Consider the following 53553-nt stretch of genomic DNA (forward strand, 5'->3'; position numbering starts at 1 on the left):
TAACATCATTTTGTTAAAAAAAAAACATAAGCCCTATTTTCATCACTGATTCAACAATATGATTTACAAGAAAATGATATTAATATTAAAATACATATTTTCTTATAAAACGTGTATTTCCATTTACATATTAAGTTCATACTGGATGTGATCCCCCTTTTAGAATATGGAATAGTCTATCATATTATTATAGCGTATATATAATTAAAGTGTGCCCCTGCGGAACGTGCGGCGCTGAGGCTTAGTTGGTTAAAGCGCCTGTCTAGTAAACAGGAGATCCCCGGTTCAACTCCGGGCAGTGCCTTTTTGTTTTATTTTTTTAGTCCTTTCTTTCTCCTCTGATTTCTATTCATTTCATTTATTCATTTTCCCCTTTTGTTCACCAACCCTGCATCATCCACCATGTACTATTCAACAATAGCTTCATCTCAAATATTCCTCTGTGTATATTATCTTTCACATTCAACTAGCTTAATTCTTAACTTAAAGGACAAGTTAGAGACATACTAGTAACTTCTTGCATCTTTGATAAAATTTGTAATTGTAATAAACCCCTGACCGTAAACATAGGACGTCGAAAATTTGAGTACTTCCTAGAAAGAATTGGCCTACTTGATTGGCAATAAACCTAGCTGTTAGCATATTTGCATATACACAGGTGATACAGCAAGTCAATTGGTTTTATTATCGAATTGCAGTAAAACTTCTTCAGCTAGATCCATTTTACTATAATACTAAACTTGTCTAAACTCCAGATCTGCCTTACCATGACAAAAGAAAGCAAATGACATTAGTTTTTACAAGAAATTACTTTTGTTTCTTTTGTAATTACAAACGTATGGCAGAAGTCAGCATCCAAAGCCCAATAATCCATTTTGTCTGATGATCATTATGAATGCAATTATTTAAATTGTATGTTATTGGTTATTGTGCAATATTTATTATCCAGGGTGGCATGGGGTTAACATGCCTACGGCAACAAAGGAAAAATTATCTTTTGTGACTCGCATGCCACTCTGGCTTATGTTGCTCTTATATAATTTTATGGTTAGATAAATATTATAGTATAATTGCCATATTATGACCTCAGTTTTCTCCCATTTTTAAAACAAAGAGCAGGGTCTGTTACAAGTCTATCTAAACAAAGGGGGTATTACAATAAAATTATATTGAAATAAACTAAAATAAGTCAATTTTAGATCGAAAATCAGTCTGTCAAAAGATTTGATTTTGCATATAAATGATTAATAGTTGGTCTGTTTTTTGTTCATTTTAGTATAAATTATCTATCTTTCCCAATAGGTATTAAACAGTTGATTAGCATAGCCATATAGAAAAAAGGTATCTGGAACGAACAGTTTACTTCATGGCTGGGAAAGTGGTAAAGAGGGGAAGGGCAAGGTTCCATAAAGCTTTTGTTTGTTGGTGCATGACTTTATGAATACGGGAACATATTCTCATCCTAAATGACGGGATATACTTATCTTAAATGAGATTTTAAAAAGTAGGACTATATTTCCTTTAACACTGATCATATTTGGATAAATTATCTATGTATTGAAATACTAGCTGAAAACTAACAACTTGGTCTACAAAGATCATATTTATCTATTGCTGATGGAAATCTAATTTATTGCAAATTTTATCAAAGGTCAAGTCCACCCCAGGAAAATGCTGACTTGAATAAATAAAGAAAAATCAAACTAGCATAGTGCTGAAAATTTCATCAAAATAGGATGTAAAATAAGTTGACATTTTAAGGTTTCGCTTATTTTTCACAAAACAGTGATATGCACAACTAGGTGACTCAGTCGATGATGTCCATCACTCACTATTTCTTTTGTTTTTTATTGTTTCAATTATACAATATTTCATTTTTTTACAATAAAAATTCCACATGTTCAGGGAGGAATTAATCGTTGTATCACTTGACAATGAGGAGAAAATTAGAATATTTCATATTTTATATAATAAAATACAAAATAAATAGTGAGTTGATGACGTCATAGTCTCCTCATTTGCATACCAGCCAGGATGTGCATATAACTGTTTTGTGAAATTAAGCAAAACTTTAAAATGTCATAACTTTCTTATTTTACATCCGATTTTGATGAAATTTTCAGTGTTATGCTTGTTGGATTTTTCTCTTTTTATTCAAATCAACTTTTTGTTGGGGTGGACTTGTCCTTTAAGGACATTTTTTCAGTCATTCATAAAGTCATGCCTAACTGTTACACAGCTTCATGAAAAAGTCCCACAAGTTATAAACAAGATGGATACTGAAATCAGGATCCTGTTTCCACAAGTTCTACAAAAGTTTACTATCAGCCATTCAAATTTGAATGATTTCAGTAGCTGTAAATTTGTTATCATAACAAGTTTATGAAATGGGCCCTTGGGGTGAGAACTTCATGAGCAAAGTTTTTATTTGTTTAAACACTCAAAATGTGTAACACACACATACACAAGAATGTATTTTCTCTATCACTTTACATGTATGTCATGATGCTACTTGTATGGTTGTAGTCCAGACTGAAAGTTTCGAGTCATGAGGCCGCTGGAGGAAACTATTTCCCATGGTGACTCTGCCCCAAGGCTGACCACCAACAAATTGAGCTTCGAGGACGGCTTTGACTACATCCCTGGCAAGTTGTTTCTTTAACTCATCATACAAATTAATTCCCTGTGATATCTCTTATTTCACAAAATTTCTATTTATTCACAAGTTCTTTTCTTCAGAAAAAATGATAACAAAACTCAAAGAAAGGATTCAAAAGATTCAAAATATTTATTTACATCAATTCAAAGCTCAAACATGGTTTAACATGTACATTTGCACATTATACATGTATCATGATTAAAGACCCCCCAAAAAAGAAAAAAAAAGATGTAGTTATGACTTCATTATATTACCCAGTACCAACATAATTTCAATGACTGGTCATGAAGAATCACTCCAAATAAATCTTATATGGAAATTTATTGAAGTATGCTCTGAAATACTAATATTGCTGTAAAATTAAATCAACATTATGGTATGAAATGGAGTTTGGTATTTGACAGTATGTTGGAAAATGGAAGTTCATAAAATTTTGCCTTAATTCTAAGTTATTCCTTTTCCATCAAGTCATGCATGGGTGGACAAATATTAAATGCAAAGTTTACACTTTTCAAAGTCACAGGGGCTGCTTTTTAACCCCAAAATAACAATACATAATATCATCCAAAACTTCATTCCATAAAATACACTCTAGCATAAGTGGATAAAAACTTTGTACATGTATGTGTAGATATCTAATGCTTAAACATATCAATTCCATTTTCCAATTAACTGAATGGACATTACAATGTGAAATTTTAGAGAGGATGAATGATTTTTTTTTTAATTGAGCTCAGGCAAATGTAAGTATGTGAAGTGTCAAGAGATAGATGATTAAAATTATTAGCACTTAATCATATATAAATCAAAATATTTGAAAAATTCTGTTTCATGAGTCCCCCAAATGACCCTTGTTACTCAAAAAAAAAATGACATCTTACATTTAGTATCTCACTTATGCATGACTCAATGGATCAATTAAATTTCACACATAAAGTTATTTAATGTGTGAAGAAACATTCCTAACAAACTATTAAGCTCAAAACCCTTCAGTTAGAGAGTTCTGATGTATTGAACAAAGGAGGAATATCTTTATCTTCTTTTTTTTTTTTAAGTTGGAATGTTTGAAATATTTGAAATGGAAGTTCCAGGGGTCAAGTTGACAAACAGTTTTTGATGCACAAGGAGGAAAACATTTTCTGAGATTTCATTTGAGAACGCATTATTTTTTGTGCGTGTGATATGACAAAATGTGGAATGTCATATTACACATTACTTTGTGTATCAAAGTTGACATTACAATCTACTTTTGAACTAAGTGGAGATGCTTGGTTTCACCTAAGTCTGAGAGTGCCCCCCACCCCCCGCTGGATCTTTAAAAAAATCACATATATTTTTTCATCTTTACCGAACTAACCCTTTTAAGCCCTTTCCATAATCTGTATAAGAGGCGGATGATTAATTAATGAAGTTCAATAACACCTTTTGAACACAGAGGTAAACCTGCAAAGTAATTAATCCTTTTTGATGTCCGCCCCTTCCATTTTTTTTTTCCGACTCATGAACTCCTCGAGCCATGATAATGTGAGAGCATTACACCTTATCGTATGAAACACAGAAAGGGAAGGAAGGGCCCCGTCTTACAAAGAGTTACGATTGATCCAATCAAACACAACTGTGGATGGCAAGCGACGTCAACAACTTAAATGCAAAATTTTTCAAAATATTCTCTAGATATGATGTTTATCATACATTCATCGTTCTCTTAAAGATTCAGTGTGATACTCTTTGCTTGCTAAGGAGATTGTGCAAATTTCTTGTAGAAAAGAATTATGGTATGGATGGATTTCCATACAATTGAGATTGATTGGATAAATTGTAACTCTTTGTAAATCTCAAAGAGAAAGTGAAAAAGTAATATATCTTGGATGATTTTGATAAATTTCCTTGGTAGATGAATATAGGCAGTTTCATAAAACCCCTTTCAATAGCTATTGATATCTGAAAAGAGTATGGCAAAGATGTTTTTAGGCCAATAAAATGTCATGATTTCAGTAGCTTGTAACTTGTCATTAAAAAGAGTTTTATGAAACAGGTCCCTAGGATGCAGAGTACCAATGAAAAGCCTTCAGAAGGGAATGACTCCTCTGATTCAGATATGGTAACTATAAAATCAGCGCATGGTGGGTCACAATCAGAGCTTTGCAGGCAGACTCAAAGGTTGACTCTCAATGAGTAATTACCGTGGAAACAACAATAAATACAGAATTCAGATATCATTATTCAGGTGTCTCTACATGGGGTAGTTGAGCATCACATCTTGACGGGCGAGTTCCAGCAACATAGGATCATCAAAGAACTTGTTGATGCTAACGTCCTCACTTAGACCCTGGAAGGAAAAAAAAAAACGAAGAACAAAGTTTGAAATGCAATTCAGATGCAGTGTCTATTTTATGTTGACATATTATACTTATTGAAGAGATCAATTTCTGACAAAAATTGATGTAAGATCATTCTGCTCCCCTGGTCTTCCTCCTTTTACTCTTCCCCTCCCTCCTCTTTCTCCCGGACCTTGTGGTTCAAAGTCCAGAGATTTATCAACCAAGCCGCAACTTTATTATCGTTATTATTATAATTTATTCATTTGGTGTCATCTGTGCCAATGAGACGATAAAGCGAACTGAATCACTATGACCCGCAGGTCTCTCCTCCCGTTATAACAGATATGGGGGGAGTGCAGGTGGACCACTACAACTGGGAATCCCCCTAAACCTTAGAGCAGTGGGTTCTTGATATGCAAAGGTGGATGATCTTCTCTTAGTAGAGCGGATTAGCCGAACAATTGTGCAAATTATGACTAAAGCATGACACTTTCACAAGTGTTAGTATATGCCGTAAGATTTATTTTAAAGATGGGAGGTAAATTTATAAATGCCATTTTCGGCCGTTGCCATGGCAACGGATTAATTTCTCCAAAATAACATGCATTCCCATGTAAATGGTAAATAAACATGATATAGATGACCAAAATGATAATTTTCAGGCTCGCAATTGAATACATATGAAATTTAGAAATATTCAAGATCACCAAGAAAGTTCCAATTGGTCCGTTGCCATGGCAACGGCTTGTTTTTCCCCAGAAAAGTAAAAATTTTGATTAAAAAAACGTTGTAGAATATGATTTATCTTTAATTTCCCCTAACTTCACAGTGCTTATCGAAGATATTTTGGTTGCTAAATGTGTAAATTACATCTCAAGCCATTGCCATGGCAACCAAATAACATCTAATTTACAAAAATAACATGTTTGACAAGACAATGGGCAGGTGGAAAATACAAGTGGAATTAACTTAATCTGTATGCTTAAGATTTGACCCCCTCATTTGAACAAAAAATACAGAAAGTGTTCTGCAGGAGTTCTTTATAAAGATAAAAATTAATGTTGCCTTGGTAAAGCTTGAATTCAATTTAAAAATAAACAATTTTGCAAAGGACCCGTTGCCATGGCAACATCTTATTTCCCTCTAGAAAAGTAAAAATATTGATAAAAATGTAAAATACATGTACAGTAAGATCGTCATTCCATTTTCCCTAATTTCAAGGTACTAATCGAGATATGTTTGTGACTAAATTTTATAAATATAACATCTTAAGCCATTGCCATGGCAACCAAATAACATCTAATTTTTTTTTAAAGTGGATGATAAGGTTAAAACAGGTGAAAGATACAATGAATATTAACTTAATGTGCATTCGTAAGGTCTGACCTACTCAATTAATTTAGGGGAAAATAATACAGTCAGTGTTCTGCATGAACTAAATTAGAATGATAAACATTGATGTTGCCTTGGTAATACTTGAATTCAACAATAATTATATCAATATTCAAAATGGCCTGTTGCCATAGCAACAGATCATTTAGTATCAGTTTTGATTAAAAAAGGGACTGTAGAATCTGATTTTTCTTGCATTTCCCCTAATCTTTGTGTGCTAAACATCGATATGTTTGATGCAAAATGTATAAATAACATCTGAAGCTATTACCATGGCAACCAGATAATATCTAATACTAAAAAATAATTATTTGGATGACAAGATTTTGGACAGGTGGAAAATACAAATACAAATAACTCAATATGCGAAAGGTTTGGCCGGTCATTTAATTTCGAACAAAAATTTCAGTAAGAGTTCTGTATGAGTTCATCAGAATAATGAAATTATGTTGCCTTGGTAATACTTGAATTTAATGATAAATATTAGTGTTTCAAATGTCCCGTTGCCATGGCAACAGCTCATTCCCCCAGAAAAGTATCATGTTTGATAAACAAAAAAATTGTAAAATCTGATTTTTATTTCATTTGCCCCAATTTTAGGGAGCTAAGCATATATATGCTTGCTGTTAATAAATAAATAACATCTTCAGCCATTGCCATGGCAACCAATTAAGATATAATTTTTAAAACAAACTAACACAGTTGTAATGATAATGGACAGGTGGAATGTAACGTAAAGATTTACTTAATCTACATCAGGTTTGACTTTGACCAGTCATTAAGTTTTGAACAAAAAAATACAGTAAGTGTTCAGCATGAGTTCATTAGCATGATAAAAACTGATGTTGCCTTGGTAATGCTTGAATTTATTGATATCAATGTTTACAAATGTGTGTTCTGTTCCCATGGCAACGGGTCATTTTATTCCCCCTAAAATACCATCTTTGATAAAAAATACCTTGTAGAATCTTATTTTTCATTCAATTCTACTAAGTTTAGGGTGCCAAACATACACGTACATCTCTGTTGGTTAATGTATAAATAACATCTTCAGGCATTACCATGGCAATAAAATAACATATAATATACCCAAAAAATAACATGGCTGACAAGATAATGGACAGGTGGAAAATACAATAAAATTAATTTAATATGCTTGAATTTATTGATATCAATGTTTACAAATGTGTGTTCTGTTCCCATGGCAACGGGTCATTTCATTCCCCCTAAAATACCATCTTTGATAAAAAATACCTTGTAGAATCTTATTTTTCATTCAATTCTACTAAATTTATGGTGCCAAACATACACGTACATCTCTGTTGTTTAATGTATAAATAACATCTTAAGGCATTACCATGGCAATAAAATAACATTTAATTTACCAAAAAAATAACATGGCTGACAAGATAATGGACAGGTGGAAAATACAATAAAATTAACTTAATATGCGTAAGGTTTGACCTACTCTTTTAATTTTAAAATCACATTAAGTGTTATGCATGATTTCTTACGATATGTTGATTTGGTAATGCTTGAACATAATGATAAATATCAATGTTGCCAATGGTCCCTTAAAAGTACAAATTTTGAAAAAAAATAATATGTTTATTTTATTTCCTTGTCCCTTATTTGAGGGTGCTGAACATAAATATGCTAAATGATAAGCACCATCTTATTTCATTATACATGGCATCGAAATAAGACCTACAAAAATCATATCAGACTTTTTTGGGCTCAAATAAATTCCCGAAACTCTAATTTCGAGGCTGGTCAATTTCGTTCAAAGTATTCGCAGGCTGCCATTTTGAAGAAAGCGTCTTGGTGTGATTTGTGCTTTAAGGCCGTTCATCATATCAATATATAAGGGGATAATAGGCGTTGATAAATCAAAATCAAAAGTCTTTCTGAGGAGTTGACATGGTCTTGAGCTCCTAATCAATTTAAATACAGTAAATCAACTTTTACATGGAAATCATTAAAATGTTGCTTTGTCTGACTGTTTTAGCATAATACTTGGCTCGAAATTTGATGACAAAGAATTATCAAGTATCATCTGCTAGTACGCATTTTAATTTCTGCATATATCAGAAAATTGTTACTTTTTGAAAATTCCCATCATTTCTTGAAAATTGCCGAAAATTCAAAAAATTCCCACCAAATTCCCGTTTATTCCCATGAAAAGATTCCATCAAGAAAATTCCCGGAAATTCTGCAACCCTAATCCCCCCCAAAAAAATCATTACCAAGAAAAAAATAAAGCGAACCTGAAAGAGAGATGGATAAAATATGATTATTTTACGAATACTATACCCAAAATCTTTTACAAAATTTTATTTTTGTAAAAAAAATGAAAAATTTCGAAAGTTTTACTCTTTCGCTGGGCTAGCTGACAACTTTTAAAAATAAATGTTACTCAATACATCATATCTGGACCCCTCAAAATTACACTACAGATTTTGACGAAGAAGATTTTGAAATACTGTGATAATTTTTAAATTAACATAATTATGAATCTAATCAACATGAAGTATAATCTATTCACTGCTAATTTTACATGATAAGTAGACTTATTAAAATATTTAAATTTTTAAAAATACCCTTACTGGTTGAAAGGTTGAAAAGAAAAATTAAGTACTCCAGGGTAACAGAAAAATCCAAGATGGTGCCCTCACTGGCTGCCGTAGGCTAAAAATCCACAACTCATCCATTACTTGATAAAATGGCTTTAATTTGTTTTTTATTCATTGGTTATTAAGGATCAATAGTACATATAGGGCCAAGTTACAGGGACAGCCAGTGGTCTGGAATGTCCAAAAACATAAGTTGGCTTAAAAAAATTGAATCTAAAATGGTTGCTGATACCTAAAGCGGACGTAGCTCATTTCATATTGGCCTAGGGGAAGTGATTTTGACTTTAAATCATTGGTTTCAAGAGTCTAATAATATTAGGACAAGTTACAACGACAGTCAAGTATGTCCAAAATTCCAAGATGGCTTCCAAAAAAGATATAAAAGATATAGTAATGTTGCTTACAAATAAACATAGTTTGTTCAATATCTGTCTGGGGAATATGATTTTGGTGTCTAAACCATATTTTAAAGGCGAATAATACATTAGGACAAGCTACACGGACAGTCGGTGGTTTGGTATGTTAAAAAACGCAAGATGGCTTACAAAATGGGGTCTAAAATTGACTGTTGTTACTTAGAAATTGGCAGAGCTCATTCTATATCCGCCTGTGAGATGTGATTCTGGTGTCTAAACCATATTTTCAAGAGTCAAATAATAAATTAGGACATAGTTTGTTCAATATCTGTCTGGGGAATATGATTTTGATGTCTAAACCATAATCATAAAACCATGGTTTTATGCATTAGAACAAGTTACGAGGACAGTCAGTGGACTGGTATGTAAAAAAATCCAAGATGGCCACCAAAATGGGGTCTAAATTGACTGTTGGTACTTCAATATGGACATAATATAGTTCATTAATAATATACTACGGGGATATGATTTTGGTGTCTACACTAGTATTTAAAGGGTCAAGTAATACTGTACATTTGGTCAAGTTGAAAGGACAGTCAGGTGTCATTATTGTGTCAAAAAATTCAAAGATGGCTTGAAAAATGGGGGTTATAATGTTACTAAAAAATGGACATAGTACATCAAAAATACACCTGGTGATATTATTTTGGTGTCTACACTAGGGTTTCAAGGATCAAATTATACTTTGGGACTGGTTACAATTGTCCATTTTGCCTGAAAATCCAAGATGGCTTCCATAAATGGGTTCTAAAATGACAACTGTTACTTTGAAGTGGATGTAATATCCACTTGAGAGAAATAATTTTGGTGCCTACATTCAAAATGCAAGCAGGTAAGAGTTGGCAACAGCACCCATTGATGTAATTTTAGAATCTACCTTGGATTTTGGACAAAATTGATAACTAACCATCCTTGTTACTTGTCCTAATGTTATAGTGGACCATTCATACCACAGTGTAGACACCAAAAATGTTTCTCACATGTTGATGTTGAATGAACTCAGATAATTTCTGAGTGATATAAGTCATTTAAGATGCCATTTTGAACATCCTCTTGGATTTTTAGGAAAAAATGGACAACTAGATATCATTGTAACCAGTCTAAACATATTTTTAAAACCTTGAAACCAAAGTGTGAACACCAAAATAATTTTTCTTGGTGGATTTTAAATGAACTATGTCAATTTTTAAGTAACAGACTCCGATTAGACTCCAATTGTCGGAAGCCATCTTGGATGTTTAGACACACTGGATTACGGACTGTCCTTGTAACTTGTTCAAATTTACATGATGTATTTACTGACATATATTACACGAAATATGTCCATTTGTTAGTAACAGGAGCTATTCCATTTTTGGAAGCCACCTTGGATTTTTGGACAAACTTGACCACTGACTGTCCTTGTTACTTGTCCTAATGTATTATTTGACCCATTTAACCATGACATAAACATATTCCAGGATATCAAACAAACTACTTTTTTAATGCAGCAACAGCAATTTTAGACTCCATTTTTGGAAGCCATGTTGGATTTTTTTATATAATGGACAACTGACTGTCCATTCAACTTGTGATAGTGTATTATTTGACCATTGAAACCATGGTCTAGACACCAAAATCATATATCTCAGATTGATAGGAAATGACCTATATGTCCATTTATATATCAACAGCCATTTCAAACTCCAATTTTGGAAGCCGTCTTAGGGTTTTGGACACGTCAGACCACTGGCTGTCCTTGTAACTAGTCCCAATGTACTACTTCACCCTTAAAACATAGAAACAAAATTAAGCCACTGAAATTAGATGTTATTTGGTTGTCATGGCAATGGCTGAAGTTATTTGTACATCAACAGCAAACATATCTATGATTTGCATCCTAAAATTAGGGGAAATTTATGACAAAATGCAGATTTTAAACTGTTTTTCGATCAAATTTGGTGCTTTTCTTGGGAAAAAAGAGTCGTTGCCATGGCAACGGCCCATTTGCAACATTGATATTTATCATTAACTTCAAGCATTACCAAGGCAACCTCAAATTTCATCATTCTAATGAACTAATGCGAAACATTGTAATCTTTGTTCAAAATTAAATGACTGGGTCAAACCTTGAGTTAATTGTTATAAATTGCATTTTCCACCTGTCCATTATCATGTCAACCATGTTATATTTTTTTTCAAATTAGATGTTACTTGGTTGCCATGACAATGGATTTATATGTTATTTGCATGTTAACAGCAAACATATCTATTCTTACCCTAAAGTTAAGGGAAATGAAAGAAAAATCAGATTATACAGTCCTTTAAAAAAATCAAAACTGCTACTGTTCTTGGGTAAATAATCCGTTGCTATGGCAACAGGCCATTTGGAACATTGATATTTATCGTTGAATTCAAGTATTACCAAGGCAACATCAATGTTTATTATTTTAATTAGTTCATGCAGAACACTGACTGTATTATTTTCCCCTAAATTAATTGAGTAGGTCAGACCTTACGAATGCACATTAAGTTAATATTCATTGTATCTTTCACCTGTTTTTAACCTTATCATCCACTTTTTTGAAAAATTAGATGTTATTTGGTTGCCATGGCAATGGCTTAAGATGTTATATTTATAAATTTAGTCACAAACATATCTCGATTAGTACCTTGAAATTAGGGAAAATGGAATGATGATCATACCGTACATGTATTCTGCATTTTTATCAATATTTTTACCTTTCTAGAGGGAAATAAGCTGTTGCCATGGCAATGGGCCCTTTGTAAAATTGTTCCTTTTTAAATTCAATTCAAGCATGTCCAAAGCAACATAATATTTTATCTTTATAAAGAACTCCTGCAGAACAATTTTGTATTTTTTGTTCAAATGAGGGGGTCAAAACTTAAGCATACAGATTAAGTAAATTCCAATTGTATTTTCCACCTATCCATTGTCTTGACAACCATGTTAATTTTGTAAATTAGATGTTATTTGGTTGCCATGGCAATGGCTTGAGATGTAATTTACACATTTAGCAACCAAAATATCTTTGTTAAGCACTGTAAAATTAGGGGAAATTCAAAATATATCATATTCTACAACTTCTTTTAATCAAAATGTTTATTTTTCTGGGGAAAAACAAGCCGTTGCCATGGCAACGGACCAATTGGAACTATCTTGATGATCTTGAATATTTCTAAATTTCATATGTATTCAATTGGGAGCCTGAAAATTATCATTTTGGTCATCTATATCATGTTTATTTACCATTTATATGGGAATGTATGTTGTTTTGGAGAAATTAATCCGTTGCCATGGCAACGGCCGAAAATGGCATTTATAAATTTACCTCCCATCTTTAAAATAAATCTTATGGCATATACTAATACTTGTGAAAGTTTTATGCTTTAGTCAAAATTTGCACAATTGTTGTGATTTTTGGAGCTAATCCGCTCTACTATCTACACGGGGCCTCCATTTAACATCCTGTCCAAGGGACGGAGTGCTACTTGCTTCTTACCTTTCGTCTTCTTGTCTTGATCATGAACTCTCTAGCTAGATGAGTGGCAGGTTGAGGTTCTAGGGGTCTGATGATGATACCTTTATCCAAGGGATCACCAGGAACAATCTACAGGGAACAACAGAAAGAAACACATGATCACAATTTTGATGTGCTCTAGGGACCATTTCATGAAAGTTCCTAGAACTAAGTTGTCAGTTCTGACACTTTTAGTGAAATATTTGATTTTAATTGGCTGAAAAAATTAGCACAGGGACTTGTAAGATAATGCTTATTAATTGACCATAGGGCTTATTTTTGGACTGATTATACACAATAATCAATACAACCAATCAGCTGTCTAAAAAATATTTGCTAAAAATACATTACAGGGCCTGGTCTCTGACTGTTATAGTAACTGTCAAAGAATGACAACTTTCATGAAACGGCACCCTTCTCTCTGCCTTGCTTCCTCACATCCTCACACATCAAATCATAATCCTTCACTCTTCCAAATAGCAATCAAGAAAATAACTATTGGAAATGGAACCAGTTGCCTCAACATGTTGTCTACACGACTGGACTACCAGCATTTAGAGAGGTTGCCCTCCCCATTAGAAATCTGGAACCTATTACTGTATCTATTGATATTTAAAATTAATATTTTATTGTTCGATACAGACATGAAATGAAATACTCCAAAATTTGCTTTGCCCAATTGATCGTGGGCCCGGCAGCCGCTGTGCAGCGCCAGATCGACGAGGCTCTATCCCAAATCTATAACCCTTTAATCGTTGGACACCACACAGGATAGCAGCAACTCCCGTCTTTAACGTCTTTTAGTCTGACCCGGCTGGGGTTTGAACTCGCGATCTTCTGGTCAATGCAATCAATCGTTAAAGATATCCTTCTACGATGATGCTAAACTTTGTGTTACAGGCCCCTGGGCACTGTTTCATAAAGCTTGTCAGCATCAAAAACATCTCAAAAGCAAGCAGTATACAAAATATTTGAATCAATTAATAACCTTTTCTACAAATATTCAAAAAGAAAAATAAATCATTTTTTCAAGGCCTACCTGCCAATGGTGGAAAACGGTGAGACAGAAAGCTTGTCCTTGGGTATGGGTCCTGAGATCGGTCTCAAAGCCAAACGAATCAATGGCTGGTATGAAAGCCTTGATGGTATATAACGGTGACCCTGGCACTGGTGCATCCTGGGTAACATGACCTCTGTATATAGGGAAAAAGCAGAGTGGTGTTTATCTATGGCAGTGTTAAAAGGGAAAATTTACTCTGATATTAAAGTGATTTTTAACAAATGAGCAATTCCATAAAATAATAAACATGTTTGTATACTGACTCACATTTTCTCCATTTTGAAGTTACTTTGTGAACGACAGAACCCATGGTAAATTGATAGCACTATACCTTTTCATATGAAACATAAAGCAGAGACAATTCATTTCACTAAAACCCAACATATAGTGGGTTGAATGTCCATGTGCATAGTCTATTGACCCCTACCATAAACAGCATTTACTGATTGGGTGTTCCATCCCACAAGTGGTAAATAAATAAATCAAAATTAAATCAAATCAAAATTGAATTGAATCAAAATCAAATCATGGAATTGCCCAGAAGATAAGATAAATACATTAATGAAAATTTGACAAAAATCCATCAATAAAGAAATACACAACTAACACATATTTGAGTACGGTACAATAAAAGTTTATTTAAAAATATTGTCAGGAACATACCTCCTTCTTGCGAGAACGGTGTATACAGCAGACACACAATCAGCTGGTGCCTGGACCTCAACAAAGTTATATGGTTCCATTAATCTTGGAGTGGCCTGTCAATATAAGATGAGTATTAATCATAACTCATGATACAGTAGTTAAAACCACAACACTATTATCAGTGAGTGATAATTGGGATATTGTTAATATTACTTATTAGACAATTTCATATTGATGTATACCTTTCTAGAAGTTTAGTTGAGCATTCTACATGATACAGATCTCAATGAAAAAGTCAATGTAAGATCAATTATAATTCAATCAAAGAAATTAGAGATTTTGTACAGACATTTTTTTTTTGATGTCTTTGATTGCTGTAAAGCTAAAAGAAACAATGACTTGTAAATATTGTTTAATTCTAAGAGAACAGATGATATATACCTGTTTGTGCCATAATTATTATGTACTCTAAATGACACATTACCCAGAACTTGGGATTTTGAAAGATCTGTTGTGTCTTCCAAACATCAACCTTTGATCAAGCAAATAGACAAAAATGGCATTGTAGAGTGGACACGACAAGGATATTTATCTTGTTCATAGTGAGCTGTATCGATCCAAAACTGATCAACAATTATTGACATGATCATGTTGAATGATTTACAACGCAATTTTGAGAGTGATTTTACGAAATCAATGCGACACAGTGTCAACAAAATATGACATTATTCCAAAACGTAACAATATTGGTTAAGATGTATTACAGAGCCAGTAAAAAAAATACATAACAGTTTGATTTTGGTCCGATCATATTTTATAGGAGCAACAAAGAAGTTACATTGACTGTTTCTGATCCACACCCATCGTTGTGGGAGGACTACAAGTTTCAGACAGGTTGGTCAATTGAGGTGAGAAAGGTGGATATTATAGGCCCACTTCTCATAAGTATTCATGACCAACTATACTCAGAAAGAGAATTATCAATTGGTAATTTGAGTGTAGTGAGGAATCACACATAAATCTTTTGTGTTTTGAACTAAAGCTGAGAGGATTTTCTATTTACTCTACTTTGCAAATCAATCACTGTATCATTGAATTATGAGAAATTTGCAATGTTGCTTACATAACCCACAAATAGTTAAGCAAATTTTTATTTTCCAGGGCTTTTTTTAGCATTTCGGTCGAAAATCACCCCGAGCCCCCCTGACTTACCATAAGGAAGGCGGAGTATGCGACTCTCCTGGCCGTAGGGATCACCTGACCACCTCCTCTATGGATAGGCTCATTGGCTATCACACCATCAAGGATCTTAAACTTGACGTTACGGATCGCTAGAAAGAAAATTACATAAAATACTATAAATAATATCAAAACAAGAATAAGACAGGAACACAAATTTAATGGAACTTTAACATATCAGGGATAGAGGGAAAGGAAATATGTAAGTCCAATACCCTAGATGTGTGCTTTATATTCTTCATGAGAACCATCAGTGAATGGTAATATATTGCCTAATGGCCGACACTTACTCTGTCTACTTTCTCTTTGGTCTCATCTCACAAAGGCTTTGTCAACATCTAGTCCATCTATTAATAATTTGGTCTAAGAGCCTTTTAGCCCAATTACCATTTTGTCTAATTTCAAGTTAGGCTATACCTATTTTATCTTATATCCACCTGGGTTAACACCTCTTAGATGGTTAGATGAACTGTTTATAAAAAAAATCATTTAATAAGGTATGAATGTGAAGAAAAAAATTGAAATAAGACCAATTGGAGATTATACTCAATGAGAATCAAACTACATCTGTATTAAGAAAAAGTAAAGAGCTGACCAAATAAAAATTTCACTGAATAGATAGCAGAGCACACGGGTTAACAAAGCTGCCAAGTTTTATTTTTCAATTTCAGTACACTTCCACCTAAAAATCAGTATTCTGGCAAAAAATCTGTATTTTTCCACGTGTCAATAAAAAAAAAAACCTATTTCATTAGCACAGCACGGTGGCAAGGCCACATTCCTGTCTTGTCTTCAACAGAGACAAGAAATAAAACGGTCTTTTGGAAAAATAAATTACATCAAAAAGATACAAATTAAGGTGGATTACGAAAAAAAATGATCAAGGATTTTAACGAGGACTCACATTTCCATGCTAATACAGAAGGCAACAAAAACAATCACAATATAAATGACCAACACCGACATAACACAAGTCGCAAAATTGAATTTTTATGTTTCCGTATTTTACCGTGTAAAAGCGTACTCCTGTATTTTAATTTGATTTCCATATGAAATATGGAAAATCCGTACTACTTGGCACATGTGGGTTTATGACTATCTGAGTAGTAGACCAAGAGTTTTAGATCAAAGGAAAATAAACTGTCATGGGCACTATAAGTTCCAGTGCTTTGAAATGCAATTCATCTCTACTCAATATCAATAGCTGGATGGAGCTTGTTGTACGCTGCCGCACACACGACCTTGAGGTTACAGAAATGTACTCCATGACACAATTAACAGTACATGGGGCCATACCAACGCGAAAGAAACAACACGCTCACGCAGTAAAAAAAAAGTGTGGAACTTTGCGTGCGCTTGACCTTTTGGAGCGCTTTTAAGTGACCTTTAAAGAGTGCATCGTAGCTCTAGCCAGCTATTGATATTGATGCTACTTACGTTCATCACAAAGAGGACCTTCCCTCGTGCCCCACTGGAATCCTTGTACAATACTATCCTTGACTGAAGTCAGCAGATCTTTGTCCACCTACCAATAAAACATAAATAATCTAGATGAATTCTCGTCTGCACTCAGTCAAAATACTTGCCCCCACCATTGCCAGACCAAAAAATATATTACACACAGATCTTCTAAAATTTTCCAAAAATGACCTGTAGGCTGTAGCATTTGACCTTGTGACCCCCAAATCTAATTAGATCATCAACTCCCTCTTAAATCAAGATTCCAAATGATCCCTCAGACGGTTATTAAGTTATCGCAAGAACAAGATATTTCAATGTATACATGACATGACATGCCACACACCAAAATCAAATCAAAACCTTGTTGCTCCCATATACATACATGTATATGAGCCAAGTTTGAACTTGAATTATTCAAACAGTTTTAGTTTGGGGGGGGGGTATATAATAACCTTTATAAAGACCTTTGACCTTGATACCCCTTATTAATTAGATCATCATCCCTCTCATATACATGTACATGGACCAAGTTTGAATTCATCCATCAAATGGTTCTTTAGTTACTCCAAGAATGAAAACAGGACAGGCAGGCACCCCAAACCATCATGCCTCTGGCACCCAACATACATGTACATGTAGGCAGGGGTAGGCATTCAACTTGTTACATCTTGTGATATTCCATAAATTTATGAAATAATTTCATATTTTATCAAATGAACTGAATGAAAAACTACAATTTTGTTTTAATTTGATTGATACAGTAAAATACTTTGCTGTAAATTGATTTAAACCTAAGATGAACATGTGGTTTCAATATAAGTTCTTGCTATACAGTGCGTATCAAAAAAAAGTTTACACTTTGAAAAAGCCCTGGGAATTAAAAATTATACAACATGTGGGTAATTTTTTCACATATAATCTTAGGTTTGGGTCTCATCTATCCAATGCAAGTAAAAGTTTTGACAGAATATTACACTTGAGTGAGCACTGTCCATTTTTGTAAAGCTCGCAGAAATCTGTTTGCGCAGAAATGCTTGTTTTCACGCTGTGTCAAGGAGAAAGGGCGAAATCAAATTTACCCTGCGAAACATTTCTCATACATTTCCCTTGCACTTTTAGTCAAAAGAAATTAGACGGATACATTCAAGCATTTTGTAACAATTTTGCCACCCAAATTGAAATTTCAACACTTAGTAAGCACAACCTTTACCCTTTTTGTGCCAGCTGGATCTGAGGACATAACTAAATCTGAACAAAAGTTTATATCAGACATCTCTAGCATTTTTTCACTAAGTTTTTATCATTTATAGTGGGTTTACATTTCATTTTTATTTAATACTTGTTTCTCCACACCTATTCCAAGCTTTACAATGATTAACAAAATGAAAATCAAGCCTAAGCCATTTCATGTAAATCACAGCTCAGTATAAAGCAAATATCGTCACGATTGCCTCAGTGTGAGGGGGAGTGGGATGGGGCGCAATGCACTCTTTGAAGTGTTTTGGTCAAGAAAAAAAGTTTTAAAACGTAAAAGATATCTTCAAATCAATTTTAATAGATAAATTCAACTTGTTCTTCATGATTAAGGTCTACTTTTATTCGCATAACTATTTTAAAGTTCTGCGCAAATCATTTTTCACTAACTTTTCAAAAGTAAGTGGTGTTCACTCAAGCGGAAATATTTTTCGACAGTTATATCGTCATTTGCTTAAATGGATCTGTACCAATGTTACAATGTGGAAAAATCTTCAGGATATTACAAATGTATAATTTTACAAGATTTTTTCTAAGTGTAAACTTTTTTTTGATACGCACTGTATAATAAAGCTTTGCATTAAAAATCATAAAATCAGTCTCACATATGGCATCATCAGAATTTATTGCTACTTCTAATAGTTTCAATTAGCAATAATGTCCTCTACATGTAGTTCAACTTTATTTGTAGTGTTCAATTAGAGATATACATTAAAGGTACAAGTGTATTCATAAATTATTTATTGTAAAATAAGGCAGGGTCAGAAATAAAACACAGGCAGGTTGCACAAAATGTGCTTGGAGATTCAATAATGACATATTCACAGGCCATGACATATTGACTTCCAATGACAAACTAATCCAGCATCCACACAAGTAAATATGCCACAGACATAGAAAACCAAAGTGTGATATCATCAATTTTCATATTTCATATTTTACCATTTTTTTAATACTATATTTCGGTTGAGCATGAGAAAATACCTCTACAACACAAACTTGGTGGGAATTGGTCCATGGGGGCCTTAAATATGACCTCAAAAATACATAATTATCCCCACTGAAGTCAATGTATTATTGGCCTGGTTCCCAACATTTAGAACCAACTCTATAGGAGTTTAACGAACAAGCTTAAAAAAAGTTACAAAATCCTTTAATATACATGCAGATCATGAACTTTATCTTGCACTTTTACCTTCAACATAATAACTACTCTACTTAAAACTCACATTAAAAAAAAATACTTATTATCTGAGACTGAAACTGATCTGAAAGACATTTCACAAGGCAATTACCACAAAATAAAAAGAAACCCTCTCCAGAAAATTCTTTATTAAAAAGATTTACTTTTGTACACGCTTCCTCCTCTTTATACAGTTTTTCCCCCTCAGGCTGAGAAATGTATATGTACTTCTCGGAAGTGCTGATGAATTGATGCTAAAACATTTATCATTTTGAAGATTTGCATGCTAAAAAAATGGCTGCTAGAATACCATGCTGGCTTGCTTGTCTCTTTCTTTGGTGTGTTCATCTTGGAGTACATACTGATGGAGAAAACAGGAGATATCTGCACCTTCCATGTGCTTCCATTACAAAGACTACAGCCAACTGCTCTAATCAGAACCGCACCTCTGTACCCCAATCTCTTCCAAACACATTGGAAGTACTGGACCTGTCATATAACAACCTCACATCACTTCACAATAAGTCATTTGAACTGTACAACCTCATTCGGATTCTGAATATCGCTCACAATTTCATCCACTTCATCGAGAGTGGCTCTTTCAGAAACCTCCAAGGAATAGAGATGATCATTTTGAATAACAATGTCATTGGTGAACTGTCGGCACAGTTTTACATGAACAATTCGGAAAATACAACCGTGATTCTATCGCACAATGAAATAAGTGAAATTCCCCATTTGAATGGACTCTGTTTTTTCGTGAAACGGAACACTAGAGGAAGAGAATCAAGAAATATCACCCTGATTGACTTCTCACACAACAATCTGACTTCATTCAAAGAAAAGGACTTTGCCTCTTTCAGTAACTGCTCTATTTATCGATTCAAAATAGGAAATAATAAGCTCACAAGCCTTCCAATGAAAGTGTTTTCTGGATTATCTTGGGTAGGAAAACTTGATATGAACTGTATAAACCTTGAACATTTTGAAGTTTCTTCCTTCCTAGGAATTGAAAGTATAATAGAGATTACACTGGAAGGATCACACATAAGGTCTATTGTTCCTTTGAATGATTCCACTTTCATCTCAAGTGGACAATTCATTAAACTTACAATATTGAAAATGAAAGACAACAAAATAGAACAAGTTCCTGACTATGCATTCCAGGCCTTCAAATATCTAGATATCCTTGATCTTGGAACAAACAGAATATGTCTTCTGACAAACAAATCTTTTTGTGGAATGAGAATGTTAAAGGTATTGAATTTGTCGAAAAACAAGATCAGAAGTCTTCCCCGTGGTGCATTTGCTTGTCTTGGACGTTTGGAGTATATCAACTTGGCACAGAATAACTTCTTTATCTTGGAGCCAGCTTGGTTTGCTGGCTGCAAATCACTCAGAAATCTTGATCTTTTCCGCAGCAACATCAATGAAATTAAGCATGGTTCTTGGATCACAACCAAATTACAGATTCTTAACTTACAATACAACAAGCTTACCTTCACTGAAAGACTCATGTTTACAGGGTTATCTCACTTACTCATTCTGAAATTAACAGGAAATGGTCAACTATACACCATTGCTGGTGATACCTTCTGTGACATGACAGCACTCAGGTTTCTTCACATGGACAACATAGCCAGATTAGTTTTCAATGGCACCTTTGCAGAGTTGGCAAGCCTAACATTCCTGGATATTTCTTACATTCCCAGCTATGGATTACAAAGCGTGTCTGTACACCAGTTTAAACACACATCTGCTTTACAAACATTAAACATGTCATATTCTCACGTTCATTCTCATGATTTGGTGAACAAGAAAACAAAAGAATCACTTTTTCATGGGCTGACATCACTCCGAACACTTAAAATGACAGGGAATGAACTTGTCAGGTTGCCTAACGTGTCTTGGATGTTTTCTCCACTACAGCGTATGGAATACCTTGATCTAAGCCAATGCCAATTGCATTCTCTCACATCAGAGGTGTTTAAGAATCTGACTAGACTCCGAGAACTCAGACTTGCTAACAACGAGCTGGTAGACATACCTGAACATGCATTCCAGAATTTGCACAATTTGCAAAATCTGCTTCTCCAATTCAACAAAATAAATTCAATAGGTAAAAACTTGTTCAAAGGAACAGGTAATTTAAAACGGCTGTACCTTCAAGGTAACCAGATATCTACTGTGGCACCTAATACAATATTTCCAATACACTTAAATGTGTTCAACATTGCAGGAAATCGACTGACTTGTAACTGTCAACTAACATGGTTCATGCATTGGCTCCGTACTACAAATGTCTCACTGGGAATTCAGAATGAAACACTGTGCTCCATTCATTCACTCAATGGACTTCAGAACAAGCCAGTTTGGACGTTTCATCCAGAAAAATACTGTGGGATCAACATCATTCTCGTTACTGGTGTTAGTATTGGAATCATAGCAGTGCTGTTTCTCTCTCTCCTTGTATATTATAAGCGCTGGTGGTTAAACCACAAGATATTCCTTCTTAAACTAGCGGTCATCGGCTATGATGAAATCACAGAGGATGCTGATCCCGATGACTACGAATACCAGCTTAACATCATGTTCCATGATGATGATACAGAGTGGGTTAATGAAAACCTAAAGCCTGCAGTGGAAGAACGGATGCCTCATCTGCAAAACGTAGCCTTCGGAGATGAGGCACTTCATCCAGGGATGTACTATCTCAATGCCTTATATCACAACCTTGATAACAGCTTCAAGACAGCCTTGTTGATCAGTAACAAGTCGGTGGATGATGCTTGGTTCCTGACCAAGCTACGGATGGCCGTTGAGCATGTGAACGACACCAAGTTGGACAAGATCATCTTGATTTTCCTAGAGGACATCCAGGAAGCCAATCTACCATATCTGGTAAGACTCTTGCTGAGTAGAAACAAACCTTATTTGCTGGTTACAGAAGATGAAGATGGTCAAGAGTTGTTTTGGGCTCAATTTGAAAAAGAAATGAGGACAAGCAAGGTTATCAATGGTGTTATCCCAACTTAAAACCAGATGCAAATTCCAAAAATTAAGAATCATCCTGTATCACTGGCAGTTACAGTGAGAAATATGGGGTTCCTCAAAGGCTTATGCTTGTTAAATGCTATGTACAGAACTGACTGAGTACTATATCTTTAAACTGGGTCATGGTCCTAATTATGGAACTTACCTCCGATGGCAGTGTGTCATCTACAAGGATGTTTGGTCCAGTAGCATCAGGTCCAAAGGCCCATATGGACCTAGCAGCCAACAGATCCCAGTCATATTTGGTCTGGAAAAACTCTCCCAGCCGTTTCCTGTTGGTAACAAATACAAATAATATAATATGGTTAGGGCAACGTAGCATAACGGTTTGCAATGAATTGCAAATATGAAAGAACCACTCTGATTGGTTCCCTGTCAGTGTTTGGAACAAAGTGAACATGCAACCATGATCTTGATTGGTCATTGGCATTTTAATAGCAATTGGTTGCAGACCTTAATGTTACGGATCCCTGGTTTTCATACAGATACAAGAAAGCTTTTTAGCCATTGTCGATAGGAATCTAATGTGAGGAGTATATGAAGGTCATCTTGATATCTATAATGAACACTGTAAATAGCCCATGCTGCTTGAATGACATGAGCCAATGGAACTTTAACCCTAATTCTCCCAGGGGGGGGGCATAATGGCCCCCCCCCTTGACAATTTTCGCGATATATCTGCTGCGCAAAATTTTTTGACCTCGCCGCTTACTGACTTTTTACTTTCAAGTCTCGCGCAAATTTTGAGACCAAATTTGTGACGCCCGGGTACACGGTTACGACATTACGCAACATTATTTAAGTGCATGTCAGACCCAAAATTGCTCATAAACGTGATTTCATGTACAAATCCAATGCAAATTGTGTATTTAGCCAAAATTCATAAATGTATCATTATTTCTACTTTTACTGATTAAACTTAATTAATTTTGGCTTGTTTATGGTCAGAATTAAGTCTGGAACGATTTCCCTTGAAAAAACAATAAAAAACAAAAAGTAAAAAACAAAGAAATACATAAGAAATTCATAAAACAATAAAATACATAAGAAATTGATTTCCAAACCGAAGTTTTTTTTAATTGCGATTGTTAAGAATGCTACAAAGAATATTTTTACCAAAAATAAGCATTCTAGGAGCTTTATTTAGTGAATTAGTGCAAAAAGTATGATTTATGCATAAATTAGCATAATTAATTCATATAAAATAAAATCTCATTATTTTGGAAAATTTCACCACACAGCCTTGTAGATTACATCGCACACTACCAGCGTGCAAATTTTTGCGTCGCTCGCTCGATCGGCGGCCGAGATCTTAAGGGGGGGCCATAATGGCCCCCCCCCCCCCCCCCCCCCCGGAATGACAAGAATCAAAATACCCTGGGAGAATTAGGGTTAAACATGCAACATTGGCACAATTGCTCACATACCATGGAAAATGTACCCTTGCATAGCCACATAAAACAAGGTACATTCATTAAATCAAAAAACTTCTTGTAGATCAGCATTATATAATACATTTTTTTAACAGCAGATTTATTGTGAGCTATTTTCACTGTTCAAAATGTTAATGTATACCTTTGTATGTATTAATCTTCTGTCTATAAAGCACAATGAGAGTGTTCACAGGTCTGAAATGCACTATGGTATATAAAAATGTCGTTATTAGTAGAAGTAGTAGTAGTATTACAAAAATGTATATTTCATGCTCTTCACTTTTACTTGATAACTGTGTCTTTGACTCTGCTTTTTTTTCCTAGTTGTTTCTTTTATATCACTTTTTGCTTATAAATTGGGCAAAGGAAGTCTTGCACTATCTGAAAATTTTGAATGCAGTTGGGAACTGATAGTCATAAATGTTTCAACTTCACATGTGTTATCTAACATGAATGGCAAAGGTTCAATTTTTTCCTATGGTACAAAATTTCATATTCAGTGATATAGAGAAATTCTATTCAAGTCGGCTTTGATTCATTGAATAGATAGATCATCTGTATCTCATCAAGTGAAATTTTGTACTACATACCCATGCCTATATTATACATACTGTTTGTACGATATCACAGTAATATCTGATTTAATAGTAAAGATTATAATTTCATGGTACAAAATTTCACATTCAGTTAAAAATAGAGAAATTCTATTCAAGTCGGCTTTGAATCATCCAATGGATCAATCATTTTTGCTGCAAGCGATATTAAGTACTATCACACTCATGTCCATCCGCTGTTTGTATGATATTACATTATATCAACCATTTTTGTTGAAAGTGATATTTAGTACTATCACACTCATGTCCATCCGCTGTTTGTACGATATCATATTAAATATACTTTACCTATTCCATGAGATTTGAACGACTTCATTTTCAATGTCTTCAGCAAGGTTCTTCTCTAGTGGTTCAGCAATCATGGTAAGCTTGTTCCTAGATAAAAGAAGAAAAGTATGACACCATCATATCAAAGATGTATGTGATTCTACATTCACACACAAGAAAATATTTCAAAGGCATTAATAGCTGGATTTATATAGCACTTTTTGTTTGAGGATACAAAGCGCTTGCTATTATTACCCCGGCATTAGTTGCGTTACCTATAGGCGCTCAAGCATTCAAGGAATTTCTTCCTACCAGGTACCCATTCACCTCACCTGGGTTGAGTGCAGCACAATATGAGTAAATTTCTAGTTGAAGGAAAATATGCCATGGCTGGGAATCGAAACCACGTCACTCAGAAAGAAAAACGAAAGTCCTAACTACTAGACCATGACGCCCCATAACAATTTTACAGTATCTGAAAGAGTGTCTCATGTAGGCAGACCTGTTGATATAGCCACACACCCATATTCCTGGTTTATCATATCAAAATATCCAATATCAAAATGCAAGTTTAATCAATTTCCACAATTGAGAGGACATTAGCATTTATATGACACCTAGATCGGTTGTTTGATAGTGATCATTCAGCGCATTTTAAAATGGCGTCATCATCCAAGCAACTTTTGACCCTTGAGATTGAGACACCATAGAGTAATAGCACTCGTGTTTGCAGCGCAAGTGTTGTACGTGGCAATCAACAGACCGAGCTCGCACTGCATGAGCATATTTTGCATCATAATTCATAAATTTCAAATGACAAAGGATATATTTTTAGGTGTCATATAAATCAAATAGTGAATGTTTATGAGGGCAATGGACAGAATACTTCGAGGTGAAATACATGTATGAAATGAACGATCCAATCTATTCGGCTACGCCTCGTTGAATGGATCATTTCATCTTTCACCTCATGAAGAATTCTGTCCATTGCACTCATAAACATTCATTATTTGTACGTACTCAGCAGCGGGGCTTAAACTAATCCAAGGACATCAAAGGTGTCCTTTTCACTGACCTCAATGCCCCTTTTATTGGCCTTGTGGATGTGTTGTGTCATTTTAAAACAAAAATTCCATTGGTGTTGTATAACAGAAATATGCTCTCTAGAATACATGTAAGCAGCCTTTTCGTACAAAGGTTGAAATTTACGGCCTGTGGCAGTGTTGCCTATATTTCTAACGAACAAAACTTGTATGACTTGGGAGTGTTCCAAGAAAATATTTGTAATCGATCGCAAATTTCAGATGCAAGTTTACAAGTGATATATCAATTCTAACTAACACCAATCAATTCATATTTGTTGATGCAAGAAGCAGACCGTCAATCAATTGCAAATTGGTAATAAAATGCATGACTATCAATTGAGTTTTAGACCTAAAATTGACTAGCGATCAATTGAAACTTTCTTGCAATACCCCATAGCAACGCTGCCCCATACGTGAGACCATGATGCTAACCATACTATTTCCACAACTGTTCAACATGATACAGTAAAGTTGATGTTCAAAAATCAAATTGTGACTTACTTCTTGTTGGGGGTTTCAGCGAAGCATTTGAGAGATGATGTTTCCACGACGGTCTCACAGAAAGACACCACCGGGTCGGCTACTTTGATGTCTGCACGGAAGGTCAAAGGTCAAAGTTCAGAATGAAAATCACATGACAATCATGTGATACATAACATTATTAACAAGAGATAATATCTTGATCAAATTAAACTGGACTAAATGGCCCGTATTCTGAAGTCAGGTTTAACTTAGACCATGGTCTAACTCTGCTAAAATTATGGGAAGCCAAAAGTGTCAAAATTTTGTATTAAGTTGTATGTTTTTTATGTTTACTGTGCTCTTTCCTTATTCATCGATGGTGAAGACAATCATCTTTTTATACTTCCTAGGCAATTATGAATGATTTGAGAGCCAAATGAGCTGAAATATGATATCTCTACTGTTAGTGATCTATGTAAGAATTGGCTATCCATACTTAAACCACATCTTTGAACCCGAGTTTAAGTTAAACCCTACTTCAGAATACGGGCCTATGAATTTCAACAGGCCCCACCTTACAAAGAGTTGTAATAGATACAAATCAAACTCAAAACTGAGGTTAAATCTCATAAAGTGTAGTAAAGTAATGGAAATTGAGTTCATTTAACTTTAAGTTCAATTAAATCTATCATAATACTTTGTAACATGAGGGCCTGGTGTGGGTTTCTTTGGGGGGAGTTGGTCCCCGTTTGTGGAATTCACTCTCATCGGACATGAAGTCTTGCCAGTCGAGACAGCTATTCCACAACAAATTGAAGACTTACCTCATGAAGGAAGCATTTCCTTAACTGTTGTGTGATAAGGCCTAATTGTTATTTTGACTACCAACTTAACTGATTGTGCTTTTTTTCTTATCAATTTGTTCAATTTCTGTGTATTTAAATATCAATTTCATTTTCTGTATCGTACAAGTAGTTGATTGTGCCTTGAGTGTCATTGACAGATATGTGCGCTATACAAATCTTTCTTATCATTACCATAATCATCATCATCATCATCATCATTATTATGCAGACATCTCATCACCATGGTCATGAATTATTCATTTTACAGGGTATTAAGCTCTTGCTTTTATGCATAGTTTTCTATAATGGGAGTGGTGTTGTAGCGGCATGCAGACATCTAATCACCATACACATGTATTATAAATCTTAAGGAGCAAGCTATCGCAGCAAGTTATTAATAAATTATTTTAACAATGTGTAGTTTTCTTTATTGTTACGATATATTGTACTATTCACTTTTTTGTTTATATGTATTTAAAAGCCACTGGAAATTAGATTTCTTTGTACGCATGCATTGACCAATAAAAGTAATCTTGAAACTTACCAATTTCTGAGTACATTTTCCTGAGATCATGCATAACACAATCTAGATAGAGCTCTCCTGTACCAAGAATTACATGCTCTCCTGATTCTTCTACCTGAGTGTTAAAACAACCAATAAGAAAACAAATGATCAGTGCCCTGTAACAAAGCTTAGCTATTAATAAAAATGCTGATTTGTATGAGTGATCATACACAGTAATCAATGCAATCAATCGTAGAAATCAGTTTTACAAACAATTGCTATGCTTTGTGGTAAGGGGCCCAGATTTGTGATATAATGGATTTACAGAGCATTATTCATCATGTTCAGCAATATTCTCAAATTTGCAAAATTAAATCAACATCTACAGATTTAAACCAATGCAAACAAAAATAAATTGTGATATCTATATTTCTTATACACACAATCCAAATCATAATCAGAGAGAGATCATAACCACATCTTTTTATTACACATTGGGTGATTTCTATCTCAGTGTTAAAAGCTGGCTTGGATTTTGGTGTTGTGCTACCGTCCATCAAAATCAAACACCAAACTAAAAGAAAGCTTGTGCTTGGATTCATTGCTAAAAGAGTTGCAATCAAACTCAACCCCAGAAATTGAATGCAATTTCATTTTCAGAAGCACATACTTAACACTCAGAGTCACACGTTTGATACTTGATCTAGATGCTTGAATTGTGTCTTGATACGCAATTCTTTCTGCATGATAGACACTAGGGCCCGAATTCACAAAGGTGGTTTTGAAAATCCATGGTTGAATCCATGATTTATGCAGATTTCCTGTATAAATTACGCTTAATTTAGCACGTATCGGGCTCGTGTATAAAACATTCCGATGCTGATGCACGCTTTTGTCACAGTGCACCTGTGCCTGTTGCCGTGGTTATCCACGCTATTTTAATCATGAGTCCATTGTTTTTATTCATGAGCCCACTCTTCAAACAGTGGACTCATGAATAAAATAGTGTATCTAACCATGGTAACAGGCCTCAATTTGGCGCACTGTGACAAAAGCGTGCATCAGCATTGGACATTTTTTATACACACACCCGATACACACTAAATTAAACATAATTTATATAGGATATCTGCATAAACCATGGACTCAACCATGGATTTTCAAAACCACCTTTGTGAATTCAGGCCTAGGTGCCATTCTCTGAGAGTTACCATAGTAACAATCTACTATTGACAATACCTTTGTTGTGATGAGTGGGTAGCTTTTGTTGACCTTCCTCAGACCGTCTAACATCTTGGGTAACTCCGATGGATTGACCGGTTCACAAGCTATCTTGATGACCGATGTCGTGTTGAACTTCAGAGGTCGGAAAATATACACCTTGAGGAACACACATGAAAAAGATGATGAAATACATGGGTCTAGTAAATCATATAAATGAATCAAAGGGATATTTATTTTCTGTGACAAAATTTTTCAATGACTCAATAAAATTCTCCAGACCAGGGGCCCTTTTCATAAATGACTTCAAATTATGGTAACCTTTCCTTTGCCATAATGGTAACTACCATGGTAACAAGATTCAGCAGCTTATCAAAAAGTTTCCATGGTAGTTGGTACAACAGAAAAGTTACCAGAATTGTAAATCTTTAGGAAAAGGAGACACAGAGCTTGTCCTTTTTTTAAGGTAATACTTCATTATATAGTACATGTAGCTGATGAAAAAAAACTTTTGAATTTTCCTTTTTTTTAATATCCGAACTGATAATGCCTCTGCCTCTTTGGTTTACAACTAAGATGTCTTAGCAAACTTAGCCAACATACCAACAAATAATTATAGAATTATGGATACACTTGGCAAAGAAATGCAGAGACTGGCTATGAAGAAAATCATAGACAAGGTGAAAAGGGGTTCAACTCGGATTGATGAGATCAAAAGTCATAATTAAAAATTGAATAAACCTTCATCTACATAGCCAAGGAATTTACCCACTCTTTCCCCCTTAGGGCTATATCAAGTTTCCCGATGTTGTGACAGTTCTAATATAAATTCCATACATGAATCAAATGACTAGCTTCAACTTTGGATTAAACATTAATCCCTATCCTAAATCTAACCTTTACCTATGACCAAAAAAACCCTACTGCAACCCCAATCCTATGGCATATACAAAATAGAGCTCTGGAGCACTAGTCCCACTCCCAAGAGAAAATGTTGTGTCACCAGTCCTACCAAGGGAATCTGTCTAATGTCCAGAGTGGAAAGAATGAACAAAAAACACCAATGATTATAATATTATGTTATCATACCTCATCTAGTCCTCTGCTTTCTGTAATAGTTGAAGTTTTGACGATAGGTTCATCTACTCCTTCAATCAACACCCAGTTGCCTGCAGGTACCCGATTTACTTCAATCTTATACCTATTTGACAAAAGACAGAAAAATGAAGGTCAACTTATTTACTAAAACTCAATACTAAATAGAAACTCTATGAATTCTCGACTGCATGCAGTAAAAATTTAGGCCTCTGCCATTGCTAGACCAAGACCCATCTTCTAACATTTAAAACTTCATATCTTATACCTGTTTCACAGAATAAAAAGAATGCCAACTTATTTACTCAAACTGAATACTCAATAGAAACTCAATGGATTATTGACTGCATGCAGTAAAATTTTATGCCTCCACCATTGCTAGACCAAGAACAAATCCAACTGCTGTTTTAAATAATGACCAAACAATGACCACAAGAAAACTAATTGGTTCCTCGCTCACAGATGCATCCATGAGCCAAGTTAGAAATTCCCTAAAATGATTCTTCAGGTGTCATGATAAACAATAACCCCCTAACCCACCTTGCTTTTGAGATCCATAACCATTCAAACATAGTATCAGGGTGTGGTTCTCCAAATACCAAAACCTCTTGGTTGTCCTAATTGGTCAATCTGACACAATTTCCAACACCTTACTTGATATTTCTTTGACCCACCTTGCTTCTGAGATCCATAGCCTTCCAACAATAGTGATCCTTGAATCTTCTTCATCCTCAAGGGTATAGTTCTCTCCCAAGACCCGGACCTCTTGATTGGCGTGGATGGTCCCACTCATCACCCGCCCAAACGCATGAAAGCTCACTCCATCCTCTGTGCTGTACATCTTTGTAGTGTGGAGCATCAAGGGGGCCTGCAAACAATAATAACATTGATAATATATAACATTTGTAAGGCCCAGATTATCGAGTTGCCAATTAAATGGGCAACCAGTGGCGGTATTCTGGACATTGTCTTTTCTCCATATTTTGTATTTTCTCTGAGATATGACAGAGATACATGTATGACAGAATCGGTATTCTGGTGGATGTAATTACTATTGTCACAAAAATTTTCATAAATGTTGTCTCATCTCTTTAGCACGCACTATATATATGCGCCTCTTAAATGCGCGTAATCCTTTTATACAAGCAAAAGATATGACAAAATTTATGACAGGGTCTAGCAATCATAAATTTTGTCATATCTTTTAGTACCAAATATCCTGATACCCTGCTGACTAGATGATAAGCATACAATAATATTATTTAGATTAGATGTCACTAATCATCCATGACTATTTTCTAAAATGTTTTTTCATGCTACAATTAGTTGGCCCTACATATTAATTCCTCCCTTTTGCTCTGTTTTCCCTTTTTTCTCTCTCTACTAAAAATCCTTCACAGCTCCGTCTCTCTTTGTAATTAAGCGCATTAATATATGCGCAGTTGCGCGATGCCAGCTACTGTATTGAAGATACACCCCACAAGCCACCGGGCCATCCTATTGGTTAGAAGGGCTTCCACCGGGAACTAACAGTGATTTGATTGGTTTGCCTTTAAAAAAATGAGCAGGAACTTAGAGAGATATGACAGGGAAAAGACAATGTTCAGAATACCGATTTGTGACAATCAAAGCGGTGTCACATCTCAGAGAGAAATGACAAAAGATATGACAGTGTTCCAGAATACCAACCCAGGCTTTTACCTACAATACCTAGGCCTCAGTCCTGGCTGCTTTTTAAGGCACTTGGTGCATTCATAGACCTAATTAGGTACCCATTCACCTTACCTTGGTTGAGTGCTGCATAAAATGGGTCCATTATTTGCTGAAGGAAATTAGACTATGGCTAGGAATTTAAAACCATGACCCTTCATTTCAAAGGTGAGAGTTAGAAAAATCAGACCACAAGGCTCCAATAAAACATTACAGGTGAACTGCCCCTCAATTAATCTAATCTTATCTCATCTCATCTGAGTAGCTGCTTTTGTAGAGGTCCATCCAACCCAGATAGTCAATCTCAATTTAACAACCACCTGTGTAAGACCACCTCTTCACAAAGAAAACATTGTTTTCTTTAAATCACATTCCATATTGAATCATGTATTACAGGAAACTGCCAATGAATACTACCTGCTCATAAAGATTAACTTTTTCTCATCTTCTTGGTAATATTATAATTGGCAGTCTCTATATACAGGTTTTACTCTACGGTAATATAATGAACGTATCTAATAAAGAATAATAACAATAGACACTTCTTGTATAGTGCGTTATAAATAACACAGTATAAATAACGTCTCTATGCGCTTCCAAAGGACTTGGATATTATCACCCGGCTGTAGCTCAAGCAGCCTTCCAGCGCTCAGTGCATTTCAAGAAATAAATTCCTGCCAGGTACCCATTCACCTCATCTGGGTTGAGTGCAGCACAATGTGGATAAATTTCTTCCTGAAGGAAACTACGCCATGGCTGGCATTTGAACCCACGACCCTCTGTTTCAAAGTCCGGAGACGAATCCACTGGGCCACAACGCTCCACAGAAGCATATATTTCACAAGTAATCCTAAAATATAAGTCAGATAGTATGTAACCAGTTTGCCCTTATAATACAGCAAAAGCGAGAATGAAAAGGAAAATGACAAAGAGTTCCAATTTCATATGATTCTGATTCAACAACAAGTGGAACGCCTCTGGCAGTCTCGCCTGCATTACGCAATTTAATATAGCAGCAGTGCTAACTTTGAAAACTACTATAAAATAATCATTCACAAAAACATCATTCATATAATGACATAATACCACGTTCATTGACCATAAATGACATTTGAACGGAGACTTAAGACTGTCAACTACACCCATGTCCACATTTCATTCACTCTATCCATAAACTTTCAAAGTTATGATGGCACTTCAACAATTACCCCAACATGGCCTAAGTTTATTGACCTTAACTGACCTTTGACTTGGTTTTGTGACCTGAAACTCACAGGGGATGATCAGTGATGCTTGATTACTCTTATATCCCAAGTTTTATGAACTAGATCCATAAACTTCAGAGTTAGGATGGTAATTCAACAAATACCCCCAACACGGCCAAAGTTCATTGACCTTTAATGACCTTTGACCATGGTCATGTGACCTGAAACTCGTACAGGATGTTCAGTGATACTTGATTACTCTTATGTCCAAGTTTTATGAACTAGATCCATAAACTTTCAGAGTTAGGATGGTTATTTAACATATACCCCCAACACGGCCAAAGTTCATTGACCTTAAATGACCATTGACCATGGTCATGTGACCTGAAACTCGCACAGGATATTCAGTGGTACTTGATTAACCTAATGTCCAAGTTTCATGAACTAAATTCATAAATTTTCAAAGTTATGATGGTAATTCAACAAATACCCCCAACTTGGCCAAAGTTCATTGACCCTAAATGACCTTTGACCTTGGTCATGTGACCTGAAACTCAGGCAGGATGCTCACTAATACTTGATTAACATTATGTCCAAGTTTCATGGACTAGATCCATAAATTTTCAAAGTTATGATAGTAATTCAACAAATACCCCCAACTTGACCAAAGTTAATTGACCCTAAATGACCTTTGACCTTGGTCACGTGACCTGAAACTCGAGCAGGATGTTCACTTATACTTGATTAACCTTATGCCCAAGTTTCATGAACTAGGTCCATATACTTTCTAAGTTATGATGTCATTTCAAAAACTTAACCTTCGGTTAAGATTTTGAAAATAATTTTCCCAACATGGTCTAAGTTCATTGACCCTAAATGACCTTTGACCTTGGTCATGTGACCTGAAACTCAGGCAGGATGTTCAGTAATACTTGATTAACCTTATGTCCAAGTTTCATGAACTAGGTCCATATACTTTTTAAGTTATGATGTCATTTCAAAAACGTAACCTTAGGTTAAGATTTGATGTTGACGCCGCCGCCGCCGCCGTCGGAAAAGCGGCGCCTATAGTCTCGCTCTGCTATGCAGGCGAGACAAAAATGTTTTAGTTACCTCTGAATCACAATCAATCATAGCATCAACGAGATCTGAATCGACTGGCCCAGTGTAGCAATGTTCAACCTTGTTCTTGGCATTGTCTGCTGGTGATGGGATATGGTTCACACACATCTCAACAAAACCTGTCAAAGAAATATGGCAAAATAATGTCATCAATTTTATCATGATGTTACATCATCTAATAACAGTGCTTGGATTAGTCACAGTAATCACTGATTTCAAGAGAAAGTATAAAAGATCAAGGTTCACTGTCATTATTTAATAGTAGATCTAGATCTGGTACATATAAGCACATTGCTTGGAAAAGACCTGACATTGGGTTGGAATTTCACACTTCTTTTAATTAGCTAATTTCTCAGCAATTATAAAATTTCTCCCAGAATCATTTTGCAAATAATTGTTATTTATACCTACTTGGGTGATCATTTGATTGAATTCTGCACGGACTCATTTTGAAATCCTTACCAGGGGCCTTTTTCATAAAGAGTTGCTATGATAGCAACTTGCTATGATAGCAACTTTTGCTTGCTATGCTAGCAACTTTGCATTTCATAAAAGCACATTCGCTGGAAAGTCAGCTTGACTTTCCAGCTATTTATTTGAATAGTCATGTACGAGGCTGATTAGGGGGAAATCCCCTTTCTCTCCAGTTTTTTGTTTTCAATTCAAGTCATAAGTTTAGGTAGAAAGCACTGGTGGATCCAGGGGGGGGGGGGGGCACAGCCGGCCCGTGGCCCCCCTCCACCTTTGAGAAGCAAAATTAGAAGAAAACAAATTGAAAGAGAATATTATTATTCTTTTTTTGCTTATTAATTTTTTCGGGAGCGAAATTATCATTTAGCAGCTGCAAACAGGGTCTGCAGCATAAGACTAGCAGTTGAAGCAGAGTGATGGCTCTATGGCGATAGTTTGCAATTCTAGAAGAGAGTAAGAAGAAAACATAAATTTGTCACAGGATGGCATAGCATTGTTTCTCCATTGTGTAAGTTTTCAGAGAATTGATTTAATTTAGCCCTATGCCAGGGAAAAAATTATTTTAAAAAGGGGGAAAATTTATTATTATTGCCGGTCGAAATTTCACCTTCAACAAATTTTCTACCGTACAAGTTTAATCCCAGTCCCACACTTGACTATTTGTGTCGGTAATGCAAGGTTGTATCAACAACAAGGCAGGCGGCGGCCCACTGCTGGTGCAGTGCTGTATGATCACCCTGAAGCAAGTAAATTTGTAGGCTCTAATTATGCATGAAACATCGAAAATGACCTTAAAAGATTATTTTTTTTCAAAATGGAAATGATTTTTAAGTTATCGGTTTCAACGGTGAATAACCATTCAGTAAATGGATTCAACAATGCCATGGCCACAACTTTTTTTTTTTGGAGAAAGTCAGAAACAGAAAAAAAAAGCAATCATTTTTTTATCGCATACATTCGTAATTCCGAAGCTTCATTATTCCGAAGGTTCGTTAGTCCGAAAACGAAGTGAGGTTCGTAATTCCGAAGGTTCGTTAATCCGAAAACGAAATGGCTAACGAACGTTATTTCGTTTTCGGACTAACGAACCTTATTTCGTTTTCGGATTAACGAACCTTCGGAACAACGAACCTTATTTCGTTCTTGGATTAACGAACCTTCGGAACATCAAACCTTATTTCGTTTTCGGATTGTCGAACCTTCGGAATAACGCCACAAATGTTCGGATTAACGAACCCTTTTACGTTTTCAGATTAACGAACATCGAGGTATAGGCAATTTACGTGTTTCGGAATTACGGACCTTCGGAATTACGAAGTGTAACCTTTTTTATGGCCTAGGGCTTTTTTAATTTAGGCCTTGAATTAAACAATTCCACATAATAGATCTTCCTTCCTCTATTTTTTCTCACAAGAAAAAAAATCCTCTCAATTTTTTTTTTTTTTTAAATGTCTATAACCTCCCTTTTTTTCCCTTTGCCTGCCCTGGGAAAGACTGAAAAATTTGCTATTTCGGAGGAATTTTTTAACATTTTTTTTTTTGGGGGGGTAGGTAGAACAAAAAAAAGAAACAGCATTTCTACTAGAAAGCATTACATTAATATTTTCTTTATTAGCATTATCACAGACATTGCTCTAAATATCTGTTCTCTTGTAAGAGCCATTTGGGCATGCCTGAGCACAACGTACACCATTCTTAACAATGAAAAACCCTTTACAGTGTCAACTTGACGCTCCCCCATGACCAGCGTCAAATATTTAACCCTATTTGACGCTCCAGTAACCATACTTGTCGCTCCAGTAAAAAGTTGACGCTCCTACTGGAGCGTCAACTTTTTATGAAATGCACTGCAGCGTCAAATATTTAATTTGACGCTGCAAGTGAAAATTTGACGCTGTTTTGGGACTTGACGCTGACGCTGTACCTTTATGAAATAGGCCCCAGAACTGCCATTCACAATATGATTCACACATGCTTAATTCTTACCTGTAAATTCTCCAAAGAATTTTCTGCAGATGAGTTTAAGGAGCGGTCTGATGTTAAGCTTCATCTCTTCCTTGGTTAGATGAATACCCAACTCATCCAACACACCAGGGAGAGTGGAATCAACATCTCCTACAACCTACACAATGAACAATGCACAATATAGTGATGAGAAAGGGTTACCAGTCACAATTCTCACATTTGGGAAAAGACAGGATGCCACATCTCCATCAATCTAAAGGATGAACATTGTAAGAAGTTACTCAAAAGGATTACCAGTTGACATTCACAATTTCTAAAGAAAAAGTGATGTGATGATGTCAACAGTGAATATAAAAAAGTCATGAGAAAGTGCTCCTATTCAATTTCTTAAAAACTTTTTTCAGGAGTTTGAGAAAAAAAAATCACCTCATATAAACTCTGAGAGCATATTGTGCAAACCACCAAAATCCCATAGGGTACGGTACAGAACGTATTGCATGATCAATGTGCCAGCTAGGTGGGAAGAAATGATGCTAAAGCTTTATTGACTGATTACCTTTATAAGACATTCTTTAGTCAGGCTAAAAATATGCAGTGCTTAGAAATATTCATATTCAGTGCTACACAAGTATTGAATATTTTCTCTTATTACGCATGAATCCATCCTCCTGTAGAAACATACCTGTGCAAATAGCTTGTACATTGGCTCCAAGATAAACTCTATAAAACTCCTTTGGGATGTACTAACTGGAGGCTTCCTGGTGAACTTTCTCCTATGAAACAGAATCATTGAAAAGTAAAAATAATGCATGATCTATCAAAAAGCCTGGTCTATTAAGAGTTTAAAGCCATACATCATGCACTGAGATAGACTTGTTACATTTATGGATAAAAAGAATATTCTGAGGGAAGTCCCCCCCCCCCCCGGTCTCTTTTGTGTCACAGAGGAATCCCTAATTTCACAAGTGCCTTGAAGCAGGGCATGTTAAACTGAAGGAATTAAGGGAGCTGAATATTATTGTTGTACTAGGTATCCATCATATATATATCGTAGAGTGCACAATAATACATTTATGTCAATTTGTGGCACATTTTCTTTAATCAACAAAATCATAGTGACGTCAGGTTTAAAAAATTCTGTAAACACCAATCACTGATTCTCAATTCTGATTTCTAATTCACACTTTTAGGATTGCAAGATTTCATTTTAAATATCTTTCGGAATTCTCGCTCATAAACTGCAATGATGAGAAGCATCAAACTCACGTTTTCTGGCTGAAGTAGACGTCTCCCCACAACCTCTTAGCAAACTGTTGGTAATCGATGTCCCCATAGGTGTCCGTGTAGATCTTGGCAAATGATGAGAGGGTGAAGCAAACGCTGTACTGGGAGCTTGCAAAACAAACATTACCAAGAAGAGGAGACACTACCTTCTGGTCAGCCTCATCACTGTAGACACTGATAGAAAAAAAACAAAGAGAGAAAGAAGTGTAATAGATGGATTGAGAATACAAGCTCCTTTATTTTAGATTGAATATGGGGAAGATAGTAGTTATATGAAGGGAGGGATGAAGGAAGAGTCATAACATCAGTTGGCTGTTAAAACCTTGTTCCTCAAAGTTAAAGAAAAATGGGACAGCTTAGAAAATACTTTTATTTTAAAGTTGTAAGATAAGAAGATACCTTCTTTTTTCCTTATAAACAATATTAGGTTGCTACTATTGCCATTATTTCATCATCATCATCCTCCTCCCCCTCCTCAAAATCCTCATTACTCTCATCAACATCATCACCATCATCATTATCACCATCGCCATCACCATCACCATCATCATCATCACTATCACCGTCATCAATCACCATCATCATCACCATCGCCATCATCACCATCATCATCATCACCATCATCATCATCACCATTGCCATCACCATCATCACCATCACCATCATCACCATCATGACCACCATCACCACCACCATCATCATCACCATCATCATCCCCATCATCATCATCATCATCATCACCATCATCAGCATCATCATCACTATCATCATCACCATCATCATCATCATCATCATCATCATCATCATCATCATCATCACCACCATCACCATCATCATCACCGTCATCAATCAACATCATCATACGCTCCTCCCCCTCCTCCTAATCCTCATTACTATCATCAGCATCATCCCATTCATTGACACCAATACCACCAGCATACCTTAACAAGCCATTGATCTCATCAACAATATGCCTCAGCTTGTAGTATGCATCCGTTGGAGGGAGTTTCAGCTCCAATACCAATCTATCAATCTTATTGATGCAGATAGTAACAGCCAGCTTCTCCTGGACTGCATGTTTGATCATCCTCTCCGTGTTCAGCATCACACCTTCTGCAGCATCAACAAAGATCACCACACCATCGGAGATCCTGAACGCTGACGTTGCCTCGTCTGAGAAATTTACATGACCTGCGGAACAATAACGAAGCAGAATGAATAGAAATCAAAGAAATTTTCTATTTTTAGACATTTTTTTCAGCACTTTCTTAACCTCATAGGATCATTTTTATGCTGGTTCAGTACATATGTATGACATGGACAATAGAAACCTCTGAAGGTGATTTGGTGCTACAAATCAAACATTTACAAGTCTTTATTTTATATGCATACCAAGAAAATGCTGGAGAATTTTCATGTCATTGTGTACAATACATACACAGCTAATTAATCTACAATGATGCGTATGGTTGTACCTATGAGCCCCCCAAAAAATTATCCTAATAAAACTAACTTAAATTAATACAATTAAATTAATAATGGATTCCATCTTGAGCATGAATGAATGAATAAGATGAGGTGCAAGTAAACCAGCAGTAGAACAATTAGGACAATTTTTTTACGTTCATATTTTTCATTTTCAATTTTTGAAGGTCTGATACGGGCAGTTGCATAAAACTAGTCACCAGTGGAAAGATGCATGGTACTCTTTAATAGAAACTACCCTAATGGTGCCACCTGATTGGCAATGAGAAAATTTTCCAGAGATTCTGAACATATGTGAGGGATGAGAAGTGTGATGAAAGCAGTTCAGAAGACAGATGAATTTGCTTACCTGGTGTGTCCATGACATTGATGAGGAAATGTTTCCCTTTACAGTCAGGTAACACCAGTGTAACAGGCTGAGCTTTGATACTCACTCCTCGCTAGATGGATAGAGTGATAAATAATTTGATCATAAGAAATGGATAAAATGATTTCTTAAAATGGCGATTATACATGGTCAGTCCGATTTTATACCTTCATTATAAACTTTAAGAATTATTTTTATCAACGTCATCACTATTACCATTATCACATTATCATCCTCTACACTTGTGCCTAATTATCCTCCTCCTCTTCAACATCATCACTGTAATAATCATTCATCTACACGATCATATATCATAATCATCACCATCATTCATCAGATTCACTATCATTCATCATCATCATCATCTTCATCATCATCATCATCATCATCATCATCATCATCATCATCATCATCATCATCTTCATCATCATCATCATCATCATCACTATTATTATCATCACCATCATCATCACTATTATTATCATCACCATCATCATCACCATCACCATCACCATCATCATCACTACCATCATCACCATCATCACCACTATCTCATCATCATCATATCATCACAATCATGATCATCATCATCGTTATCATTTTCTTCTTCATCACAATCAACTTTAACTTTATCTTCATCTTCATCATCATAATGGCCATAATAACCGTCAACATAATAGTTATCTTCATCTTCATCATAATCACTAAAAAAAATCAAAATGTTGACAAATTTACCTCATGCTCTGTGAAGAGAGTGTCTGTGTACTTCAGCTGTAAAGAAGAATGTTTAAAATAAATCAGCTCAATACTATCAATCAAAAGATCAACCACAACAACAACAAATCTAAACATTTTTCAAGCATACCCTCATTTATTTGAATACAATTTATAAGATGAATTATTTCTAGTTGGCCTACAAGGTGTATTGGTGATCTTATGATATCAATGTGAACCAATTTTGGAGAAAAAAAAAACCATTTACTGAGAACATTTGTCCCAGGTTCTAAAATGCAATATTGAAATGTAAGTTGAAATTCCTTGCTATTGCAATACTCATTTTATGCATAAAAACAAATTCAATATGAAAACATGATTACACATAAGCAATCATACAATCAACAATGATTTGAAACCATTTTGACCTTTACTCCAGCTGAAAGCTTGTTTACAAAAGTTTGGGATTCAAATTCTTCTTTTAGTTTAATTATCTGAACCTGAAAAAAAATTATTCCATTTATATTTTTTCAAAAAAATATGAAAAATTGAATTTGTTCCTAATTTCTGATCAGGCCCGTCTTAAGGATTATTATGAAATATTAAAAGAACTTACATGTCTGTCGTCCTTTGTTCTCAGATCTGGATGTGTTTGCTCAAGAAGGCAGTCAACAAAAGTGGTCTAATAAAATGAATGAATCAGAAAAGTTAATACTTAGGGACAGTATAAATTTTGGTAAATGAAAATTAATTTCAGTAGCTGCAATTTATGGTAAAAAGATTGAAAGAGTATCATGATCTTGTATGAAGTTTGTGTTCTAATATCTGAGTAAAATGAACACATTGAACTGCCCAGAACCAAAAAAAAAGTTGCATTAACTAAAATGAAATGAAAATTTTTAAAAATATTATTCTTTTTTTTTATACAAAAATGAACTTCCCAACCTCGAAAAAGGGAAACAATCTTTCTAAATTTCTGGTATGCAAAATCTATAAGAAATGTGTTAAAGGACTTCATTCAGAAAATCAGTGAGGGGGCACTAAATCTCATAAAATGAAAAAAAAAATTGGGGGAGGGGGGAATGGTTGATGAGAAGGTAAGACATCCACAAGACTTTTGGTAAGGTTGGAATGGTAAAAAATACTTCAATATGAATTACCGTATTGAGCCCTTACCAACTTTTAATGATTTATTACAACTAAACCTACATGTACTACACCAAGCTTTTAAGACTTCCATAGAATTGAAATACCATTCATAAGCTTGACTAATGTAATTAACTGGAATTAAAATTTGAACAAACTTTGGGAACTCACCTTCCCATGATGCAAGTGTCCAGCTAGGGTCACATTTCGGATTAGATTGGGATTGTCCATCATGTCCGCAAGATACCTAGTGGCAAGAATAAAAATATTATCTGATACCCCTTTCATAAACCCGATTATGCGGCTAATAGCAGCATAATTTGGTCGTAAAATCGGAGGAGGACCAGAGTTATCCGCATTATTTTGATGCTGCAATTATCCGCATAATAGCGGCATCGGGACCAGATTTTGACTTTATGAACGCATTTCCAAATAATGCGGATAATTGCCATGGTGCGGTCACAAGGTCACCCTTTTCCAACACAACCACATCGGAGGGGGCGTGTGCAGTTGTCATGACGATTATCCGCCTTTTTCAAGACGGGCGCTCGTAAAAATAGTGCGGATTATTTTCAGAGTTTGTGAACGCAATTTTTATTGAATTATCCGCATTACTCTTAGGCGGCTAATTGGAGGATGGGTTTATGAAAGGGGTATGAATCACTATATTGTATAATTTGTTTAGTATGGAGGAGGGGCTAATACCAAGTGCCATTTTCCCTATCCCATACCAGAGATACCAACAAATACACTTGACATACGAGTCTGAGCTTGAAATGCAGATGGTTGAAATAATGACAGCGACAGTAAAGATGATTACACTCGTGAAAATGGTGATATTTGAATGTCATTTACGATGTACTATTCTTGTAAGAACAGCCAATACCACAAAGCCAATTCAAAATGCCATATGACATTCATTGTTGCCAGAATGAGACGATTAAAATCATGTGCATCATTAGGACCCCTGAGGGGGGGGGGGTGTTTCACAGAGAGGGAAATCTGATACTTTAGGGTCAACTTGCTCATGTTATTTAACACATAATTTCACAATGACCTGACCAATAGAGTGTGTTATGTATAAAAAAAACATGTAACTACATATCAAATTGTGACTTTGGGTCATATTTATTAAAATCTCTGTAAAACACATCCCAAATTTGAAAGCATAAGGTCAGGTAGAAAAGGAAAGATAGATTACTGATAATGCTTTGAGTAACCTTTACAGTGATAACTTACTCCATATCATAAGCAGTGGCAGGCAATTCCTGTTCAGTGAGAGTGAATTTCTTCTGTTTGACAGGAGCAATAACTGGCTCTGTGAAGAATACAATTAGATCAATACCTCACTAAAGTCTGTATTAAGTCTGTTAAAAATTTAAATAATGATTATTAATTTTGCTCAAAGATTGTATTGTTAGTCCCATCCCAATAAATAAAATATTGCAGTATATCAAAAAACTAATATTTTGTGAAAGATGTAACTAGAATATATTGGCAAAGTTTACAATCAAAATGAGTGATTAATTTTCCAAAAGTATCCAGCACAAAAAAAAATATTTTTTTTACTACATTTACCTAAGATTTGAATGTTGTAATAATAATTTTCCAATGTAATACATGTGCAAAAATAATTAGATCATCCAAATATGGTTCATGAAATGTATGACACAAAAATTGCCAGTGCAACTTTGGGCATCAGATTTGAGATGGCACACATGATGCCCCTTTTCTCAACATGTCTATAAACCCTACAGCCCGTATTCTGAAGTCTAGCGTTACTTCGTCTAACTCTGTGCTTTAGTGATGGGAAGCCAAACATGTCAAAATTCTGTTTATATTTAACCTGTTTTAGGTTTACTATGTTATCATGCTTTCAATAATGAAAACGAAATTGTAGTTGTCATTTCCAGAGTGTTTTTTAATGATTTGAGTGTCAAAAGAGCTGAAAAACTGAACTGTTGGATATTTGCATCACAATTGGTTTTATAGTAAAAAGGAAGACCCAAACTTTAGACAAGAGTTTATTTTAAACCCAATTTCAGAATACAGACCCGAGGAAAATGTTACTGAAATGCATTGCTTCATGTCTAAATATATATAATTGGGATCACTCTGTTCCAAATTTCTCTTCATGAAATGTGGATTAAATAATAATATGTAACACTTATACAGCACCAAATACAAACGTTTGAAAACACTGCATATTATTACCCCGGCTTTAGCACGGCTACCCTGATCAAGCGCTCGAGCATTTAAGGGATTCCTTCCTACCAGGTACCCATTTACTACACCTGGGTGAAGAGTGGCAAATTTAGATAAACGCCTTGCCAAAGGACGCAAGTGATGTAGTGGGATTTGAACCCCGGACCTTGTGGTTCAAAGACCGGAGACTTATCCACTGAGCCACAACACCTCTACATTAATAAGCAAAACTCATACCAGTGAGGGGTTGTGCATCCTCTTCATGAGTGATGGTCTCAACGTCGGGTCCATAGATCTCTTCTGCTGTTGGATAGTATTTCTTATCCTCGTGAAGGACCACAGCGTGACTGGCATCTTCATCGTCGTGATCATCGATGTCGTCCATGCCCTCATCGTCGTCCCCCTGGAAGATCAAGATGGGTGATTCAGTTTTAGAAAGATGAGAGGGTAGAAATGGAATCCATGCAAAGAACGAACTCATGATGTGATCAGCCCTCTATTTTCTTTGTACTTTATTGTATGAAATCACAATTATTTCACTTTTCTGCTCAAGTGCTCATGGGGCCTGCTTCATAAATACATGTAATTATGGGAACTTTGACATTATGATACCATGGAAACCTTGATTGCAATTGGCTCATGAACCCTGTTACCATGGTAATTGCCATAAAGGACTTACATGTACAATCAAAGCTGCCATTTATTTTGTTTCAAGGAAGGCAAATATTTTACACTGGTTAAAATAAATGAAATTGCTAAAATTTCACATTGCATCATCAGTCAAATAACGCTAGGGATATGAAATCAACTCTTTCAATGCATTTATTTGACAGCATTAAAGAACCGTTTCAGCAAATCAGTGCAAAATATATTTTCAATCTTATCTTTTGTTTCATTTGAAGCAATGGTTTTTGTTGTTAAATTTTACTTTATTCAAGTTAGATGATTTTTTTCAGCCTCAAGTACATCAAACATATTCCCTCATTTATAACGAAAGGGTAAGTTTACATTGAAAAAACATCAAAAAAGCTTTTAAATTCTTTCTTCACTCACCATATCAAAATCTCCCATGGCATCACCCCTTGAACCCCTCTCATCGTCTGAATCACTATCGAGTTCTGGACCGATGTAGTTCCCAAACTCATCATACAGATCTGCATCCATGGTTTCTTGCTGGTGAGCTCAACAACCTGTGGGGAGATGACAAACACATCAAATTATTTCATGATGATTTTTATGATTATACAAATGTATCAGTCGTCAATTGGGAAAGCTTTCTATACCCTCCATTTGTTTTGTTTTTTTGCTCACATTTAGACAATACCATCTTATCTATGGGGATGAATACTGGAATTATTCTACAAACAGATGTAGTGCTAATATCACGAAAATATATTTTATAATATTTTTGATGTCTAATTATTATATATCAATTTTTGTAATTGTTCTTATACTGGTGCAGTTAGAATGAAATTTTAAAACACTCTGGCACATATATTCTTCTAGGGTTAGGGTTAGAGTGGCTGTCGAAAAAGGAACTCTTTCTGTCACAAGGGCCAGCTCGGTCAACTCGACTCTAGATGACAATCCACAAGACGAAAGGAAATAGTGCTTATAAAAACAGGTGTATTGACCACACACACAGCATGCTCAAATTCAATGCTGTGTATTCTTAATACACAAAGATTTTGTTCTGTTCACTTGTAATTCTTGTTGAAATCTAGAATCTATAGAATATTTTTGGTATATCTCCCAAAATTTAATGCCAATATTCTGATCCATTACTAGATTGAATATGAACACTTACATGCCAGGAAATGGTTATGATGTGAAAGATACAAATCAAAATGTATTATTGGTTTAATTTACATATCTTTGTCTTGCTTAATACATAAAAACTTGTTCTGAAGCACGGAATGGACCCAAAAAATTTCTGTTTCTAATTATTGGACAGGAGTATATGATGTAAGACACATTACTGACCCTTCACCAACAATTTAAAGGGCTAGTAAAAAAAAAAAAAAAAAAAAAAAAAAAAAAAAAAAAACAAGAGGGTGCTAGATGCTGCTAAATTGAAATGGCTGAAAAAATGTCCGATTTGATTTCTAATGCTCGCATCAGCGCATTCAATCATCAATCATGACCACTAATTTTGTCATGTTTGCAGATAATGGAGTAGCTAGCTATAACTGCCAACAATTTAAAGTGGTTTATAACCTAAAATACAGAATGACTGAGTCAAAGTTAAAACGAAGAAAAAAATATTTCCTGTTTGGATTTTGAAAGAATGGTGTTCAGGGTGACTCTTTTTTTTTAGTCTTATCTTACTCTTAATCATGTTAATCTTATCTCGTACTATTTTCTTATCGCTAAAATATTTTATCTCCAGATCTCTGCAATTTTCAAAATAAGATCCCTGACCTTACTTAATCAGTAACAAAGAAATCAAATACAACATCGCTAAAAAGAAAGGTACAACTTCTTCTGATTTTTTTAACATTTGGCCGAGGCAATATATGGAGCAGGTTTGACTTTTGAATTTGAACATTCATACATGTATGAAAGTCATATTCTTTATGACATGTAAATATGTTCATTACTATTTATGGTCGTAATTTTCTTGATTTAAGTTGAATTTTGTGTTGATCATGTTGTTATATTCTTAATAAATACTTAATTACCGGGTATAAAAAAAGTTTCCCTTCCCTTGCACTTGCTCGCGATCGCCCAGCCCTCTATCTCTCGTCTGTCGTCTCTGCAGGCATGTGGGGTAGAAAAATATGTGGAGGAAAATATTTTGCTGCAACAATTGAGGCCCAAGGTAGCGGAGGCGGAGCGACCAAGCAGGGGATGGGTGTGGCCCTGCGTGACGCTTTTTGAATTTCGTATGACAAATGGTGCAATTTGAAGCATACTTTTGATGACATTTCTACATACTTTTTGAGTTGGTAAACTGTACAAAAAAATAATAGGGGCCTACAGTTCTGTAGTTATTGAGCCTAACATTAGATCTAGATGAAATAGGCCTAGCTAGATCTACTTACTTACAAGGTCTGAAAGTAAGGCTGTAACCAATTTTTTAATCTGCTCCCGATTTTATCAGATTTTACCACAATCGGCGATCACCTTCCGATCTTCGATCATGCCCCTTGAAGGAAAAAATCGTATATAAAAAATCGGCGTAGATCTAGTTTTAATACAGTGCGTGATCGTTCAGAACATATTTTTCAAGATTTTTTTTGAGGTGCTAGCTATTTAGAGGTCGCATTAATCAGGGAGAAAGACGTGGTATTATCTGACGATGTTTACGAGGATAGATATCTTCTCTTCAACCTCGTGGTGATAGCGGACGCCGCCGTGAACTTTTAAAGGTCGCATTATTGACGGAGATCACTGCTCTACTCTCTTGAATCGTTTATGATAGACATCTTCTCTTCAACCTTGTGGTGATAGCGGACGCCGCCGTGAACTTTTAAAGGTTGTATTATTGACGGACATCACTGCGCTACTCTCTTACATCGTTATCTTCTCTTCAACCTCAATTTATTTGTCTTTGCAACTTCGTCGGGAGATGCTTCTTTTCTATTTCTTCTTGGATATCAAAAGTTCATTTCTCAAGATAGTAATAAATTGATTTGAAAACGCTAGCTCCTCACAACATTTTAATAACATGTTCCGAATCATCGCGTGTGCTTGCGACTTCTACTACGTTTTAATTTCACTTGCGACTTTAAGATACAATGCGTCGTATGAGATCAAGAGATCATTCCAATAATTCTACATCGCTAGCACCTAAAAATACTTATAAAAGATGTCCCGCCGATCGTTCATTAACCTGTGATCTATGAATAATTATTTTCATTTTATTTTCCTTTGCGACTTTGCTCGGAAGATGTGTCATTCGTTTATCTTTCTAATAAAAATCACTCGGTTTATTTCAAAGCAGTAACACCTCAAAACCCTTTTTAAACATGTTCCAAACGATCGCGCATGTTGGCGACTTCCATTTCAATGCATTCGTCTTTGTGACTTTGTCAGGAAGATGCGCGCTAATACTACTAATACGTTGGCTTTACGTACGGGCCAACAATTCATCAGTCTATGTATTGGTGAGTGGAGCCAACGCAGTTCAGCAGAACAACCAAAATACAGAGACTGAAGCGTTTGGTATAACGTTAGACTTAGGCTGGACCAAAAGATTCGGTCTCTGTTATATTGCATGTTCCACTGAATTCTGTTGGCTCCACTCACCAATTACAGAGACCAAAGTTCTAAACTCGATCTGTACGGGGACTCAAAAGGCCATATGTTTATGTATTATTTAAGTTCGGATAAACCAGGGAAGTGGGAGTTGCGCGACAGCCGAAGTAAGTCACTGTTTTTTCCCCTTTTAGGTTTATTTTTTCCCGTTTTGGTGCATTACAGGCCAAAATGGAATAATAATCTTTATTTTGGTCCAGTTCTTTTTATATTATATATTTAAATGAAATAAAGACAAACATCGATGAGCCCCGTCAGGGAGATTTCGCATTGTATACCCCCTAATGGCGGCTGCACGATCGCGAGCTGTCTGTGTACGAGGAGAAATAACAAAAAATAAAAAAATGTTAAAAAACTCCTCGAAACAGAAGGCTGCCAGTGCCAGCTGTCTAACTCTAAGTTAGACTTAGGCAAAATGAGCGGCCCGTCAGCAAACACTAGCGGGCTAGGGTCCCGGTACTACTACGGCGCTGTCCCATTGCACATCATCGACATCACGACACATGCGATGAAAACCAGCTCATACCTTTTTTTGCTAGACTCGAGTCTAGAGTGACTAGACTATTTCAACAGTCGTTTTTACAAATATCGCCTCAAAAAGGCTCAATTACGTACATTTCTACAGAAAATTACGCATATATTTTAATGTCTGTTTTGCAAGGCTAACAATAAAACGGAAGAAATAGGAGGGAAAAAAAGAGGAAAAATAGAAAACGCGGAAAAGAGCAAAGAAGCGCGGAAATGAATTTTAAAAAAAACGCGGAAACCTCACACATGCCTGGCCTGGGAGAGTCTCTGCATGAATGACTTACACAATATGAAATTTATGGGACTACACTTTACTTTGTGGACCAGAAAAAGGTCGAATATTATTCCCATACATTCGAGTATTTGAATCAAAATATCAAAAATAAACGAGACATTCTACAATAAATAAGCATGACATTATAAGATGCTAAGATCACTTACCTTATTACTATATTTAACGGTTTTAATCCAGACAAGAATCTGCCGCTTTTCGTTGACGAAACGCCACCATACATGCGGCGAAGATAATAGTCTAAAACATAAGCGCGTGCATGATCGATCAACAACGAATTGTTAAAGTGGATTCCATTTCAAGCCACGACCAATATCTTATTTTGTTTTCGTAGATATGCAAAGTCCAGTATTTAAAACTTCTTTGCCTCAAAACAATTGTACTTCTTATATTTTGTATTTGAATTCAAGTCAACCTGATAAAACGTTATTACCGCGACATTGCTACTATCAAAGTCTCAATTTTTAGACTACCAATGAGCGTTATCGAACGTCATCAAACAATACCTAGACTCCCCTGGCCACCCCCCCCCCTTCCAAGTTCGATGTCTAGCTATGAAAGTGTAATCTTTAAAGGACAAGTCCACCCCAACAAAAAGTTGATTTGAATAAAAAGAGAAAAATCCAACAAGCATAACACTGAAAATTTCATCAAAATCGGATGTAAAATAAGAAAGTTATGACATTTTAAAGTTTCGCTTAATTTCACAAAATAGTTATATGCACATTCTGGCTAGTATGCAAATGAGGGAACTGCAGGTGACATCACTCACTCACTATTTCTTTTATATTTTTATGAAATATGAAATATTCTAATTTTCTCCTCATTGTCAAGTGATACAATGATTAATTCCTCCCTGAACATGTGGAATTAGCATTGTTTAATACTATATGGTTCAGTCAAGTTGGTCCTTATTGTCAAATCTATAAAAAATGAAATATTGTATAATTCAAACAATAAAAAACAAAATAAATAGTGAGAGATGGACATCATCGACTGACTCACCTAGTTGTGCATATCACTGTTTTGTGAAAAATAAGCGAAACTTTAATATGTCATAACTTTCTTATTTTACATCCGATCTTGATGAAATTTTCAGCAATATGCCAGTTTCATTTTTCTCTATTTATTCAAGTCAGCATTTTCCTGGGGTGGACTTGACCTTTAATTTCATCAACCCCCTTGGCCATCCTTCTTTCCTCTTATGTTCTACCCGCCCTAAATTTGGGGAGCGGCGATGGTGCGCTTTGTGCCCCCCCCCCCCCCCATAATTCTGTCGGCTTCATGTCTTCATTTTTAGAGGATATAGCTCTTCAGTAACTTCTAATCTTAGTTTTTAAAAATTGCTGTGATCATATTGTGATATTTGTAAAGTTGAAATTTGTTCACGGTCAGCCATTGTTTTGCTTCGTTTAAATATTCAGTCAAAGATAGAAACCAAAGTAGGCCTAGAAAACATTAGCTCTCGACCGGCAAAGAATATCAGGGGAGGCCCCAGCATTCGGCGGGGGGGGGGGGGTTATAATTAACAGTGGTATGATGTATGTAGGCCTAGCGTTACGCCTCCTTTGATAATCCCAATTTGTAATTTTGTATTTCCCCTTAATTTATCCTTTTATTTTCCTAATTTTATTCTCAACATTCTGAATAGAGTAAGGCTGCAGGTGCGCGCCAGGGGGGGGGGGCGGTCCCCCCTCCAAAACGTCCCCAAAAAGAAGAAGAAAAAAAAGGGGGAAAAAAGAGGAGAAAAGGAAAGGCGAAGGGAGGAAATGGAAGAAATGTAGCTTTGTGGGTTTTTCTTTTTCTTTTTTTTTCTCAAAAGAATTAGGACCTTAACGAAACCCCTTCACTCTCGCTCTAAGTTTATAATGATTAATTTTGCATACGCGCTTCGCGCGGTTAAATTACAATATTGCAGTTCTCCTTTGTTTCCATCACCCTTTCTCTAACCCTGTTTTTCCACCTCGGCTATAGGACTAGTGTGTTCCTATAGTTAAAGTTCAAGTATGCATTAGGGCATGGCATTAGAGTAAGGTTAGGCCGAATTATATGAAGTTATCTTCTTCTTTCACGCAACATTTCCGCACTGGGGGGGGGGGGGGGGGCTCCGGGCGTGTAAAATCTTTATATCAAATTCTGCCGTCACCTCCATATAGGCCACTTCTCCCGCTTTTCAGCTAGTTACTAAACATTCATAATTTGGGGGCAAACAGGTTTCTAATTTAATAAGAGGATGGTATAAAATTCGTGTCGTATTGAATAAAAAAAGAACAAGGTTTTTATCAAATTTGATGAAACTTCATGTCATTTCCCTGCGCATTCATCTCCTGTCTTGTTTTGCGCCCTCCATGGGCGGAAATCCCAGGGGGGACAGGGGGGACGTGTCCCCCCTACTCAAAATAGTAGGGGGGACACAATATCAAATGTCCCCCTACTATTTTTGGTCTTTTATGATGGCAAGAAATACATCATTCTTAATCGAAATAAAACATTATTTTGGGACGAGTTGGGTCGAGATGACCTTACTTTTGGGATGATAACCTTTTTTTTGCTTGTCAAATTTTCCAGCCCCTTGTCCCCATAGGCGGATCCAGGGGCCCGGACCCCCCCCCCCTGAATTTTCAGAAAACCTCGGAAATCGAACTTTCATTATTTTGTGTGATTTACAAATTGATTTTTAAAAAGTTCTCTGTAAATTTTTTTAGTTTTATGGTCTGAATATTTTGCTGCTTGCGCTCCGCGCTCACAAATTTTGATTTATCAGGTACCTATTATTTTCGTGTATTCCAAATTTTTTCAAAATATCCCTTTTCAGGTCTGATTGTCAAGACGTATCAGCTAGCGTTTCATACTGCCATTTTGATTGGCGAATTATGTATGTTTCAATATTGATTATACAACTAACTACTTAAATTCCCCTTTTCATGACAGTTTATCAAAAATTTTAGCTCGCGATTTGCGCTCGCATTAATGGTTAAAAATATATTAACTGATGCATCCTATTCATATTTACAAAAGTGAAATGTCCAGTTTTTATGCCATAATATCATCAGATTTCGCGCCCTCATTAGGCATTAATAAATATATTAATTTAATAATTAAATTGTCCCTTTTGTTTCATCTCGCGCTTAGGAAGATAGTCATCATTTTCATATGATGACATGTCATAAGGATGTCCCGGGGAGCGTTTCATGAAAGGACTTGTCGGACGTTTTATCCGACAAGTCCTGTTTTATCCGACAGTAACTATAGTAACAGTGCTTCTCAACCAATCAGAATCCAGGAAAGTTGTCAGATCTGACAACTTGTCGGACGAAAATATTGATGAAACGCCCCCCAGGTCCTATGTAAAAACTCAAAGTAATAATAATGAAAATATCAGCTCTTTTTTAAGTGCGATCCATATCCACCTTACAATTTTCCTACAAAGTGCTTAAAGGAGAATGAAACTCTTGGAGCAAGTTAGCTTTTGTGAAAGCAGAAAAATAAAAAAATAAGGTCAACAAAAGTTTGAGTAAAATAGGACTAGCAATAAAAGAGTTATGAGCATTTGAATGTCGAGATCACTAATGCTATGGAGATCCTCCCATTGGCAATGCGACCAAGATCTGTGATGTCACACACGTACAACTCTCCCATTTGGACACTGAAAATATACCCCAAAATATTTATTTTTGCTCATTCTAATCATATGACAAACGATTCATCAATGATATAATGTTGTGAAACCTCTGTACTTGTCATCTCATAAAGAGAACACCTCACCTTGTGATAGACTCTATAAAAGTGAGAATATAAGTGAAATAAGTACTAAAGTAATGAGGGAGTTGTACGTGTGTGATATCACAGATCTTGGTCGCATTGCCGATGGGAGGATCTACATGGCACTAGTGATCTCAATATTCAAATGCTCATAACTTTCTTATTATTCATTCAATCTTCCTCAAACTTTGAACAATGTGTTCCTTTGATTTTTCTCTTTGATATGGATTCAGCTGGTTTCAAGGGTTTCATTCTCCTTTAAAATAAAGCTGAAATTTACTTTTTTTTCAGATCGGAATATCAACGTTTCATGATTTTCATGATTAAAGATGTATTTAGAATGCCTAGATTCTAGGTCTAAACATGCTAAATATGAAACACGCGCGCGCATGTTTATATATAAATCATTATCCAGTTTCAGATCACAATATCAACAATTTTCTGCTCGCGCTTTGTTCTCGCATTATTAATGTAGGAAGACCCCCTGTTACTCATCCTTTTCATGATTTACAAAACATGAACAGAGTGGCCCATTTTAGGTCTAAATCTCGATTTTTTTTCTCGCGCTTCGCGCTCGCATCAATTGTTAGATTATATAGCTATCTTGTTCACGACTAACAAAATTGATTAAAATTTTCCATTATTTCTTTAGAAATTTCAAAAATTTTAAGC

At 35.4% G+C, this 53553-nt stretch overlaps 1 protein-coding gene and 1 non-coding gene across 2 annotated transcripts; one reads left to right on the top strand and one right to left on the bottom strand.

The window, feature by feature from the left end:
• Positions 1-230: 230 nt before the first annotated feature.
• On the top strand, positions 231-304 carry TRNAT-AGU (transfer RNA threonine (anticodon AGU)). Its single transcript has one exon. It is a non-coding gene; the product is annotated as a tRNA-Thr (tRNA).
• A 2465-nt stretch (positions 305-2769) lies between these two features.
• Positions 2770-49590, bottom strand: LOC129274236 (116 kDa U5 small nuclear ribonucleoprotein component-like). The gene is made up of 26 exons (XM_064108210.1): positions 49269-49590; positions 45093-45229; positions 44277-44442; positions 43074-43152; positions 42006-42081; positions 41305-41370; positions 40710-40745; positions 39957-40047; positions 39064-39313; positions 38105-38296; positions 37521-37611; positions 36860-36995; positions 34394-34521; positions 31040-31233; positions 30360-30471; positions 29289-29429; positions 28089-28182; positions 26739-26829; positions 25174-25260; positions 22984-23110; positions 17324-17411; positions 15860-15978; positions 14666-14760; positions 13982-14135; positions 12925-13032; positions 2770-4988 (listed from the first exon to the last, which is right to left on the bottom strand). Exons 2-26 carry the CDS (start codon positions 45201-45203, stop codon positions 4893-4895), a joined length of 2928 nt encoding a protein of 975 aa, XP_063964280.1. The 5' UTR covers positions 45204-45229; positions 49269-49590; the 3' UTR covers positions 2770-4892.
• Positions 49591-53553: the final 3963 nt, after the last annotated feature.

Source organism: Lytechinus pictus, chromosome 13 (genome assembly GCF_037042905.1).
Source record: "Lytechinus pictus isolate F3 Inbred chromosome 13, Lp3.0, whole genome shotgun sequence".
Lineage (NCBI taxonomy): Eukaryota > Metazoa > Echinodermata > Echinoidea > Temnopleuroida > Toxopneustidae > Lytechinus > Lytechinus pictus.

Bases quoted from the DNA above. Each gene is read 5' to 3' on its own strand.
- LOC129274236 (XM_064108210.1), bottom strand. From the start codon at position 45,203: ATGGATGCAGATCTGTATGATGAGTTTGGGAACTACATCGGTCCAGAA. The intron at 43,153-44,276 runs GTATGAGTTTTG...TATTCTTCACAG, and splicing joins GGATGCACAACCCCTCACTG to AGCCAGTTATTGCTCCTGTC. The intron at 40,746-41,304 runs GTAAGTTCTTTT...TCTTCTTTACAG, and splicing joins GAACAAAGGACGACAGACAT to CTGAAGTACACAGACACTCT.